Genomic DNA, 62,573 nt, shown 5'->3' with positions numbered 1-62,573 from the left:
TTCTGTGCCACACGAGACCATCAGATGAGGTGATACCATCAGGCCGCGAAGCATGACATACTAGGGGGGATTACTGAGGGATTACATGGTGTCTGGCTCATGAGACACTGTAAATTTGGTCAGCATGTTAAAAGTGGCATCTCCACAGCACTCGCCTCCAGGCGGCCGGACAGCTAAAGCCATTCAAAGACCTGAATCCCTTTAAAAACAGTGCTGAGTCTGACGGATAACCCTACGCGTCAATACGAATGTTGTTCAAGGATCGCTGCTTTGATATTGCTGGATCTGAGACTCAGAGTGTAAAGGAAGATTGGGCGAGTTATAAATGAAAGATGATAAATGAAAGTTCAAATTAACCTCAGTTTTTCGTCAAAGGGTTTTCTATCCATATTGGCATCTTAAAACATGCTTTAAACTCTAATTACGTAACCTTAAGGCCACTGTTTCTATTGCCTATTGCCTTTTCATTTCAGGGATTATGTTAGACACTATGCAAAAATAAAGGCCAAAAAGGCGCACAAGTTGGGGGTCATAAATCCCCACATTCTCCATTTGTTGAGAAAAGAAGATTTTTTTTTCACAGGGCCTGCCATCTGTTTGATGTGGTTTGAGAGAGCGGCGGCTCTTAATACAGCAGCTGGACAACCCAGTGACTGCATGACTGTAAACGTGCAATACAACTCTAATGGCCTCTAACATTTAATACAAAAATAGTTCTAAAAGGTTTGCTTGATACGTTAATGCTGACTGACACTGAATGGCACTGATGTCTGGATTATGAAGAATTATGGCAATGTTGTTACATGGATGAAACTGATCCTTTTACAGTACCACACCTTTTGCTCTGTGTGTGCACAACATCTAAATTCCATGTTTTAGTTTGCAAATTATACACTTTAAAACTTGACCTTGAGGTCAACATGAAACCATTTTACTTTTTTTTATCAGGTTTTTGACCATTTTGTCCATCAATTTTCCTGATTTAGATCATCAAAAGTGGGAGTTAGTTAGCCAGAAAGTCATTTCAGAGTCTGGAAAAGTTTATTACAAAGCATTCTATTTCTTGGGAATAATGTGCACCTGAATCAGGAGCAATACGACCATGAAAATGTGTTAAGAAAGTAAATAGACTCAATTATGACTTTCGATCTGACTCTTAAAAGTATTTTTGTTGATGTTTTATTTAGACTCTAAAAAATTATGGGTTAAAAACAACCCAAGTTGGGTTGAAAATGGACAAACCCAGCAATTGGGTTGTTTTAACCCATCGGTTGGGTTAAATGTTTGCCCAACCTGCTGGGTAGTGTTATTTAACTCAACTATTGTTTAAAAATTACTGTATTGCTTGCTTAAAATGAACCCAAAGTATTTTGTAAATTAACATTAATTAATATGTTTAATAACATTTATTAAATTGCTTGTTAATAAATGTTCACCTTTTGATTGTTATTGTTGCCTCTAGTAACTATGTGTCTATTTTGGGTTCATTTTAAGCCAGCCATATAGTAATTTTTAAACAATAGTTGGGTTAAATAAAATTGTTGGGCAAACATTTAACCCAACCGCTGGGTTTGTCAATTTTCAACCCAGCTTGGGTTGTTTTTAACCCAGCATTTTTAGAGCATAGGTTATTTAGATGTTAAGGCCAACATGCAACAGTATTTGCAATTTCACTGCACATTTTACTTTTATTTATAATATTTCATGAGAAAAAATGTGAGGTGGAACTTCATTTAATCCGTTAGGAATTAATTGGATGGTGAAATGTTGGCATAACAAGCCAGAATGAAGGCTGCTGGATAAAATGGTTCGAGAAAGTAGACGTCAGCCTAAGAAAAGTCGCTTAAGAATTTCTTTGTGAAAACATGCTGACTATTTTAAAGAGGTAGTTTACCCCCCATTTACTACCATAGTAGGACATATCTTCTTTTGTGTTCAGCAGAAGAAAGAAATTCAAACAGGTTTTGAACTACTTGAGTAAATGATGACAGAATTTTCTTTTTTGGTTAAAATATATACCTATTTGGTTAAAATATCTGCCTTTGGCTATTTCCACCTATACTTTTTTTGTGTGTAACCTAGTTATATGGTTAGGCTGATTAAGTCATACTAAATAATATTTTTTGTGTTGAGCGAAATCAATTTATGAAGTGCAATCTGCTGAGTTTCATCGCACGCAATCCAAATTCTTTTTTACCTGTAAATATATGATAAAATAACCATAAAATCAATGTCAAAGTAGTGTCTTCCTTTCACAAACTTTTGCTTTGACTTCTTTCTGTAGTGCTTCAAACCTAAGTTAGGAGGTCAACCACCATTAACCCTCACCATCCCCTGTAATTCACGGCCATTTGTGTTTCCTTCCATCTAGGCAGTAGGCGACTGAGATGGGCGTTCATCTAGGCTGTCTCAGCGACACACTGTGGCTGCCGTTGCTGCTGCTGCTGTCTGTCTGCACCGCCCCCCGCTGCCAGTGCCGACCATTCGGGATGGTTGAGCCCACCGTGAACGTGGCGGTGGTGTTCAGCGGCTCCGCCTACCAGTTGGAGATCAAAGGGCGACTGAGCCGGGAGAACTTCCTGGACCTGCCGCTGGAGGTGAACCCCATCACTGTGCTGGTGAACAACACCAACCCGCGCACTCTACTGACGCGCATCTGCGACACTCTGGCTGCTAACAGGGTGCACGGGGTGGTCTTTGAAGATAACATTGGGTCCGAGGCCGTGGCACAGATCCTGGACTTCGTCTCCACGCAGACGGCCATGCCCATAGTGGGAATCAGTGGGGGATCTGCCGTCGTCCTGCCTCACAAGGTCAGACTCGAGCACTGTGCCAGTTTCTAAAGTCGCTTGACCTGGATGGGTAAACTCTGATTTTTGAGTGTTCATGCTGAGATTAGATTCCCTCAGAGTTCTTTTACGGTCTGCATCAAAGATTCGTTAGGGAAAATGTACAGTTAGCATGCAAAGAAACCCTGACAGGGTCATCAAGACCATGATGTGAAGTGGAGAGGTCCTGAATCACCCAGAAGGGGTTTATTTTTGGCTGACTGCACATTATCTCACTAATTACATGGCTGCTTAGCACATATATAAATAAATGGATATGAAATATTGTTTTGAGATGAAATAATGTTATTATTTTAGAAGAAAGAGAGTGCCATGAGAGCACAGCTATGGAGGAAACTAGGGACAGTGTTCTGATATACTGTAAAGTTTAATGGTAATTACAAAAATGTTTGATCCCAGAATCAAGTATTCATAATAGCCTTCATTGTGTTATAAAATAAAAATCCCTACATAATTACTTAAGGGCTGTTTTCACATCTGTTTCACATTTTACTTCTTGTATTCCTATAGCTCAATACAGAAGAGCATGGCGCTAGCAACAGCAATGTCATGGGTTCGATTCCCAGGGAGCGCATACCCTTATAAAAACGTTTAAAAAATGCTTAAATGTACTTTTGGGTCTGAAACTGTGGTATGTTTGCTTCATCAACATGAATAGCTTTCCTGTAGCTCAAACAGAAGAGCATGGTGTTAACAATGGCAATGTCATGGGTTCGCATGCCCTTGTAAACGTACTTTTAGGTCTGAAAATCCAGCGTTAACGTCAGTTCTGGCAGGTCACGTCAGTCAATCTCACATCAGCTGACTCCCAGGGGACTTATGTCTACCTATAGGAATACGACGCCTATCACAGCATTCATATATAAGCTCCTCAGTATTATCAGTAGCTATCTCATTTCTCAGGAGCTATTACCCTTCTCCATCCCCAGCTCCTCCTCTCTTTAGTCAGGATTGACCTTATGATTCCCCTGAATCAGACTAATTCTTAAAATATGTGTATGTTAAATTATTAACATTAATTATCTGCATATGTTGGTTCTGTTCTGTTTACCCTAGGGGGGGTTATTGCTGCTCTCCCTGTTCTTATCCATGCTAGGCTGCATGGATGCGCAGGGAGTTCTTGCCCAGAACAGAACCATACCGCCAATACAAACTCTATGCAATTATCAATCATATTTGACAATAGTGGTCCTGACAGAACTGTGGTATGTTAGCATCATCAACATGAGTAGCTTTCCTGTAGCTCAAACAGAAGAGCATGGCATTAACAGTGCCAAGGCCATGGGTTCAATGCCCATGGAATGCATGCACCTAAGGTTAATACCTTGAATACAGTTTAAGTTGCTAAAAAAAACATTTGTAAAATGCTTAAATGCAAAAAACATCTGCTTGATGCATGAATGTAAATGTTATGAAATGAGTACTACCATGAACGTGTCACGGGGGGTGCTATAAATAATGGCACAAAGACAGTCTTTAATACAATAATCCATGGAAAACAGAGCAGAATAACAGAGAAAACACATCCACGACACTAAGACAAGACCCGACAAAGAACTGAAAAAACAAACAAACAAAAAAAACAAAACAGGATATATCCACAGGCTAAATGAGTTAATTAATAGAACAACAGGTGAATGTTATAATTAATCAAGGGAACACACTAGAAAACTAGGTCACACAGGCAAACAGAAATAAAGCACAAAGAAACTAAACCAAAACAGAGTGTACATGTTACAGAATGCTAATGGAAGTTGTTTACAACAGCTAGGTAATGACTGTGTGATTAAAATATTTGTTGCACACCCAATCAAAAAAACACTTCCATGCCAACCAAACAAACCAATCTCTGACATCAAACATGTTTTGTTCTGCACCAAAAGCTGTAGTGTGAAAGCAGAATTAAATGGAGAAGCTGGTTGATTTAATTGGCCATTATAAACTTTGTTAATACAATACTCGTATGAATGTGCAATATGAGTCCCTGATGAAAAGTAATGAAAAAGTCAAATTAGGCACAAGCAGCAGTCTCTCAATGCTGAAATGTCTTGGGAGACAGCATTGGGTTCAGTGTTAATTTCCAGAAACCCATGTTTTTCAGCACAGCACTGAGGAAATAGTGGCTAATTAGAGAATCACATTCATCATGTTTTCATTATTTACAAGCTCAGCTGGTTTCCCCTGCTTGAATATAGTTTGCCATGGGTTGGTTTTCCAAAGTTTTGTAGTGCAGTCAACATAATTAAGCTTTAATTTGCTTTACTTTATCTTTTTGGACATGTTTATAATGGTGAATAAATATGAAATTGATAATACCACAGTGATAGGCTGGAAATACAGTGCATTGAAATATTAATGCAGCAATCTGAACATGTGTACAGACTGCAGACTATTTAATTTTAGTGTTTTTATTACATATTTTATAAAACAACTAGAATACAGCTATGAGCTGCACTCAGAATTTGAAATCTTTTTAGTTTATTGCCCTGTGAAAAATGTTAAATAAAGTAACTAAAGAAATTTCAAATTTTGAGTGCAGATAATAGCTGTATTCTTGAAGTAATTAAAAATATGTACGCACAAAAATAGGTACAAGGTATGAGACAAGAGAGTGTGGTGTAAAAAACGAAGGAACTATAAAATAACTAACTTAAAAAAAAAAAAGAATTTATTTTGCATTTTAATTTTTGCATTTTCCTCTCTGACATGGACCCTGCAAATTTTAGACCAATCAGATTGCAAATGTCTATTTTTTGTCAGCAGTGTCACAGTTTGTAGGCAGTTCATCATAGAAAATTACTGCGCACATATAAGAAGTAAAATCCTTCTACACACAACTTGACTGTATTATAACCTTTAAAGTAATTTCTTTTTTCTAGAAGTTTGTCTAGAGTCTGTGGTTATTTGAGAAAGAGGATATGGGTGGATATGGGTGACTCATTAGAGAACTATAATTCATCAGGATAACTCCAAGCAGCCCCATCTTCTTTTTACATGCATCACTGTGTTGTTCAGACCACTGCAGTGAAACAGAGATCACCTGACCTTTGCTTCAGTTCTAAATGGAGGGACAATAGATGATCCCTGTCTGTTTTATTGCTTCAATGCAAATGGCTATGACATAGAACAGTTCCAGGAATAAATATAGAAATATAATGTTTATTTAGGCCACCATATGAAGCTATACACTTCTGACGTCTAGTTTGTGGCATCTAGAGATCTGAAACTGTTGCTTTGTGATTCTGTAGCAGTATTTAATTTTATTTTATATTCAACACACTCAGTGCACTAGAACAGAATATTCCTTGTTTTTAATGCTAAATCGTTATATCTGGCTATGAAAATCTTTATTACTAAAGGACTGCTGCGCATAATAGAATATTGCAGGTCAACATTTCAATAAATGTTATTGCATTTTCGACCAGACTGAAAAAAATAAATTTTTACGTATGTTCTGAATGATAGATTAGTGTTTACTGTATTGAAGTCATCAATTGAACCTGGAAACATATTTTAGAGAGTCTTTTGTTGTGGTATTTTTGTGTATAAACATCCCAAACTCCATGCACGTGTATTAAATAGTTTATTTACGGTTGTTATGATCTGTATTTGTGGGAGACCATGTAATTTTGTGTTTATAGAGCTTATTGAGATGTTCTTAGTAGGGAGAATCAAAAGCAAATTTCTCTCAATGGCTTTAATATTTATCCCACATTGTTTTGTGAGAGATTTTTCTTTAATCCCAGTTGTTTTGTCTGTGATGTGTTTATTTAGTCTGGTACACTGTCATAATCATGAGAAAAGTAGTTTGTCATATTTTTTTCCGTCTTAAGGCTTGCATTTATGATAACATGAGTATGCACAACAGATTAGGATATGCAATACCACTAGCCTTTACAAAATGTACTTATACTTGTAAAGACATACTGCTGTAGTACGTGTGAAATGAATCCTAGGATGAGAGTTTAAAGGGTTGAACTATTATTTCATAGCTCTAAGTTTAAAGCTTTCATTGGCAGGCTGGCACAGCTGTACCCAGTGGACTGTTGACAGGCATCTCAGGTTCTGACTGATGAATGCCACCGTTACACCAGATGGCCTCCCTGCTGCCCACCTTTCCTGAATATAGTAAGACAGAGAAATTCCATCAGTCTCCCTCGCTGCAGTTCTGGTGGCCTAAATTGTCTCAATCTGAGGACTATGATGGCATTTTAGTGCCACGTTAAATTAAAAACAATGTTTATATTCTAGGGTCATCAGTTTGTTTGTTTGTTTGTATGTTAAGTGTTTTTATAGTTGTTTTTCTTTGGGGAAGAAGTGCTTAGTGTAAAATAATAATCATTCGGTTTCATGTTCTTTTTTTTGGTGGTAGATCATGTTTATGACAAGTAATTAATGAAAATTCTGTCATTAATTACTCACCCTCATGTCGTTCCACACCCGTAAGACCTTTGTTGATCTTCAGAACACAAATTAAGATATTTTGGATAAAATCCAATGGCTCCGGGAGGCCTCCATTGACAGCAAGATAATTTATACTTTCAATGCCCAGAAAGCTACTAAAGATGTCTTTAAAAGAGTTCATGTGACTACAGTGGTTCAAGCTTATTGTTATGAAGTGATGAGAATACGTTTTGTGCTCCAAAAGAACAAAATAATGACTTTATTCAACAATATCTAGTGATGGAGGATTTCAAAACACTGCTTCATGAAGCTTCGAAGCTTTACAAATCTTTTGTTTTGAATTAGTGGATTGGAACGTGTATCAAACTGTCAGTCACGTGACGAGGCTTCGTTATGCCATAACTGTTTCGAAACTTTTAAAAATTTCAATGGTTCACGTGACTTTGGCAGTTTGATATACGTGCTACTAAGCTTCATGAAGCAGTGTTTTGAAATCAACCATCACTAAGTATTGTTGAATAAAGTCATTATTTTGTTTTTTTGCTGCAAAAAAAGTATTCACTTCATTAACATTAAAGGGTTAGTTCACCCAAAAATGAAAATTCTGTCATTAATTACTCACCCTCACGCCGTTCCACACCCGTAAAACCTTCGTTAATCTTCGGAACACAAATTAAGATATTTTTATGGATCAGTCATCTCTTCTGATTGGTTGATAACCGTTGGCAGCGTTTAATCCAAAAGCACATTAATTTCTGCAAGAGCACGGAGAGATTCGTGAGCACACAGGACACTGTTTGAGCGCGCACACGCAATATCTGAGCGAGAGGAGAGGCAGTTCATAAGAGAGCACTGTATATTTGAGAGTGCGCGTCCAGTTTTGCGCAAGAGCGGAGAGATTTACGCTCGAACATTACATTGATGTGCTTTCGTTTCACAGTAATGCGCTCTCGACATTTGACAGTAAAATAACGCCATAGATATTTTAGTTGAAATCCGATGGCTCCGTGAGGCCTCCATAGGGAGCAAAAACATATTTAAATCAGTTCATGTGAGTACAGTGGTTCAATATTAATATTATAAAGCGACGAGAATATTTTTGGAGCGCAAAAAAAAAGACTTATTTAGTGATTTCAAAACACTGCTTCAGGAAGCTTCAGAGTGTTATGAGTCTTTTGTGTCGAATCATGATTCGGATCGCGTTTCAAACTGCCAACTGCTGAAATCACGTGACTTTGGCGCTCCGAACAGCAGACTTGACACACTGATTCATTATGCTCCGATGCTTCCTGAAGCAGTGTTTTGAAATCGACCATCACTATATAAGTCGTTATTTTGTTTTTTTGGTGCACCAAAAATATTCTCGTCACTTTATAATATTAATATTGAACCACTGAACTCACATGAACTGATTTAAATATGTTTTTAGTACCTTTATGGATCTTGAGAGAGGAAGTGTCATTGCTTCCTATGGAGGCCTCACTGAGCCATCGGATTTAGCCAAAAATATCTTAATTTGTGTTCTGAAGATTAATGAAGGTCTTTCGGGTGTGTAACGACATGAGGGAGAGAAATAACTGACAGAATTTTCATTTTTGGGTGAACTAACCCTTTAAATTGCATTCAGCCTTTTGGAATAATGTCCACTTTAATGTTACTTAATTTGAAACTTAACTGTCAAAATATTGTAACTCCTGATGTCACGGCAGCACTGAAAGAAAAAAATGCCGTGCAGAGGACAGATGCGAAATGTATGAGGACTGGGGATCCATTTCTTTGTAATTTAAATGAGAAATTATTGCAGTGCTCAGGTCAACCAGTATAGAGTTAGAACCGATGAATGCAGTGAAATGCACAGCTTAGAGGGAACATTGGTCAGAAGTGTAATTTGAGTCGATTTGATTCACAAGTTTAGGTCATATTTTACTAGTCTCTAATGAATAATTGGCAGACATGCAGGATGTCCACTAAAACAAAGTTCCACCCATCAAAATAATCACATTTAAAACTGTAAAGTCTAATATCCAATCAAACAAAACCATTGACTAGACTGAAAGCACTCAAAACTGCAGGACAAGGTCACTATGACTTTAAGACTTACAATCAGTGGCTGATTAACAGAAATTACCTGGTATATGTAACCATAGTAACTTAAAATACTGCTGTGATAGTGTGGTGAGAAATGTACCATTTTTTCCATATGGACTTTTTTTTTATTATTACGATATTGATTAACTGAGCTCTTTCACCTTCATCCAATTTTCTGTTCATAAGTCTACTTCAACATGGAGGGATATTAGTCTAAAAACTAACTTTGCTCTGAGTGTTTTATGCTTCATGACAATTACAGCTTGTATCTCTCTTACATACAGTATAGCTATTTTGGCTATTTTGGTCATCTGTTACCTTGAAAAACAAAGACAAAAGCCTTTAGACATGCATGGCCATGCTTCTGATCCTACGCAACCACCTGAATCCAATTTAGCCAACAAAAATTCATTTATTTGGACTGTGTTGTTCTTGCGGGCAGCGTACAGAATCTAATCTCATAGCGAAGCGAGCATTCATACGTCAACCGTACGATGAGAATGAAATCATTGTGCGTTTCCTCTCAGCAGTCAATCATGGATCAATGTGGCGCTCATGCTGCTTTCGACTGCACAAGTGGCATAGACACAGAGAGATCTGGCAGACGCTGTTAACGGTTTTCAGGCAAGAGGAAATAGAATAGCAATTTTTTTTTTTTTGCCAATATATATGATTTCTTCATAAGTTGTATTGGTTCACTGTGTTTGTCTTGATATTTACTTTGCCTAGAAGCTCCTCAGGGACACAGAGTGAGAGATTTGCTTTATCTAGCCATGCACAGAGCCACAGGTCTGTGTGAGTTCAACACAGAGGACTCTCTATCTCTTACACACATGGAGGGACACACAGAGAGAAGTTTGCTTTGGAGATAAAGCATGCATACGCAGCTAAGCTGTCATATTTATCTTATGACTAGACCAGGACACCTATAGTTGAGTAATGAGGGGAGATATCTTGAGAAAACCAGAGTGAAAAACTGAGTGTGCATGTGTGTTGAACTGCACAAGGGCACTTTTTACCTTGTGGATTTTTAGAAATTTAACTTCCTTAAAAACACTCCAGCATTTGGGGTAATGCATTACAAGTAATGCGAGTTAAGTAATCAGATTACTTTTTTTCAAGTAACTAGTAAAGTAACACTACTTTTAACCCTTATGTGTTGTTGGGGATGTTTTCATCCACTATGGGGTGTTTTTGAGTCTTAATTTGGCCACAAATTTCTCTGTGTTTCAGCAAATCGAATGATTTTTGGTGACAAATCTTATTTTGATACATATTTTGATACATAAAATGCTTCGAAAATGTTCAAAACCTCAAAAATACACTGTGGGCAAATTCACTACCCTTTCATTATGTTCGTGGATGAAAACATCCACTAAATTTAACTGCTGTAAAAATGTATCAGATAAATATTTTTTTTTTTACATAAATCTGTTAATCAACTTCAGTCCTGATCAAAACTACTAAATGTTAAAAAAAAAAATACAGGATTTTTACTTTTTTATTGCCAAGTTTATAAATGATGTAACTGATTTGGGGAAAAAGACTAAGACTAAGCTTTTTTTTTTGCACAGGCTATCTAAAGGGTTAATGGTGGCACCTGGTGATCAACTGTAAAAAATGACAAATTTTACCTCTTCCCAACAGGGAAAACCACCATCATTCAAGAATGCATGATTTTATGGTGTCATGGCTTTGCAATCAAAAAATGTCATTATAATGGAAGTCAATGGGGCAAAAACAGCCACGAACAGTAAATGAGGGAGAAAAAATTAAAATCTGATGCTGCACAAAAACCAACAATGCATCAAAACCAATGTTGTTACTAATCCTTCACATGTCCAAGACTGTGATAAAAGGTAAAAAACAAAATCTAGTCCACAATCACTTTTTATATTGAAAATAAGTCATTTTGTGTTTGTTTTTTTTCCCAAATCAGTGACATCATTTATAAACTTGGCAATAAAAAAGTAAAAATCCTGTTTTTTTTTTTTTATTTTAAACATTTAGTAGTTTTGATCAGGACTGAGGTTGATTAACAGATTTATGTAAAAAAAATTGAAAAAAAAAAAAAAAATTATCTGATACATTTTTACAGCAGTTTAATTTAGTGAATGTTTTCATCCACGAACATAACGAAAGGGTAGTAAATATGAACAATACACAAGGGTTAAATTTACAACAAAATATCTGAGTTACTTTTTCAAATAAGTAATTAGTCCCATGTATTGATTGACTAGCTCTCCTGTCCCCATGTTGAGGGAAATCATGAGTAAGTGCAGAGGAGCTGTGTGCGCTGCGTGAACATGATTATTGCAGTTCTCATCTAAATATGAACAAGCATTTACTCTCACTTGCACAAAAACATATTTAGCATTCCTCAAAATGAATAAAAACAGTGAAATGCAAACTCTGAATATTACACAAACTTGTAATAATTAAATGTTAAATGACATAAATATACTTTATGTATTTAATATAAATTTATTACACTGTAAAAAAGAATTGTTGGTTTAACTTAAAAAAATAAGTTACCTGGTTGCCTTAAAATTTTGAGTGCACTGGAATTAAAAATTTGAGTTAATACAATAAAGGTGATTGGTTTAATCAACAGAAACTCAAAATATTATGTTATCCGAACCACACTGATTTGACATAATAAAAAATGTTGTAATATCAAATCATGAAAATAATATTTTACAGTGTATCCAATGTCTTCGCTGCTGACTCAACCATACTTCAATGATCCACCTCAACCATACTAATAAGCGATAACAACTTTAGATGACTTTCTATTCTTCTGCAGTCCAGATAGGCAGCACAGCTGAAAGGTTTTTGAGCTGCGCCCTCTACAGTACAGGTGTGACTTTGCATTTCCCTCAGCCTGAGGTTTATTAAGGCTTATTTCACACAATTAAGGTGTGAAAATACAGAGCCCCGCACATTACATGCAGGAAAAAAATAGTAGGCAAATCGTGCACACAATTTACTAATAGACCCTTTTCACAGATTGTGATGATGCGTTTTAACGGTCATCAATATCGTAAATCCTGCAAAAGCTATGGGAGTGACAGTAAAAATGACATATTTCTCTCTTCTTACTGCTGTTATCAATCACTCTCTATTTTTTTCCTCATTTTGAAAGTTGTGAAAACACTATTGTGGAGTTTTTCTTTTGCTATTTCAGTAAATGGAAACACAAAAAATAGAATTTTATAGAATTTTACTATAGAATTTTACCCAATTATGACGACTTCCGTCTCTGAGAAACCTGGAAATGTGAAAAGGGTCTATTCAATTGCTCGATTTGCTAAATCATGTACACGAAGGAACAAAATAGTAAATCGTGTACACAATAATTGAAAAAAAGTAAAAAAATAAATAAATAAAAAAAAGCCCAGCACAGTAATGCAAAAGTAACATTAAAAGTTACTAAGTAACACAATTAGTTACTTTTTTAGGGAGTAACGCAATATTGTATTGCATTACTTTTAAAAGTAACTTTCTGCAACACTGACACACTCACTTAAAAACACAAACTTTAAATAATTAAACAATTACATTTTTTTTTAATAATATTTCACATTTTAATTTGAGAAAATTATAGATTGATTGGAAATGATGCACAATAAATATATTTTATAGGTTACACTTTACAACAAGGGTTCATCCGTTTACATTAGTTATATGTGTTAACAAGAACTTACAATGAACGATACTTATGCAGCAGTAATTAAACCTTATGATGATAATAATCTCAACATTTTTTAGATCAAAAGTTGTATCTGCTAACATTAGTTAATGCACTGTAATATGAACAGTAACTTTTTTATTACCTAACATTAACCAAGGTTAATAAATGCCTCATAGTTAGTTCATGTTAGTTAACTTACTTATGTTACTTATGTTTTTTGGTTTTCCTCATTATATGTCAAATTTGTTGCCTTGGTAAATAACAGTAACATTACAGTAGCTTTTTACAGTAACTTTTAATTAAAACGTTGGGGAAAAATTGTCGTCATGGTGAATGACAGTGTGGGACATAATTTTCACACAAATATGATTTGTATATTTCTTTTTTTAGATTATCATAGTTTGAAAAAATTATAATTCATATTTTATGATGGATTTACATTGAAAGTATGGGTCTGGAACAAAGGTAAAGTGATAAGAATGCATTTAAAGAATAGTAAAAGTACATAAAGGCACAGTAAAAAGTGCAGCGTTTTTTTGTTTTTGTTTTTTGACCTAATTCTATCTTTTTAAATAAAATGTTCAATGTTCAAAACATTAGGAATTACTGTTTGGAAATTTTCCTAAATTACTTCATAAAAATGGTCAAAGGAATGAATTTCTGAAATAATGTGAGTAGTGTTGCATGAAAGATGGCTTTAAGGCATTGCTATGTGAATGCTAACAGGAGGGTCTGTGGAAAAGTCCTTTGGCTCAAGTCCCTCCTTCAAAATCGAGTCTATTTTTGTACCTTTTTTTTAATCTAACAGATGGAAATTGTAAGTCTGATCACTTAAAAAGCAATTGCACACATCATCTCAACAATCCACATGACATCTGGTGGTGGTGAAAAATGCTATAGCATGTAGCTCAAAAGAATGATTATTCATCCTGTACATGCACGACCTGCACAAAATATGTTAAGAAGCATTAATGCGGTGCAGGATCTGTTGGTGAATTCATCAGTGTTTCTCTGCAGTGTGCATGTGTTAATGATGAGGGTGGTAATCCTGTCCAAAGCTCTACGTTTAGATACGGCATGTGATGTCAGCAAAAGGGGGAGGGGCCTAGAGGGGAAGGAGAAAGAGGGGTCGTCATGTTCTTTGAGTTACCAGCAACATTCTGCAGCACACATTTTCAGTCAATCAAATACACTGCATATTGAGAACAGAGAGACAGAACGGTTCAAGATTCACATTCAAGATGACATAAGCTTGACATAATCTCCACTGACAATGCATTATCATCTTTATGTAATACAATACCACTGCAATCTGTCCTCCATTCAGAGCCGTTTATATATAATGTATATATATATATACATTATATATACTGTATATCATTTATTATATATATTTAAAATTCGTACAATTTAAATGAACTCTTTTCCTTTTTATATATTTTTAAATGTGTCACGTAGTGATTTTTTGCTGTTTAGTCGCAGTTTTGCTATTAAAGGTGCGGTACGTCATTTTTCAAAAACACTGTTTGGAAGTTAGTCGGGCCAACACCAACAACAAACATGTAACCAATCAGCATTAAGGGGCGTATGACGGTCGAGGACAGAGAACGAGCGAGAGGGAGATTTAAAGAAAAACAGAAAGAGAGATGACTCCTTGTTTACACTGCATGCATCTGCGGCGCATTACGGCTCCAGCGAGGTTTTGTCAACTCGCACCAGAAGCATTTCAGAAGCAAAGCGGCTGGATTCGCGAAACCAATAGATTTGCCTGTCTGACATCGTTTTCCTTGATTTTTTTTGTGTTTTTTTTAATGGCTAAATGGTTATATTTTGTCCGGTTTCATTTTGTTTTTTGCTATGCCATACTTTATTTTGCTGTAGCCTACAGTTGAAGTTAATACACTTAAAAGTCCATTCATGGACTTCAAGGATAAAAGATTTTCAGGTTTTTCAACTTTGAGTCTATTGTCGTCAATTTCTGGCCTCCTAGTGATGTGAAACATGAACAGGAGTCTTCAATGGGTGATTATTTTGACTTTATTTTGTATTTGAGCTGAAAAACAGTGTCAGTGCCTCATTTCATCAGAAGCACAACTTAATTTTGTACTATAAAGCAGCTATCCAGTGTGTGCATGTTTTGAACTGCGGAGTTTTTACCTCAACAAACTCTACAGACGAAATGAGTCAGAGAACAGTTCCACGCGAATGAAGGTGGAGCCTAGGTGCACACCTCCTGTTATGTTATCGTCACTGACCAATGGTAGTATAAAGGTGTTTTGCAGCTGGAGCAAACTTTTCCTGAAAGTTCGCTTTGGCAAGCTGTTTCGAACTTCCAAAAAGAACACAAAACGAACCTCGTTTTGGCCTGATTTTGTTCGAAATTACGTCACATCAGTTCGTTCTTCAATTTCGTTTGAAGTATACCGGGGTCTTAATGTGCATGCGTAGTCCTAAATGAGCGTCTCGTGTAACATTTCAGAGTCTGACGGCAGCACTTCCGGGTCCAAACGCTCTCATACCACAAGAAAACAACAAATGGTGCTAATATACATACGTAATACTACAAAAAAATATATAATTATAACCTTTATCTCCATACCAATATTCCAGATGGCCAGACAATGATTCATCTTTTATAAATCGTTAAAATATTAATAACTGTGACGCTGTGAGCACGGAGACTGTTGTGTAGACTGTAAGTATTTAAAATGTTTTAACTTTTTAAAATGATTTATGTTTAATTCGAATAATTAGCACTCATATACGGCCGTCGATGGCATTTGCCAGTGAAACGAGTCGGGGCTTGGACCCGGAAACGGCGTTCCTTACGTCACGGCTTAACAAGCGGATAGGAACCGGAACTTCTAACAGCCACTGCAGTGATCCAATGACTTTACCAATCGGCGATTGGCTCTTATTTTTGAAGGTGGGACTTATTCCACCATATTGCGTGTTGCACTTTTTTATTTTTTATTATTATTTAATTATTTTTTATTATTAATGCCATAAACCAACAATACAATGAGATATATCATTGAAGTAAAAACAAAATTACAGCAACTAAAATAGAATGAAATAACAATGCCAGTGGACAAGAACACATCATATCTGCTTACAATGTTATAAGCTCGAATTGCCTTTTTACTTTTACAATTATGCGAAATAGAACAATACAGTGTGAAATTTTTGCTTTGCACTTGTCGCATCTTGTGTTGTTTCTCCTGCGATTTCTTTTATTTTCATTTATTTATTTAATCAGGGACAATGCACATTAATAATACATACAACATGTAAAATGCACCAGATTTAGCCAACACTGGCTAATTTTCATCCGTAGTCCCCTAATCTTTTGTTGATGAATTTAAATAAACTTTCCTTGGACTTTGATTCCTGTTTAAGTGTGGCAAAACCATGTTTCACTTTTTTTCAGGATTACTTGATGAATAGAAAGTTCAAGAACAGCATTTATATGACTAAAAATCTTTTAATCGTTTGTAACATTTTAAAATATATATATTTCTGTTTTTATTTATTTAAATTATTTATATTATATATAAATAATATTTATATTTTATTAAAAAAAGTCTTGAAGATGTTTCTCTTTACTTTTATACATCAAATATTAGATTTTGTATGCTGTCAACTTAATATTAATTAGATATTAATTCAAGTAATATTTGAATAATTCCTTGTGGCTTTTACAGTAAAAATATAGAGGGCAGATTTTTAATTTTGCAGTCAACATGTTTTCTTTTCCTCCCCTGCCCCCCTCCCCCCTCAAACAAGTGGTTCTTTATACATGCACATATGTAACCTAAATATTTTAGGTTTCAGGTTCATCCTATTTGTTCATCCTATTTTGCCATAGATGTGACGGCACTTTACCAAATGTTGTGGCATTGTACCTACAACTCTCAACTATCAGCCAACTTAATGCAAATACGATGCAGTTTCTTCTGTAAGTTACATTTAAAATACAGTTGGTAATCGATAACCTTAAACAATCTACTGACAGCGAACTGTAGTATCCTGTCAGGTTTTCATCTTCCACTGAAATGAGCCACTACTGATAAGGAGCTAATAAAAGTGAAGTCTTTAGAACAGCAATCAAGGTGAAGACTCAAATAACTGAAGGACACAGATGCAGATCTTTATAGAGATAAATATTGAGGTCGATCCTGTTAAAATGTTCCGACTCCCTGCGGTTCCATCGCAGACTTGAAGATTCAGATTTGCTGTCTGAGCTAATTACATGAAAATAGGCTTGTAATATATAAATGGGACCAGCTTATAAATACCCAACCCATTATATTGCTAACTGTTCTTTTGTCTCACACCTTGTACTTTTTTTTAATGCAATGGTCATTCAATGACACAAGCATTCAAGCATTGTGATTTTTAGAGCAGTTAAAGAGGTCAGCGAACAGGTGGAATAAACCGGAACATCTTCCGTTCGCAGCCTAATGAACAGGCTTACCCTACTTTCCCAATGCTTTTGTCTGAAGGACATCATGTGTAACACTGAAAGTCTCTCTCAGGAAACGGTTCAATATCCTCTGGTGGTAGCAGTTGGCCTTCATGGAGAAAAACTCGGTCAAGTTTAGATTCAGTCATCATTTCCTTTTTCTGAAATGATAAATGCTGTTATACACACTATAAATATCATCAAAGCTCTGCCGTTTATCTGAGAATGATGTTTTCAATCTTTTTTTCTTGTGGATAAACCTTTTGTAACCAAATGTCATGTTCAGGCAGTCAGATATTGGCTCAGATTTCAGGAAGTTTTGGATATTTGATAGTTTGGTAGGTAGTGTATTCAAGATGACAGCTTATATTTTAGATAAAGTATAGCTCTTTTCAGATAAGTAGACTAAATGTTTTTTGAACAAGAATCATACAGTGCAATTTATGTTGCTTTTATATTCTTCACATGCCTTGTCATTTGCCTTATAATTTCTCTATGTAAATGTGGATGAAATCAAGATTTTTGGACAAAACTGTAACGGGCATTATGTTTTAAAATGAAATAATTGTTGTACATGGATGATTGGACATGCAACCTCGAAGTCAAAACATGTTTTGTCTGAATAGTTTTTAAGAATGTGATTATGGGCCATATATAAGCAATTTTTAATAGTAAACTCATTTGCAGGGTGTGCTTTATTTGTGCCACATTAAGCACAATTAAAGAACATTTATAAAACAAATAGTTATGGCTCTATAATTTTATTGGATGAGCTGCATTCAAATATATATATGTGTGTGTGTGTGTGTGTGCAATAACACAATTAAAGATGCCCTAGAATCAAAAATTGAATTTACCTCAGCATAGTTGAATAACAAGAGTTCAGAACATGGAAATGACATACAGTGAGTCTCAAACTCCATTGTTTCCTCCTTCTTATGTAAATCTCATTTGTTTAAAAGACCTTCGAAGAACAGGCGAATCTCCACATAACACTGACTGTTACGTAACAGTCGGGATCATTAATATGTACGGCCCCAAAATTTGCATATGCCAGCCCATGTTCAAGGCATTACACAAGGGCAGCCAGTATTAACGTCTGGATCTGTGCACAGCTGAATCATCAGACTAGGTAAGCAAGCAAGGACAATAGCGAAAAATGGCAGATGGAGCAATAATAATTTAAAGGGGCTGCAGCCTGAATCGGTGCATAGTTAATGATGCCCCAAAATAGGCAGTTAAAAAAACTAATTAAAAAAAATCTATGGGGTATTTTGAGCTGAAACTTCACAGACACATTCAGGGGACACCTTAGACTTATATTACATCTTTTAAAAACTGGTTCTAGGGCACCTTTTAATGTTTTTGGTTTTGTACCTTTATAAAATAATTATGCAAATTTTAGTTTTTACAACCAAAAGCCGTAAGGACAAATTATGTCAAGCTCTGACTTTTCTGTGTTTCTGGCAGGGTGATGGCTCTACCTTCCTTCAGCTGGGCTCTTCCATGGAGCAGCAGATCAATGGGATGTTCAAGATGATGGAGGAGTACAACTGGGACAGTTTTGTTGTGGTGACCAGCCTGTACCCAGGCTACGACACCTATGTGGACTACATCCGCTCCTTTATTGATACGTCTTACTTCCTCTGGGAGTTGCAGGACATCTTGACATTTGACATGTCGGCCGACGGCATGAACGACCTCCGTGCCCGCCGATTGCTTCAGCAGATCGATGCACAAGTGCTGCTGGTGTACTGCTCGCACGATGAGGCCCAATACCTGTTCACCATGGCCAGGGAAGTGGGTTTGGTTGGTCCGGGGTATATCTGGTTTATCCCCAGCCTTGCAGTGGGAAACCCCAATATGCCTCCTCCAGACAGCTTCCCCATTGGATTGATCAGCATTATCACAGATCGCTGGAAGATGAGCTTGAGACACAGAGTCAGGGATGGTGTAGCCATCGTCGTTAAAGCAGTGGAGAGCTTCCGCAAACAGAGAGGGTTTATTCCTGATGGACACATGGATTGTCAGAGTCCGGTTCGACCGTCCACCAATGACAGTCTCTACAGGTGAGTTTTCAGAGTGGAGATATTACCCTCATGAAGTTATGATGTGATGATGTTTCAAGAAGTTACAAGCGAAATTGTGACAAATGGCATATCCATATATTAATTTAATTACATATGAGTCTTGTTATATTCTACTCTGTGAGACCTTTCAAATGACATATGACATATGTAGTGTTTTCAAAAGTACCGATTTCGGTACCTGAAATTTAAAAAATGTGACGCTTTTGAGCGCTGTTGAGTGGATTCCTATTTTGTGTTGATCAAGGCAGTATTTTTGAAAAAAAAAATAAAACCTGTAGCTGTAGATTGCCTTTTTTGCCAAATAATTTTGTCACATAAATACCTTAACCATGTTTAGTGTTTTATTCTTAAATATATATATATTTATATATAAAAAAAACCTCATATTTTGATGGCTTACTTTTGGCCACTACTGTATATTTAATAAACTATCTATATCAATAATAAAACTAAAATTTAATTTTAATTACTTAATATTTTTGCTTTAATTGTTTGGAATGTTTATAAATGATATTACTTGTTAAGGGTTACATTTAACACTGTTATTAAATTATAAGTGCTTTTAAAGATCAAGACTTTTAAGTGAGGCTGGATGATGGCAAAGATGGCTAATCTAAATGTAAAAATAGGATAAATGAACACACATGGTGCCAGTGAATTAAAAAATATTTGATATCGGCAGATAATTGATATGGTACTTATATTTTGTGCATCCCTGTTAATGAATTTCCTCACATTTATTGGTATTTTTGGCATAACAAATGTCTTCTTTTCTGTAGTGCAAGGGATTGTGGGTAATGTACTCTATCAGAAAAAGTCCATCAGAAATATATATTAGAAATGAAGAAATAGTACTTAAAGTCCAACATCTGAGTACCTTTGATATGATATTTTAATGTACTTTGATTTTGGTCCCACTAATCCTAATACCACTTGCTGTATAGTTGGGATAGTAATTAATTGGGATGCAGCCATGGGAGAGATTTTGAACAATATGGTATTTGGGAAATCCATGTGTACAAATGTGCTATGTTGTGAAATCTACGATAAGGTTACAAAAACTCCTGACCCAATAGGGTCGTATAAGCAAAATTAAGGTGGATGGATATAAAGTGACAGGAAAGTTTGAACTTCTGCCAACAGTTTTCTGTAGCAGGGCCAAAAACCAGGGTGCTCACTTTGCTGCACATTGCCCAGTCTGTGCCATCCGGATTTAGATACAGGGATCAGAGCGAAGATATAACGTGTGATGTGCCCTTTCTTGCCAGGGCTGCCCAAAAGAGCAATCTGGTACCATCTGTGCCAGGGAACACAACAAATCCTATTTCGTCAAAAAATTTTTTAATCATCCAAAGGGGGCCAGAGTTTGAGCAGCCGATGCGGAGAGAGAGGTGCTCTGTGTTTGGTGCAGCCCAAGGTCATTGGGTTGTAAATCATGCGGGAGATCTGTGAACATGTGTGTGCATTGCTGTGAGGAAATGCCACAAGAGGTTTTTATACCAGTATCAAAGGAAGAGTTTACTCACCTTCATATCGTTCTAAACCTGTAATGCTGTTATTTTTTTCTATAGAGCACATACTAACTATTGGTTATAATCAAACATGTAGTACTGAGAATTGTAGATAATAGCTCAGTCGCTGCTGAAAAAAACATCTTAAACCAATCTAAACTGGTTTGCTGGTGTTACCTGTTGTCCCAGCCTGATCAGGCTGATCTGTTGGCTGGTTTTGGAGGGGTTTTGGACACTTTTCAACAGGTTAGGCAGAAAGACCATTTTAGACCAGTTAAAACCATCTAATATAAAAGGGACCCATTATGCCCTATTTCACAAGATGTAATATAAGTGTACATATAAGTGTACCGAGAACGTGTCTGTGAAGTTTCAGTTCAAAATACCCCACAGACTATTTATTATAGCTTGTCAAATTTGCCCATATTGGGGTGTGAGCAAAACACGCCATTTTTTGTGTGTGTCCCTTTAAATGCAAATGAGCTGCTGCTCCCAGCCCACTTTCCAGAAGAGGGCGGAGCTTTAACATCTCACGCTTCGGTTGCTCAACAACAACAAAACTGGAGAATCTCACGCAGCCAAAATGAGGATTCTCAGTAACGGTGTTCAGCCTTACATTGTTCAAACCAGAGTCGGACACTGATGGAGAGACTCAGGAAGAAGTTACAACTTTTCAAATGCATCTGGATGTTTCTTAATGGTCAGTGGATAAATTTATGTAGTTGCTGTGGAGTTGATTCAACTCATCGACTAGCATGTGCCGTCATGTTAATCTTTCGTGCAAATCCAGCATTTAATTGACTTTTGTTTGTGAAGCAGTCTGATGTAAAATGACGGCATGGTAACAACACCTTACTACAACAACTCTTCCTCTTATCTAAAGCAACATGGCCTCTCCCCTTTTGTTGCGTGTTCCTGGAGGCAGGGTTTATGTAAATTTTAGGGTTAGTGATGTCACCAACCTGGGAAGTAGCTCATTGTAGTCTCTACCAGCCGTTTGTTGTAGTCCTTAAAAAGTGATTTCTGTAAAAGAAAATATCTCCCTTTGCATTGAACTTTGAGCATTGTAACTTTGCAGAAGTTGTTTATGCTCAAACAGCAACATTACGCACTTACCAAAGTTAAAAAATTAAAAAATAATCAAGGACCCCTTTAATAAAAATCAACAATTTCACCTAGTCTTTGTGTGTATTCTTGTTCTTATTAGGTCATTGCACCATTAGCTTAGCAACATGCTAATGTCAAACTCTATGAAATCAATCAGCCTTTCGCCGAGCCCCGCCCCCCTTAGTTACTGTTGCTTTGTCCGACAAGCCGTGGCGCTGTCACTCCACACGCAGTGAAAAATACATCGCGGAACAAAGAGGATACTGACCACACATCGACAGACAAGACAGAGCAGGTTACTTATGATATTAAACAAAGTCCCAGCTTTCAAACCGTGTAGCTATTAAAGAAATTCAAACAATAAAAAACGTTTTGTTGCTCTTTAATGTGTCGTGACCATGGTCGTGACAGATTGCTGTAGATCCTCAGCTCAACCGCTCGTAAAAACCGATCATCTTTTCCTATTAGTCCATGAACATGAGAATGAATGTTGTTTCAAATGCGGAAAGACGTCAATACACACCATTTTTCAAGTTTTACTCCACCGAGGTTAATCTTTTAACTACTGGCTGCTTTGTCAGACAAAATGGCGGATGCGGCGTTCTGATTGGTTAGATCGCTTGTCAATCAAACTCCCAACGAAAGGTCAATTGTGAGTTGATTCTTCCAAAGTGCTATTTGTGCAAAGACTTTATATATGTGTATATAGAAAGACGGCCTAAAGACTTAAATTACTATGAATGGGAGAAAGTGTAATGCGCAATATGGTGGAATAAGTTCCACCTTCTAAATAAAAGAGCCAATTGTGGTGATTTCATCGTAAGCCTGGTGAACAGCTTTAGAGAATTTGATGTTTCCCCATTCAAAAAGATAGAAGCTGCTTTACAGAAATAGCTGCCTGAGAGGCATTTCCAAGATGGCTGCCAAGTTTAATGGCTTGCCTTAAAGGGACTTTGTATTTGAATTGCTATGTAGAGCGTTCTAAATAATTCACATGAGGTTACATGACAGTTAGCATACTATCTTAGAAACAGACGCCTTTGTAGGCAGGGAGGCAGCTTACTAGTTTTTGGAACAGAGCTGAACACATTAACATTCCCCCAGTAGAATGACTTCTTGACAATATAATCTCGTTTTTGAGAGGATTTATTTTCTCGTTACTCATTCAGTTTTGGGACATAAAGATAAAAATGCCACTGAAATGAACTCGATCCAGAACAGTCACCCTCATTATTGATGGGCCGTTTTTAATTAAGTCTGATTTTAATGCTCTTGCGATTAAGTCATTTTACCTGTTAATGAGATTACAGCAGATTATCAGATTACGCTGGCTTTTCACACAGATGACACTTAAGCGTGCCCATAATACTCAGGGGGCTTTCATCACCTCCGCTGGGACGCTGTGAGTGTGTGTGATGTGCGTAGATGAGATGAGGCTGTCCAATATCCCACCCACAGCGCGACCGAATTATGGTGCATGATGAATCATGTGGCTGTAATTATCTGATTTAATAATGCTTTGAGCATAAGAGCAGATATTTTCAATAACATGAGTAGTGATGCAATGCTCAGTATCAAAAGTGTATCAGAAGTTCTAATTGAGTTTGTTCTGATAATATATTCCACTTGATCTGGGGTGCTGTGTAAACCTTAGCTACAAGAATAATATATCAGTGCCAATGTGTAAAAAAATAGTGAGGTTTTTTGGGGGGCGGGGGAAATTGCACTTTTTGATCTCTGAAATGTAGAGGATTCAGAAGATGTACTATTCACACTATAAAAGACAAAACAGCCCAGGTTCAAAGCTAAAATTATCAGTTCAAATTCCATAGAGACAGACAAAACATAATAGAAACCACAAAATCTGTGTGGAGTACAAACAGATGAACAAGAAATGAGCTGGATGACTGAACAGGTAACTATGTATAAAAACAGATTTTACTTTTTCCAAAGAGATGTTCTGAAGAGAAAAGAGTGCAACAGTTGGGTTCCAGAAGTAAAAACTCCATTCATTTTCTCTATTAGGAAAATGATTTTAAATTATAACTAATTATAAACCTTTAAAGACAGACCTACTGTGAGCTCTGATGCTTTTAATATGGTTTTGCTTCTGTTGAAACCATCAGCCCAAATTATTTCACTTTTTTTTTATAATAATCATGTTTAACAGTGGAATTCCTGCTTAAAAACTACATTACCCATGATGCTGTACAGAAAATTACGCCAATCAGAGAATTGAAAAAAGCTAATATGTATGCATATTTTTTTTTCAATAAAATATATTGTTTTCATATATAATCAACATTTGTAAATGCGTAGGTTTATTTTTCTCCATCATTTTTAATTTGATTATTCTGATTTGCAATGTTTCATGGGAATGTAGTTCTTTCCCCTCACTAAAACCGTTAAGTACAGTTTTGAACCTTAGTCTTTTTGTCCGATTTTTTAAAACTTCTTTGCTTCAAATCAAACTTTGCAGTATTGTGATACACCTCGTAGCTGATTGGAGTGGTTCATAGCTTATAACTCTTTAACAAAGACTACTTTAAATTCACTATGTGAAAAAGGAGTGAAAAAAAAATACTCATAAAAAAGCCCACCTGCCACCCCCTAGATTTGTCTCAGTTGATTAAATTTTATTGTTCAGTGTGTAAAAATCAAAGTCAGACCATTTAGGACTTGAAGTAACATTTACTGTAGGTCCTGACTTGCTGAATTTGAATACTCAGGTTTAGAACTTTTTCAAACCCTTAACCATAAACATTACAATTTGGTAAATAACTTGTTCTGCAACATCTGCAGTGATAGTGATTTGTTAGTGTGCAATGTTAGAAACAGATGCAACATTTTGCTGGTGGGATATGGGCTGATTTTCCTGAAACTAATGAATTGAAGTGACACAGAAGCTGCTCCACGCTGAGGTCTACGCAGCATTTGGATGTAGGCTGATTTAGAAGGCTAGAGTGGAGAAGTGAGGGATCCAGAACAAACTGAGACATGGTGTCCTCAGGGAGGTCCAAGTGGATGTGTTGGCATGGTTTGGGAATTTTCCATAGCTTTGGGAATTTGTTCCAGCAGAAAAGGTTTGAATTTTTTTTTTTTTTTTTTTTTTTTTTGAAAGCCCAACAATAATTACCAGGATGTTGTGAAACCCAGAGGGGCCAAAATTCTGTCAAGAAGTCTGCTGCTATATGAGACCAGAGACATTGTGAGACAGACAGAAAAGTGACATGAAAACTTACAGACCACACAACGTGGGGCCGAATGCACTCCTCCACTATGTGGCTAGGGTGTTCTGGGAATTTTTTTATTGCTTTGCTATGTTGTTGCTAGGACATTCTGGGTGTGTGTTACTATGCAGTTGCTAGGGTGTTCTGGGTGGTTTTCAGTATGTTGCTATGGGGTTGCTTGGGGGTTCTGGGAGTTTTTTTAGTGCGTTGCTATGCAGTTACTAGGGTGTAATGGATTGTTTTATATGTGTTGCTATGCGGTTGATAGCTTGGGTGTTATGAGTGTTTTTATGTTGTTATGGGGTTGCTAGGGTGTTCAGTGAGGTTTTTAGTGCGTTGCTATGCAGTTCCAACAGTGTAATGGAATGTTTTAAATGTTTTGCTATGAAGTTGATAGCTTGGGTGTTATGAGTGTTTTTATGTTATGGGGTTGCTAGAGTGTTCTGGGAGGTTTTTTAGTGTGTTGCTATGCAGTTACTTGGGTGTAATGGATGGTTTTATGTATGTTGCTATGTGGTCAATAACTTGGGTATTATGAGTGTTTTTATGTTGCTATGGAGTTGATAGGGTGTTCTGGTAGATTTTTAGTGTATTGCTATGCAGTTACTAGGGTTTAATGGATTGTTTTAGATGTTTTGCTATGAAGTTGATAGCTTGGGTATTATGAGTGTTTTTTATGTTATTATGGGGTTGCTAGAGTGTTCTGGGAGGTTTTTAGTGCGTTGCTATGCAGTTACTAGGGTGTAATGGAGGGTTTTATATGTGTTTCTATGTGGTCAATAACTTGGGTATTATGAGTGTTTTTATGTTGCTATGGAGTTGATAGGGTGTTCTGGTAGATTTTTAGTGTGTTGCTATGCAGTTACTAGGGTGTAATGGAGGGTTTTATGTGTGTTTCTATGTGGTCAATAACTTTGGTATTATGAGTGTTTTTATGTTGCTATGGAGTTGATAGGGTGATCTGGTAGATTTTTAGTGTGTTGCTATGCAGTTACTAGGGTGTAATGGATTGTTTTAGATGTTTTGCTATGAAGTTGATAGCTTGGGTATTATGAGTGTTTTTTTATGTTATTATGGGGTTGCTAGGGTGTAATGGGAGGTTTTTAGTGCGTTACTATGCAGTTACTAGGGTGCAATGAAGGGTTTTATGTGTGTTGCTATGCGTTTGATAGCTTGGGTATTATGAGTGTTTTTTATGTTATTATGGGGTTTCTAGGGTGTTCTGGGAGGTTTTTAGTGCGTTACTATGCAGTTACTAGGGTGCAATGAAGGGTTTTATGTGTGTTGCTATGCGTTTGATAGCTTGGGTATTATGAGTGTTTTTTATGTTATTATGGGGTTGCTAGGGTGTTCTGGGAGGTTTTTAGTGCGTTACTATGCAGTTACTAGGGTGCAATGAAGGATTTTATGTGTGTTGCTATGCCTTTGATAGCTTGGGTATTATGAGTGTTTTTTATGTTGCTGTGGGGTTGCTAGGGTGTCATGGGTTGTTTTACGCATGTTGCTATTTATTGCTATGCGTTTGATATCTTGGGTGTTATGAGTGGTTTATTTTACTATGGGGTTGCTAAGTTGTTCTGGTTCTAGGACGTTTTTAGTCCATTGCTATGCAGTTGTTAGGGTGGGTTTTCTATGTGGTTTGTAGTATACTGCAGAAAAAAGAGTGCCGCTAGGATAATCATTGTGATTTTTAGTGTGTTACTATGCAGTTGCTTGGTTGTTCTAGGTGGAGATTCCAAACATTTTTCACAAAACATCTGTCTGACTCTTTTCACAGGCATATGCTGAATGTGTCATGGGAGAACACAGACTTTTCCTTCAACAGTGATGGATATCTGATCAACCCTTCCATGATTATAATCACTCTGGACCGTGGGAGACAGTGGGATAAGGTAAGAATGCTTTTTTGCCTCTAAAATTATGAAACATTTCATTTTCTTCTGCCATATTCTATTAAAAAGGTTGCACCTCCATTGGCGTCATCAATTTTAATGCACCTCCGCAGGTTTCATTACCCTCAGGCTAGTTGTGATTCAAAATGCCATTGATAAATAGCACACACACCTTAGTGTTATTAGTTTGAAAAGTGTCAACTTTCACTTTTTATGTTCAGAGAATGGAAATTGGAAGGGTGAAATATCCTATTAAACATTTATGTTTTCACAAGAGCTGGATGACATCTTCTGTGCACCGTCTGGTTTTATGACCAAACCATTCTCAGATGGCTTGCGTTTTTATAGTGGTCAACATGAATGACAGCACATTCACTGTGTTTGGCCCATCTTCAAACATCAGAATTAACAGGCAATAAAAAATGAAACGCAATCTGCCTCAAATTCCTTCATGTAAATGTGCACAACGATATTACAGTGCCTACTTTCATGCAACCCCAACACTGTTTACACAGCCAGTGGGAAAGGTGCCCATAAAGACTTTGGTTCAGGGCAGTCTTTAAGCAATTACTCGCTATTGATATTTTCTTCAGGTTGGACTCGGTTCATATTGGGTGTGGAATCTTGCCCAAAGGCCCTTGGCATAGGCCATGCTTTTTTTTCCCCTCCAGGTGGAGTGAAGTTATATCAGGAACTGCGAGTGATGCAATGCTGGTCTGGATCACCACTGAGAGAGAAAACCATGAAAAATAGAACAAAGCTCCAAATGAGATGTTGGCCACTCTGATTCGGTGCCAGGCTCGACACAATCACCACGCTGTGCTGAACACATGCAGACTGCTGTAATCAAACACTTTCTGCTATTTAAAACAAGGTGGAATCTCATGACAATGGGATTCTGTCATTTTTTTACACTAATTAGACATTGATACAGAGCTAGCAAGAGTATGTTTCTCAATACATCCAAAAATATATTTGTTTTTTTGTTGTTTTTCAGTTTAATAAGCATACATGCACCAATAAATACATTGAAAAAAAAATTGGGAGAAAAAAAACCTATTGCTCAGACGTTGCCCTTTCATAACTTACGAGATTTAGCAGACTTAGTTTAGATATCAGCTTAGTCATAGATGTTTCTCAATAAATCTATAAATGGAGATAGTATAGATGAGATACTATACAACTTTGATGAGGAATATCTGATGTTGCTCTCCATTTAATCTCACTGCTGTCTAGTGCTTTAAAGGAGCAGTTCACCCATAAATAAAAATGCTGTCATCATTTGCACACACTCACGTCATTCCAAACCGATATGACTTTCTTTCTTTCATGGAACACAGAAGGAATAATTCTAAAGAATCTATCGCTCTTTTGTATTGGGGATCAGAGCTTTCAAGCTTCTAAAATCATCATAAAGTAACATAAAAGTAGTCCATATGATATGTGCGTTATTTTTTAAATCTTCTGAAGTCATAAGGTAGCATTGTGTGAAAAATAGACCGAAATTTAAGTCGTTATTTACTGATAATTTTCACTCCAGTAAGCGTTAAACACTGAGACCAGATAATTGCTTCAGTTCGCTATACTCAAGAAGAGTCTGATTCTGAATCTTTCAGACTAGCTTTATGACACAGATCAACTGATTCTTTGAAAAATATCAACTCAAAAGAATGATTCATTCACAAATCAGAAATTGCGGCTTCTCTTATTTCTCATACCAATCAGGAGTTACATGGACTACTTTGATGATAATTTGATGAGGCTTTTGTATTCTTTTGGTAGCTTTAAAGACAGGTTCCCTATTGCAAATGAATGGACAAGTGTCTTTGTCTTTTTGTGGAAAAAAGAAAATTATACGGGTTCAGAATGACATAAAGGTGAGTAAATGATGACAGAGTTTTCCTTTTTTCTGTGAACTATTCCTTTAACAGATTTCTCTCTTTGTGTAGCAGTCACCATGGCTTTCTTATCTTCTCTCTTTGAGCCTGATAAACAAAGAGTGAGATTTTTTACTTTCTTCAAAGAATGGCTTCTTTCATCCTGCTCACATATTCACAAGGTGTCTTGGTGCATGACGACAGCAGGCATGATGAACCTCTTTTGATGAAATGAATTGTCTCTCTCTGACTCTCTCAGTTCTCATTGGCGATCTGTCTTTCAGGGTAAAGTCCATTGTCCTTTGCCTCAGGTGGGAGATATACAGCTCTTATCTACGTCTGTTTTGCACATCTATTTCAGCACCGAGCTGAAAGAGTGCTTTTCCATTCCAGGCCTCTTTGCTTTGCTGATGTAATTTACTGTGTAGGTAATTTATTAGGCAGCAGATTGTAGTTTTCAAACACAGTGAGGCTGAAAGCTGGTGATAACTCTTTCCTTATGACTTAGCTAGTGCCATCTTCCAATGACACATTTTTGTCAAAAGCTGCTAAGGTGCCCTCAGGTGCGAGAGGTTGGCCTTTCTTCAATCGCTGTACTGTCATCCAAAGTAACGCTGTAAAGACTCTCTATTAGAATTACTGCAAGATGGGAAAAAACGAGTAGTTAAATTATGAGTGCACAAATGACATATTATAAAGCAAAGATAAATTGTTTGCTTTGCTCCCATCTTCATAGTAAAAAAAGTTTGCGCATCCATTAGTGTTGTAGTCAAGACCACCTTAACTGAATCCAATTAAGACTGAGACCAGTGTGTTTGATGATAACTGACAATTTCATAACTAACCCTGTGATAATCAATACTATGATAACTAGCATTACTAATGACTTTGCGATTACTAGCACTATGATAACCAGCTCTATGATAACCAACGCTACCTTATTTAGCACTGTGATAATTGATACTATAATAACTAGCAGTATAAACAACTTTCATTACTAGCAGTATGATAACCAGTGCTATGATAACTGACACTGACATACTGTAAGTTGAACTGTGATAACTGACATACTGCGGTGATTAGTGGTAACTTACAGTACAACAGTATGATTACCAACACTTGTTGCATTTCATGTATAAAATGTTTCAGTAGGTTGTGATTTGGCTCACTGAAGAGCAGAATTAATTAGTGTCATTTGTCTGTTGTTGACGAAATCTGTGGTATTTTGTGAATCTAAGAATGGTCATAAGAAATTCAAAGAACTGTACATTATTTAATGGTTATTTATGGGCCTTCGTGAGTTAGCACGACATAAGTATTTGTCAGAAAAATAACCGCATGGGTGGCTCCAGTCAGGGACCGATTTCGCACTGGATGATTAAGTGTGGATAGTCTCTTGCTTAATAAAAAACAGTAATTAGTTTCAGTATGTGGTTTTGTGTTTTCCCTGAGCTGTGGTCTATATGTTGATGAAAGGAGCGAGCCAATATATTACAATTTGTCTATATTGCTAAGCACCATAAAATCTAATGAATATAATTATCACACAAAGATTACTTGCATCCAAACTAATAAAGCGTAACAAGCAGAAGGTGCTTACTCAGAGATTTGCATCGGCTTGAGGTCATTTAAATACAGCCTTGCTTTCATTTCCTTGATTAGGTTGAAAAAGAAGTTTTCATATTGTATATGGCATTTTTCTCATGGGTCTTGTCTTTGCTCTAACAGGACTAACAATGATGTGTGTTAAACCCATTCAAGAGGAAATTAGCAAAAGCCTCTAATTCTGCACAATGAATACATATCAACCCAAGTGTAAACACAGCAAACAGAGAAAGATGAAGATAAATAACATTCCCTGAAGTTGTATTCGGATACTTAGAACATACCATTTTGTGTTTCTGCCTTTGTTTTATGAGTATAAACTGATAATTTGAATAAATTCAACAGCTTAAAGGAACACTCCACTTTTTTTGAAAATAGGCTCATTTTCCAACTCCCCTAGAGTTAAATAGTTGAGTTTTACCATTTTCGAATCCATTCAGCCGATCTCCGGTTCTGGCGGTACCACTTTTAGCATAGCTTAGCATAGTTCATTGAATCTGATTAGACCGTTAGCATCGCGCTTAAAAATGACCACAGAGTTTTGATATTTTTCCTATTTAAAACTTGACTCTTCTGTAGTTACATCGTGTACTAAGACCGACGGAAAATAAAAATTTGCGATTTTCTAGGCTGATATGGCTAGGAACTATACTCTCATTCTGGCGTAATAATCAAGGAACTTTGCTGCCGTATCATGGCTGCAGCAGGCGCAATGATATTACGCAACGTTTCTCACAAACGTCTCCATGGTTGCAAGGCACGTTCCCTGTGCAAGCAGGGGCTCACGGGTGCTGCGTAATATCATTGCACTGCTGCAGCCATGATACGGCAGCAAAGTTCCTTGATTATTACGCCTGAAAGAGAGTATAGTTCCTAGCCATATCAGCCTAGAAAATCGCAAATTTTCATTTTCTGTCGGTCTTAGTACACGATTTAACTACAGAAGAGTCAAGTTTTAAATAGGAAAAATATCAAAACTCTTTGGTCATTTTTAAGCGCGATGCTAACGGTCTAATCAGATTCAATGAACTATGCTAAGCTATGCTAAAAGTGGTACCGCCAGAACCGGAGATCGGTTGAATGGATTCGAAAACGGTAAAACTCAACTATTTAACTCTAGGGGAGTTGGAAAATGAGCCTATTTTCAAAAAAAGTGGAGTGTTCCTTTAAAGCTTACATTGAAGGATGTGTCAAAATCTCTCTTTTTAACAGGTGGGGAATTATGAGTATGGTATCCTGCAGACGAGGTACCCTGTTTGGCCACGTTATGGGACCTTCCTGGAGCCTGTGTCTGACAACCGTCACTTGACAGTCGCCACACTGGAGGAAAGGCCTTTTGTGATCGTAGAAGCTGTGGATCCTGTTACTGGCACCTGCCTCAGTAACACCGTCCCCTGTAGACGGCAGTCGAACAAGACAGAAACGTAAGTAACCGTGTTTTGGTCTTCACAATGATAAAATGGGGATAGTCCACCCAAAAATGAAAATTCTGTCATCATTTACTCTCCCTCAAGTAGTTCCAAACCTGTATGAATTTCTTTGTTCTGCTGAACATAAAGGAAGATATTTGGAAGAATGTCAAACAGATCTTGCCCACCTTTTACTACCACAGTAAATAAATACTATGGTAGTCATTGGTGGGTGAAATCTGTTTGACTACTTTGTGTTCAGCCGAACAAAGTAATTCATACAGATTTGGAACTACTTGAGGGAGAGTAAATGATGACAGAATTTTCATTTTTTGGTGAACTATCCCTTTAAGAGTTCAAAGGGAACTCTTTATCATATTACTGAACAGAATGAAGGGATATGACTGTATGCTTTGTTGCTCTTCTGTTAGAAACAATTCTGGTTCCAGATGGTCAGGTGTTGCTGTTAGGGGATGCCAGATTTTTTTGCAATAATGAATTAGATAAAACAATATAAGACAGATGTCAGCAGGAACTACTGAAAGGAAAAAGGAAGCAGAAGGATAAAGGAAATATGATAATGCTATACGCACATTAATTTTGCACAGTAGCAGGGATGTGCAGAAAATCTTAGTCTAAGGCCAGTTTCAGGTCAGTTAATTGAAGCAGTTTGAGGGAAATCTTACATTAATAAAACTTAAACTGTTGACAAATTTATAGCTAGCTTCCTGATTTATAATGCATTTGGTTTAATGGCAGATATACATCTGAGGGAACCTTGAGTACAAAGGTTACCACCATAGTATAATGTGACCACACCACTTGCAGTACTACTACCTTAACATTATGCCTTTGAAGCAGCTTGAGCTTGCATTACCATGATTTTGTGGTGATTGGTGTTCATGTTCGCTGATACAGTGGCATTAAAAAGTATGTGAACCCCTTGCAGAATCTGTGAAAATGAGAATTATTTTAATAAAATAAGAGGGATAGTAAAAAATGCATGTTATTTTTTATTTAGTACTGTCCTGAGTAAGATATTTTACATAAAAGATGTTTGCATTTAGTTCACAAGACAAAACAATAGCTGAATTTATTAAAATAACCCCATTCGTGAACCATTGATTCTCAATACTGTGTGTGTTTACCTGATGATCTACTTGGACCTGTTTTTATGTTTTGTGATGGTTGTTCATGAGTCTCTTGTTTGTCCTGAGCAGTTAAACTGAGCTCTGTTCTTCAGAAAAATCCTCTAGCTCCTGCAGATTCATCAGTTTTCCAGCATCTTCTGCATATTTGAACCCTTTCCAGCAGTGACTGTATGATTTTGAGATTCATATTTTCACACTGAGGACAACTGAGGGACTCAAACTCAACTATTAAAAAAGGTTCAAACATTCACTGATGCTCCAGAAGGAAACACAATGCATTAAGAGCCGAGGGGTGAAAACTTTTTAATTCAAATATCAAGGTTAAATTGTACTTAATTTTTCTTCTGGGAAACATGCAAGTATCTTCTGTTGGTTCTGAAGGGCAGTACTAAATGAAAAACAATGATATTTAAACAAAATAAGAAAAATTGTGACATCTTCATCCTGTTCAAAAGTTTTCACCCCTTAATGCATCGTGTTTCCTTCTGGAGCATCAGTGAATGTTTGAACCTTTTTTAATAGTTGAGTTTGAGTCCCTCAATTGTCCTCAGTGTGAAAAGATGAATCTCAAAATCATTCAGTCACTGCTGGAAAGGGTTCAAATATGCAAAAATGCTTGAAAACTGATGAATCTGCAGGAGCTAGAGGATTTTTCTGAAGAACAGAGCTCAGTTTAACTGCTCAAGACAAACAAGAGACTCATGAACAACCATCACAAAACATAAAAACAGGTCCAAGTAGATCATCAGGTAAACACACACAGTATTGAGAATCAATGGTTCACGAATGGGGTTATTTTAATAAATTCAGCTATTGTTTTGTCTTGTGAACTAAATGCAAACATCTTTCATGTAAAATATCTTACTCAGGAGAGTACTAAATAAAAAATAACATGCATTTTTTATTATCCCTCTTATTTTATTAAAATAATTCTCATTTTCAAAGATTCTGCAAGGGGTTCACATACTTTTTCATGCCACTGTATATTATATTATATTATATTATATTATATTATATTATATTATATTATATTATATTATATTATATTATATTATATTATATTATATTATATTATATTAGTGCTGTCAATCGATTAAAAAAATAACTAATTAATTGCAAAATTTTTCTGTAATTAATGTCAATGTCAATGTCAGCTTTATTTGTATAGCACTATTCAAACAACACATGTTGACCACTGTGCTTTACAACATCTAGGTTTTAAAAAAAAAAATACAATATTAATAATAGCAATACACACAATAACAGTAATAATAATTTAAAAAAAAACAACAAGAGGGATATGTCATGGAAAACAAATAGGTCAAGGTCAAGGTAGGATTTATTGTCTCCCTTAGGAGAAATTTGTTTTAGATTAGGGAAACTGCTGCCACATCAAGACATAACACATATAACATACAACATATAAAATAAAAACACATTTCAATTCCAAAAATCTACATCATAAAAACAGTACGTATACCATATATCAAAACACAACACAGTCCTCAATTCCTGACTCTTATACCCTCTATTACCATTATTTATCTTCCTGCATTTGCTCATTGATTAATTTAATAGACAACGTTAAAAATGAATATTTATATCGGTTATACTTGCATAACGTAACGTCTCGGTTACGTATGTAACCCTCGTTCCCTGAAGGAGGGAACGGAGACGTACGTCAGTAGTGACCGACGAATTGGGATATCGCTTAGAGAGCCCTATCATCTTCGTGTAAACTAAAACAAGCCAATGGAATTGGCGTGCGATATTTGCATAATGCGCACCGCCCCCGACAGGTGTATATAAATAGGAAGCAGATGCAATCGCACTCTGTTTTTCGCTGAGGAGACAACTGGTGTCCGCACTACAGCGAGGGTACAGAAACTGTGGCGACGGGACGTACGTCTCCGTTCCCTCCTTCAGGGAACGAGGGTTACATACGTAACCGAGACGTTCCCTTTCAGTCGGTCACGTTCGACGTACGTCAGTAGTGACCGACGAATTGGGATCCCAACTAAAGCGCCACAGTTACGAAACCCCTTCCAGTGCCCAGCACAAGCTCAGCCGCCCATAGCACCGGCTGGCGGTGAAGGGGGCGAGCTTACACCGAGACAGTCTACTGCTGTCTAACCACTACCCACTAAGTAAACTAGACACACTGGGGAAGCGAACCCGTAAGGGACGCTGCGGAGACCACTACCTACCCAATGGGGGAGGAGTTTATGTGGGAAATACACACATGGACTGGCCCGGGGGGGCAGTACGCATATGGAGTCCCTGGGATGGCTCCACCTGGTTAGGGGGAGACTCATCTGACAGGTGACAGCAGAGCTGGCTCTGCTAAGGGAAAGACACGGACTCGGCCCGTAGGCAGTTTTAAACCGTGGAAAATACACATATGGGACCGCTCACGTAGAGGGGTCACGACATATGGGCCCCAGCCAACAGACAGCGTCAGCGACGGATGTAGGCCTGGCATCAGACACTCCGCAATGTCCGAGCCGAAGGGGGAGGCGGAGGAACTCGACAGGGTTCGCCAGCGGGGAACACGACTGGAGTGAAAGTATGCACGTATCCGGCCAGTGGCGGGAATGGCATTGCAAGCCGACACTTAGAGCGGGTACAACACGTCTACCGACTAGTGGATGCGAGTACACGCGAGGATACAGGCTCTACACATAGGCTATAAAACCTAGCGAACGTGTTAGGTGTCGCCCAGCCCGCAGCTCTACAGATATCTGTCAGCGAGGCGCCATGAGCCAGCGCCCAGGAAGAGGCCACCCCTCTGGTGGAGTGGGCTCTCAACCCGAGCGGGCAAGGCACGCCCTGGGATTCGTACGCCAAGGCGATGGCATCCACTATCCAGTGGGCCATCCTCTGCTTGGAGACAGCCTTTCCCTTCTGCTGGCCTCCGTAACAGATGAAGAGCTGATCTGAGGTCCTGAAGCTTCGCGTTCTATCCACGTAAACGCGCAGAGCGCGGACGGGACAGAGCAAAGCTAGGGCTGGGTCTGCCTCCTCCGAGGGCAGCGCTTGCAGGTTCACTACATGATCTCTGAAGGGAGTGGTAGGAACCTTGGGCACGTATCCAGGCCGGGGTCTCAGGATGACGTGAGAAGCACCGGGCCCGAATTCTAGGCACGTTTCGTCGACCGAAAATGCATGCAGATCCCCTACCCTCTTCAGGGAAGCCAATGCAACCAGAAGAACCGTCTTAAGAGACATTAGTTTCAGGTCGACTGATTGCAAAGGTTCGAAGGGATGACCCTGGAGAGCTGTGAGAACCAGGGTCAAATCCCAAGAGGGTACGGAGGAAGGGCGAGGAAGATTCAGTCTCCTGGCCCCCCTCAGGAATCTGACGATCAGATCGTGTTTCCCCAGGGACTTACCCTCAACTGCATGGTGATGTGCGGCAATGGCGGCAACATACACCTTGAGGGTGGAGGGAGACAGCCTTCGCTCCAACCCATCTTGCAGAAAGGAAAGCACGGATCCGACCGAACATGATCGGGGGTCCTCTCGGCGAGAGGCGCACCATTCGACGAACAGGTTCCACTTCAGCGCGTAGAGATTCCTAGTAGAAGGAGCTCTAGCGGAAGTGATGGTGTCACTCAGAACCTCCGCATCCCGTCCAGGGACCACACGTGGAGGTTCCACAGATCGGGACGCGGGTGCCACAGGGTGCCCCGTCTCTGAGTCAGGGTGTCCTTCCTCAGAGGAATTGGCCAGGGAGGTGCTGTCACGAGGAGAATGAGGTCTGAGAATCAGGTCCGAGTGGGCCAGTACGGAGCCACTAACAGAACCTGCTCCCCGTCCTCCCTGACCTTGCACATGAGTAGTGCGAGAAGGCTCACTGGGGGAAACGCATGTTTGCGCAGACCCGGGGGCCAGCTGTGTGCCAGGGCATCCGTGCCGAGCGTGCCGCCGGTCAGGGAATAAAACCACTGGCGGAGGGCAGTTTCCGGGGAGGCAAGCAGGACTACCTGGGCCTCGCCGAACCGCTGCCAAATCAGCTGGACCGCCTGGGGGTGGAGCCGCCACTCGCCCGCAAGTAGATGCTGCCGTGACAGCTCGTCGGCTGCACGGTTGAGCACACCTGAGACACGAGTGGCCCGAAGGGACCTCAGATCCTTCTGACTCCACAACAAGAGATGGCGGGCGAGTTGCAACATGCGACGGAAGCGTAGACCACCTTGACGGTAGGTGTACGCAACGGCCGCAATGCTTAGTGAGCGGACTAGAACGTGCTTGCCTGACAACAGCTCCTTGAAGCGGGCCAGCGCAAGACGAACCGCTAGCAACTCGAGGCAATTGGTATGCCAATGCAGCTGAGGCCCCGTCCAAAGACCTGTCACTGCATGCCCGTTGTACGTGGCCCCCCATCCCGTGGCAGAGACATCTGTGGAGACCACAGCGTGCCTGGACACTCGTTCGAGGGGTACTCCGGCCCACAGGAACGAAGGGTCCAACCACCGGATAAGGGTGCGACGGCAGCTCGGTGTCACGGGGACACGGAGCGTGCCGCACTGCCACGCCCATCTCGGGACCCGGCCGCGGAGCCAGTGTTGAAGCGGTCTCATATGAAGCAATCCGAGCGGCGTTACCGCGGCTGCAGATGCCATATGCCCCAGGAGCCTCTGAAAATCTTTCAGTGGAGCCGCTGTCCTGCACTTGAGCGAGCTCAGGCAGTTCAACACCGACTGGACGCGCACCTCGGTGAGATGCGCAGTCCGTGCGACCGAGTCTAGCTCGAGACCGAAACAAGAGATCCTCTACCCGGGGGCGAGTTTGCTCTTGTCCCAGTTGACCTGAAGACCCAACCGGCTGGGAGCTACAACCATGTCGGGTAGGACTTTGTACTGACATGCCCGACCCTCGAACACAGACCGACCTAGGAAGGGTCTGTGTCGAGGCAGAATCGAGACATGAAAGTACGCGTCCTTCAGGTCTATTGCTGCAAACCAATCCTGGGGACGGTCCAGGATTGGCCGTAGCCCACCGCCCTTTTTCGGTACAATGAAGTAGGGGCTGTAGAACCCTGACTTCATATCGGCTGGAGGGACCGGCTTGATTGTATCCTTCGCCAGGAGGACAGCAACCTCCACCCGGAGAACAGGTGCACTGTCCAACGACACCTGAGTGAAGTGGACAGCCCTGAAGACCGGGGGACGCCGGGCGAACTGAATCGCATAGCCGAGTCTGATAGTACGAGTGAGCCCACTGGACAGGCTGGGGAGCGCTATCCACGCTTCCAGACACTGAGCCAGCGGGACCAAAGGCACCACAGACGCACCGGGGGTGGGGCAGCAAGGCAGAGAGGGACCCGACTCGGACGGCTTGAGGGCGGCCCGGAGTGGGGTCGGACTCTGCGAGGCAGCAGTGTGCATGGGAGACGGCGCACGGGACGCGGTCTGCACCATCACACTGCCACCTGCTGGCGAATGGGGAGGGAGCTGTCAGCGGCGAGGCGGAGTCTGGCACACTGGCAGACACCCCCTGTTGTGACCTGGAGTTTGAGGAAACTGCTCTTTTTGTGGCAAAGTGGGTACCGCTGGACTCCGGAGAGCCAGCGGCGGTAGATGGACAGCCGCCACAAAATCCCCCCCGGCCCTCCTCCGGGGGTGGGAGAGCAGATGGAATACTCTCCCAAAGGGCAGGAACCTTCCGCTCCAGGTCGCCCGTCTCAGGGCCGAGTTTTCCCCGACCGCTTGCCACCTGGCTGGCAGAGACGGGCTGGGCACCACGTCCGCGCCCGGCACCCTGCTGTTTGGCTGGTGTAGGCTGCTGCTTTGCCAACTTAGCAGGGGCGGAGGAAGACGCAGGCGGGCGCCCTCGGCGACAAGCGGGCTGAGGCTGAGCCACGGGCGGCTGGGTGGAGGCAGCAGCGGACCGCCGTGGCATGACATGTCTGATAGCCTCAGCCGGCTTCTGTGCAGCGGAGGACTGTTGGGCACAGCTCTCCACCGCGTCGCCGAAAAGGCCGACCGGAGACACGGGGGAATCCAGGAACCGATGTTTGTCGGTCTCCCTCATGTCTGCCAAGGTCAGCCAGAGGTGGCGTTGCTGGGCTACCAGAGTAGACATCGCCTGGCCAACAGAACGCGCTGTCACCTTCGTTGCCCGGAGGGCAAGGTCAGTGGCCGCGCGCAGCTCCCCAAGCAGCTGTTGGTCAGGACCTTCCTGGGGCATCTGCGACAGCGCTTTTGCCTGATAGACCTGCAAAAGGGCCATCGCGTGCAGGGCAGAGGCAGCCTGCCCACAGGCACTGTAAGCTTTCTCAGTCAGACCGGCTGAGAATTCACAGGCCTGGGACGGGAGACGCGGCTCACCGCGCCAGCCAGCGGCCGTTGGACACAACTGCGTCGCAACAGACCGCTCGACTGGCGGGATCTTCGCGTACCCCCTGGCTAGCCCGCCGTCCAGGGAGGTGAAGGCGGACGAGGGACCAGGCCCTGTACGAGCCCCATGCGGAGCTTGCCAAGACCTGGTCACCTCATCGTGTACTTCCGGGGAGAAAGGCATTGGGGCGGGACGCTGGATTTGACCAGCGCGACCCCCCGCCAAGTACCAATCGTCCAACCGAGATGGGCCGGGACAGGGTGGAGGGTTCCACTCAAGCCCGACGCACAAGGCGGCCCGGGAGAGCACAGCCGTGAGCTCGGGATCCGACTCGGGCAACGCTACCGTCCCGGGCGGCAGCGCGTCCGAATCCTCCCCCGAGGACTCAGGCTCACCTTCCGATGCAGCGATCGACATCCGATCCGCCGCCAGCACACCAAAGGTAACGGCTGGACAGTCCGTAGAGGGCCCAGCGGAAACCAACGGTGGCACGATGGGTTGCGGTGCTGATGAGGCGGCAGGGGCCCGAGGAGCGTTTCCGCTCGGCGGGGAAGCCCTGACCGTAATCCTCCGGTCACCCTTCCTATACAGCGCCGTACCGTCATTCCGGTTCCCGGGGCCGGAAAAAACGGTCGTACGCGGCATAGGAGAGGGGACCCCCACTTCCTGAGACTTCAGGAAGGAGAGTCTTGACCTCAGCATCGCGACAGTCATGTTCCCGCAATGGGAACATGAACCATCCACAAAAGCTGCTTCAGCGTGCAGAATGCCCAAACACGAGATGCAACGATTGTGCCCATCAGCAGGGACCAGGGAACGACCGCACCCATTAACGCACAGACGAAATGACATACTGTCAGGGTTCGTCTGTAAAGCTCTTTTAGAAGGGGAAGTCAACTCACTCGTGCTGAAGCACCCAGGGAGTGACGCGATGTGTCAGGTACACCACTCCCTGACACACCGAGGAACCGGCCCAAATCGCTACACACGCACACACTCTTTGTGTTGCTGTGAAAACAGCAGTTTTCGAGCTTATAGCTCAGCTCCTCGGAGACTCGCGACCTCGCTGAACGTGCCCTTTCACCAGCACTGAAAGCTCGCTGTAAATCCTCTTCTGAGGCAATGTTTTAGAATAAAACAAACGAAGAAAGGAGTCTTCTAAAACAGGACACCAGTGAATGGCTCCGAAGCGAAAGACATAGTGCGATTGCATCTGCTTCCTATTTATATACACCTGTCGGGGGCGGTGCGCATTATGCAAATATCGCACGCCAATTCCATTGGCTTGTTTTAGTTTACACGAAGATGATAGGGCTCTCTAAGCGATATCCCAATTCGTCGGTCACTACTGACGTACGTCGAACGTGACCGACTGAAAGGGAACCCTATATCTCCGACCAGAGTTCATCAGCGTATACTTAAGTTTCCGACTTAACTTGGTCCTTGGAATTTTAATTAAATTTTGAGTTGTTGATCTCCGTGTTCTTCCCGTTTGATGTTCAATTAACAAATCTGATAAATAAGACTGTGCAGAGATTTATATACTAGCAAAAGTAACTTAAAATCAATCCTGTACTGTACAGGAAGCCAATGTAGGGACACCAGGGACGGAGTGATGTGTTCATGTTTTTTAATATGCATTAATAATCTCGCAGCATTTTGAACCTTCTGCAGCCGTAAGATAGAGGCTTGACTAATTCCTTTATATAACGAATTATAGTAGTCCAGTCTTGATGATATGAGAGCATGAATGAGACTCTTAAATGTCAGACAAGATTTCATCTTGACCAGATTTCTCAGATAAAAAAAGCTAGACTTTACAACATGATTTATCTGTGTGTTCAATTTCAGAGAGCTATCAATAAAAACAACCAAGTTTTTAACACATTCTTTAACGTTCATTGCCAGTGGGCCAAAATTAAACTCTGCCACGCCCTTAGCTTCTCTGGGGCCGACACTACAACCTCCGTCTTGTTTTCGTTAAGATATAAGGAATTAGAAGCCAGCAATGCTTTAATATCAGAAAGGCAGGACATTAAAGGTTCTAGACTATTTCTATTAGTTAACGGTAGATATATTTGTAAATCATCCACATAGCAGTGAAATGCTATATGGTGTTTTCTAAAAATATCCCCCAATGGGAGCATGTAAAGTGAAAAAAAGCGTGGGGGCCAGGATGGAGCCTTGAGACACACCACATATAAGCGTTGTCGCTCTTAATGTATATGATCCAAATCGTGCTGCCATGCTTCTGTCAGTCAAGTATGATTTGAACCAATTTAGGGCCTTACCCTGCAAACCTACGTACTCTTCCAGCCGTGAAAGCAGCACCGTATGATCTATTGTATCGAAGGCTGCAGTTAGGTCTAATAAAATGAATCACCAGCATCCACAGTCACCAATAAATCATTAAAAACTTTTACAAGGGCTGTCTCCATGGAATAATACTTTCTGAAGCCAGACTGGTAAAGTTCACCAATCTTATTCTGTTCTAAAAAAAAACTTGCAACTGACTAAACACCACTTTTTCTTAAAATTTTTGTAGAAATTAGATGGGAAACTAGTCTAAAATTTGTCAAGTCAGTCAGATCTAAGTTGGGTTTTTTTTAAGTACAGGAAGTTTAATTATGATTAATCACACCTAACAAAGTTTTTAATATATTTTTATATTGTTATATAATATATATTTCACATTTAATCTCCAAATTAATGTAGTTTTATTTGATGTAACAGGTAAATATACAGAAATTGAATAAAGTTTTCTAACACTTCACTGCATAAATTATAAATTAAATATAGATTAATCCTTATCAAAACTATAAAAGATATTCAGTCGAGCTTTGATTTTCTTTTTGTGTTTTGTTCTTTGATTAACATTAAGTACAGACAGCATCAGGTTTATTAGGCTGCTGTCACTTTAAAACCTGCCACACATGACGTGGATCTGACATGCATCCCATTTTCTCATAACTCTTTACATTAATTTAAGACTTCATTTAACTCATTTAGGCAAGGCAAGGCAATTTTATTTGTGTAGCTCATTTCTTACACAATGGTATTTCAAAGTGCTTTACATAAAGAAGAACCAAATACATAAAAATAAAAGTGGAATGCATAAGAAATAGAAATAACAGCAAAAACAGAGAATTCCTCTATCTAGACGGAAGAGTTAGGAAGTTTCTGGGAGTTTTTTTTTTTTGTCCGTCAGAGTGGATCTAAAAGGATCTATCCATCAGAGCGGATCTAAATGGATCTTCCTCACACAGAGGGATAACTATTTATATTTGTCTGTGTGTTTAAACAGTACCCTTACAGAGAAATCTTCCTGGACTAACTCTGTCAGAGCTTCATCCAGGGATAACAAATGCTTCCTTCCTAATTCTCCTAGCTCTTTTAACCAGACGGCAAGATTTAAAATGCATTAAAAGTCAGAAATAAAAAGATGATACATAAAAGATATAAAATGCATTAAACATGAAATAAAGAAAAAGAATAAACAAGAAAAAGAATTTAAAAAATAAAAAGATAATACGTATAAAATGAAGTGCAAACAGTTCTGACATAGCACAGTGCACAATCAGTAAATGTGCTTATGAAGCATTATGGCATACTTTTGTGTGTTTTTGTCCTTTCAAGCAAAAGAGAAATCAATGTCTGAAGTGGCTTTCAGTGTGCATGAGTCATGTGTGTATGTCACACAGACCGTAGATTCATGGACAGTGAAGTGAATTATATATTATATTATATATTGACTTCTACTTTTTGTCTAATCAAAGCATTATTGATCTGCCACAAGAATGTATTTGTGTTACTCTGTTCATTCTCTCTCTTTTTTTTTTTTTTAGCAAATATTAATATATATGCAATTATTGGTGCAATTATTCACAATAAGGCCTAATTTAATTAATCATTGATGTGATAGTTGTATTCATTTCTAATTTAATTAATTGTATTTTTTATTAATTGACAGCTAGTTGCAGCACGTTTTGTAAATATGGAAATAAAACAATTATATTATATTATATTATTAATGTTGATATATTGACTTCTAAAGCCACTTTTTGTCAATTTAAAGCTTTGCCACAAGCTTGTATTTTTTGCATATGTTTTTTTATATTTGTTTAGCATTTATTGATATATGCAATTATTTGCAATTCATTTAATTAATGTGTCATCATGTAATTCATTTAAATTTTTTTTTTGGTTAATTAACAGCTCTAGTTGCAAAGCATTAGGGTCAGTTGTCTATTTTCAGTCCATGCATTCAGCTCTGGATGAAGATAACTGGATTCTCACAGGACTCTGGCTTCACCTCATGAGAACTGAGCGGTAATTAGCAGAGCTGATTAAAGCTGCGCTGGACTCAGTGGAGGGTCTCAAACCTCTCACGGTCGGCCTCCCCTCTCCAAACACACACACACAGCATCGTGGTAGGCCCATTAACATGTTATTTAAGAGGTGTTCCCTCAGGATGTTCTACTCATTACTTCGAGGCCAAATCAGAGCCTCTGAGCGCTACCCCTGAAACAGCTGAACAAAAAACACAAAATGAGTTAGCATGGATGGGAAAAAGACCGACAAGATAATGTAACAGTGGCCCGTAAAAAGTATTTAGACACTTGACACACTTGCAGTCAAAGAATGCCCAAAAACATTTTAAGGCCACTATACAGTTTGTGAACCTGCAGCGACGTAAATGAATGAATCCCGCCAGCTGTTGTGACATGTGAGTAAGGGGTGGTCTGTTTGTGTTGATGCTGTCACTGATGTCAAACAAATAGTTGCTTTGGTTTATGGTGATTATTGCATGTGTGTGTGGGTGGGTGTTTAGTGTGACTCATTGCCTCTAATCGCCTTTATGGTGCACACCATTAGTCAAGAGGTTACAGGGAAGGTTAGAGAGCATAGAGTGTTATTAGTGTGCTCTGCATTTTGCAACACCATCTCTATTCCTCTCTCTTTCTCCTTTTCTTTCTTTATCTCCTTCATTCATGCTTCCTGTCCGTCTTTATTAGTGCTGCTTTCTACAGCAAGCATTTGAACAAACGTCTAACCTTAAGTCATAAACTTTGGTAACTTTTCCCACACCATGTGCACTAAAGACATGAATGACAATTGAAGCCCTCTGTCTTGTTTTGGAGAGGTGTGCTAAGACCGGAATATCACTAAGACTTTAGCTTGAATTCTTTTGACTTGGGCCAGTAAGTAACATCAGCCTCAGGCTGAACGTCTGATGCATATAGCACACAAAAAGTTGTTGTGATGCCAAACCCCCTTATGGAAAAAGAAAGCTTTCGTGTTTACACCTGTGACAATGAGCACTTATCAGGATAAACTAAACGCTGGATTTTCAAAGGAATGTGAAGTACAGTATGTGAAGTTCACAGCATAGATTCTTTAAAATATGTCCAAGAGTTTTACATGCTGGCCTGTTATTTTAGGATATCGACTTCACATTTTCATGCCCCTAAATATTACGGTTAACAAAATGAGCTGTGATTGGATGCTTAAGGTGTCAGTCCATTTTCTGCCATCAGTTACACAAGACTAGTAACATCCTACCAGCCACCTGGAAAACATTCAGAACACCCTAGTAACCACCCAGAAAACCCAATCAGCACACTAGCAACTATTCTGAACTGTCTAGCTAGCATCCAAAGCACCCTAGTAATCACTTAGCATCCATCTGAAACACTTCAGGTCCCACACAGTAACACTGTAGAAACTAGGGCTGTTCGATATGGACAAAAAATACATAATTATTTTTTTATCAATATTGCGATTTCAATTTTAATCACAAATATTTTTAAACATATTTCCTTACACGCATACTTGTCTGTACCATTTTTTGAAAGCCGGCTTTATTACGGGCACCATATCTTTCGATTCATTTCTTCATGCCTTTTTGAACTATTTTCATATGTTGTGCAGTTCGTAAATGCCTATATTATCAATTTGTGTTCACCTGGTCATGTGCCATTGTGTTTCTATGTAAACACGCTAGACGGATGTCTTTAACCATTGCGCTCGCGTCTTGCATCTTTTGCAGCATCTCACGCATGACACTGCATTCTATGCGGCTCTCAAGGTAAAAGAAGTTCAACTTTTAAAAAAAAGGAAATCTCTAGACCTGCGTCTCATTTTTAAATCCTTCTCCTGCCCTGAATTAACCTGTTCTTGTGCTTTGTTCCATGTTGTAATGGTAAACACTAGGGCTACCCCCAACTGTCGACTAACTGTTAGTCGACGAGGAGAGGCTTAGTCGACCAAAATCGTATTAGTCGCTTAGTCTCAAGAAAATTTAAAATCCACAGGAAGTGGTGAAATCACACAGTCTGTGACGGACAGATCAACAGCTGGTCTATGTGATAAATTAAGTACATTGGACAAGACAGCAGTAGCAACAATAATGTGGGCTATTCAAGTGTTTGTGCGGAGTGTGAAAGCTGAATAGTAGCGTTCTTACTGCATGACAGCTAACTTGGAGGTGCCGGCGCAATCACTTGCACTTAAAATACATTTTTAGTCATACATATAAGAGTAATACATCTTTTGAATCTGTAAAGAGTCTACTTTTATTTGTGTGCACTCACAATAATAACAAAACGTTGTGCTTTTGTAAAATAATTAAAGGAAACAGAGTGTGATTTCTGCCGTCTTTCTCTGTGAACTTGAGCGCGGCAAAAAAGAAAGAATTGAAACTACATGTAAACTTGGCACACAGACATGAAAAATATATCTATAGAAAGTTTGAAATGGAAAACAAATATTCTCATGTAATTCAAATGAAACGTGCATATAGGAGCGTGCGTCCACTACTGCGGAGATGACGAGTCAGCATCGCCAACTTCATCACTGCAGCCGAAAATACAGAAAACACACTAGCTTATCAGTTAATTATTAAAATATTAAAGCAGTCTTATTGCTATTTTTCCCCAACACATTCATAATCATTGTTTCTGTCAGTGCGCTGTGGCAAGCTTTATGCGTGCGCTTGAGCGCTGATTAGACATTGACATTAAAGACATGTAGGCATTAAAGGCTCATTATTATGATTTATATGTTTTATTAATTAACATGCAATTAGTCGACTAATGCTTAAAATGAACGTCTATTAGAAATCTTTAGTCGAGGGCAGCCCTTGTAGACCCGCTCTGTTCTGCCCTCACAGGCATTCATATTTCACACTGAGGTGGCTGTCGAGAAAATAGTACTTTCTATGGTTTTGAAATCACGCATGCTCACATCACGATTTTATTATAATTTTGATGAAACAATGCACAGTCCTAATAGAAACCCAGCAATGCCCTAACAACTGTCCAGGACACCCTATCAACAACCAACAACAGTGTAACCTAGCTACCACACATAATACCTCCAGGAAAGATCCAGAACACCCTACATACCAACACTCTAGCCCTAGCAGCCACCTAGCAATGTCCTTACAATCACCCACAACATTTGCATGAACAAAAACTAACTTTATACTGCTTCTTATATGAATACACACACTCACACATTCTCCCTTTAATGCCCACGATAAACCCCGCTCATGTTTTCCAGGATTGTAAATGTTGTTGTGAATCCAGAGTGAAGATCTCTGTGAAGGCTGTACTGTTTATTTGTCCTCAGGCATTGTGAAATGAACCAGAGCTCTAAAAACAAATAATGCTCAAGTACAGAAACCTGAGCCACTATAACCCTCCTAAAAGCACAGATTTAAAGTTCAAATAAGATGTGGTCGGGAAACATTTTAAGGGTATCGATTGCATTTCTCAGAGCAAGTAACCCTGTTGATGTGCATAAAAAGTGTTTTGGATTGCTGTTCTGCCACACATCTTGCTAATGTGAACTGGATGGGCATTTCTACCTCTTCAGTAATGCATTAACTGACTCTCTGAAACTGATGCTCTCCCAAAAGCAAGAATGTGCACTTCATATTGATTTCTTGAATTACTTTCTGCTTTTTAGAGAGAGGACAGGAAGGGGATGGGGAAATGTAGGAGTCCGACTCAAACTCTGCATGAGCATCATAGATTAGAGACCATGGTGATTGTGGATTTACAAAATAGGACATTTTTTTGGATCAGCATCAGTTTGGTTTGGGTAAAAAATTACTATCAATCACAGTTTTTTTTATATCACAGGCTTTGTTTGATATGGTTTATTTGGGAACTCATAGTCACTCATGTGCTAATGGAGTGTTAAATGGTTTGACAGGTTTCCTGTAACCAGTTGTATTATTATTTCCACATTGTTTGCAGTAGTAAGAACCTAAATTTGTGTAGGTTTACCGTGTTTTTTGCAATGGATGTTTCGGCATTTCTTATGTCTTTTATAAAGGCAGAATCCAAACATTCATCATTGACAAAAGCTTAAAATAAAAAAGAGAGACATATGTTTATGTCTACACTCTAAAAAAACTCCTGGGGGTTAATAAAGGCCTTCTGAAGCAAATCGATGCATTTGTGTAAGACAAATATCCATATTTAAAACTTTTAATGTAAAATAACTAGCTTCCGGCGCAACAGTCATACGCATTCGATTTGCGTCTAAAACTTACGTTAACTTCTGCGACGTAGTACACAATGACACAAGGATATTTGTCTTACACAAACGCATTGATTCACTTCAGAAGGCCTTTATTTACCTCCTGGAGCTGCATGGAGTATGTTTTATGATCGATGGATGCACTTTTTTGGGCTTCAAAATCTCATCCTCCAGTCACTCCCATTATAAAAGCTTGGAAGAGCCAGGATATTTTTAATATAACTCGGATTGTGTTTTGCTGAAAGAAGATAGTCATATACACCTAGAATGGCTGAGTAAATTATTAAAAAAATTTCATTTTTGGGTGAACTATCCGTTTTAATTACATTTTTAAACCCAATGGTTTGGTTTGTCCTTGTTTGGAAAAAAATCTTATTTTAATGACATTTCAAAGCTATCATCTTCAAAGGTAGTTTGGCTTGTGCTTGTAAACATTTCATGTATTGGATATCATGTGTTTTTTTCTGATCAGATGTTTTTGTGCTACTCTAAACAAGGTAAAAAAGATGGAGTCAGAGTAATATAACATGACTATTCAGTTTAAATGTAAATACCACATGCCATCCATTTCTGTAAGAACAAAGCAATAGTTTTATCCTGACGGCAGTATGTACAGTCTCTGTACAGTAACAGCTCTTATCCAACGTGAGGCCAGTGATCCTGCAGGCCGGTTCTCTTCCATCTTTATTTGTTTGTGATTAATTTGAGTTGGATTTGTTTTAGCCCGGCTGTTCTTCCATCTGTCACAGCTGCGACAAAACGCAAGAACCCGTCGTGACGGCCACTACCCATCCACCCACTCACTGCTGACGTCACTCGTCCTCTCGCCACTTCTCGCCATCAATGCTCTCGTAATCCTCCCTTTTTTAGTTACTTGCCATTTTTAGGTTCCCCTACCCTTCCCAGAGGACTTTTTCTTGCATTTGCATGTGTGCATTGATGTTGTTTAGAGGCTATATCCATAAAGGCTGCTTATTATACATTCAGAATGCAGTGATATTCCCTGTCTGGCCGTAGAAAAGCACAAACAGTCTCTGTCACTGCCGTTAGACAGTGTGAATGGATTTATTGGAGCAGTCGTTAATCACTTGTGATTGGATGTAAGTTTCAACTCGACATTCATAATCGAGGAAACAGGAAACAGGCCAAGATTGAGGAAACAATGTAATGTTAATGAGGCACAACCATAGCTGAAAGGTTTTTCATTTCAGATATCTACACAAAAATGGCCCAGTTTATATTTATTTCTTGACGGTGGCAAATGGATTGGCACTGAACATAATTACAAAACGAGTTTGAGTAACTAATGACAGAAGCAAACAGATTATATACAAGACCTTGTTTTTGTATTACAGTTGACCTATTTGAAACTTCTTGCTGCACATAAAGCCATAAGACAAGCATGTTTAGCGCATGGGTTTAGGGTTGGTCTTAATATTCAGGGGCATTTTAAAATGATTCAGACTGTACAGATGCAACATGTTCAACTACATTGTGAATGTAATTGTTTACTTATATAAGTGTGGGAATATTTGAAAAGCTCAAAAATAAAGATTAAAAATAAAGACCTGGAGTAACTTGAGTGATGGTTCATGGCTCATGAATTGCCTCTTGTGGAATTTACACCTGCAATCTTTCAGTTAGACGCTCCTGGCAGAAAAAAAATCCCATTGACTTACATTGAAGGACCCAATAGTCAAGCCTAGAGACCAGAATGAGCATAATGGCAGTACATTTTGCAGTCATGCACCACTCACATTTACAAAAGTTGTAAAAATTCACTTTGTTTTGGTCACTTTTTAAGGTTCATAGCTATAAACTCTTAAATGTCTGACAGTGATTTGTCTTTGTAGGTTTGGTTTTCACATTATTGTGAATACTACCATTGAAATGTACCGCTCTGGTTTAATGAAGTCTGAAACTGAAGAGATAACCTACTGCTGGTTTTGTTATTAAATAACTTGATAAAGTTCCCGTTGTGTTCCCACAGGATAGTCGGACACACTGAGCCATACACCAAACTATGCTGCAAAGGCTTCTGCATTGACATCCTGAAAAAGCTCTCTCGCAACATCAAGTTCTCCTACGACCTCTACCTGGTCACCAACGGCAAACATGGCAAGCTTGTAAGAGGGATCTGGAACGGGATGATTGGAGAGGTGAGGAAAAGCCAGTTTTCTTCAACAAAAAAAGCTAAAATGACCCCATTTACTGTCTTAAATACACATCCCTTGTCTAATTTTGAAAGATTCATTGGTGGCATCACTCAGAGCCACCAAGCCCTTATATTTCAACCCCTCTTCTATTATTTTGATACCACTTTCCAATCAATTTCTGATGCATAACATCAAGTCCCGACCTACATTTTGTTTAATTTTGGTACTGTAAGTAAAATAATTACTTCATATTGTAACAGTAAGGAAAATGGGCCACAAATCCCATTTCATATTGACTTTAAATGTTTTTTATATAAAGCTATTATCTTGATACACTCTTAAAAATAAAGCTTCTTCATTGGCATCTGTGATTCCAGGAAGAACATTTAAAGGGATAGTTCACCCAAAAATGAAAATTATCCCATGATTTACTCACCCTCAAGCCATCCATCTTCTTTCAGATGAACACAATCGGATATATATTTAAAAATATCCTTAGTCCTCCAAGGTTTATAATGGTTGTCATTAGCTGCCCAGATTTTGAAGACAAAAAATGCATCCATCCATAAAAAAAAAGTAATCCATACGACTCCAGGGGGTTAATAAAGGCCTTCTGAAGTGAATTGATGTGTTTGTGTAAGACAAATATCCTTATTTAAAACTTAATAAAGTAAAATAAAGAGCTTCCGGCGCAACAGCCATATGCATTCAACTTATGTCCAAAAAGCATTAACTTCCGCGATGTAGTACACTACACTATGCCATGACGTACTACGCTATGTCCTATGCTATAACGCATAGTATGTCATGTCATTGTGTACTACGTCGCTGAAGTTAATGCTTTTTGGACATACATCGAATGCGTATTCCCTGGAGTTGTATGGATACATTTTTTTTATGGATGGATGCATTTTTTTGTCTTCAAAATCTGGGCAGCCATTTACAACCATTATAAACCATGGAGGACTAATGATATTGTTAAATATATCTCTGATTGTGTTCATCTGAAAGAAGATAGTCCTATACACCTAGGACGGCTTGAGGGTGAGTAAATCATGGGATAATTTTCATTTCAACTATCCCTTTAACATCCAATCTTCCCATTGCTCTAGGTTCTTCATAGTGGAAAAAAATTCTTAAGATTAGATTTTTTAAATGTTCTTCACACAGAGGGAAACACTGTTCACTGAAAGGTTCATTGGGGAACCAAAAATGGTTTCTTTTTGGCATCGTGTGGTGTGATTGTAAAGAACCCTCTTTTGGAAGCTAAAAGTGTATATGGCAGATTCTAATGAAAACTGATTTTACAAGTGATTTAGCATCTGTAATGTCAAGCCAAACAAGAAAACAAAAACTAAATGTTCATGAGAGAAAGTCTGTTGACTCCAGAATGGATCTAAAAGCTTGTTCATTCCAGCAAACGTGACTGGCATTGAAATGACACATACAACCTTGTAAATAAACTTTTCTATCAAGTAAGTTGAGGTCTGATGCGTATCAGCGTCTAAAGACTTTCAGACTGTGACTTGTGCTCCTGCTTTGTCCTGTTTTTTTCTGGAATTCAGAAAAACTTTTTTTTTTTGCTCAGTGAGGCACTATGCATGGTGTGGGTTAACCAGAGAAAGAGTGAGATAAAGAGCCTGGACTGTAAATCTGCAAACACACACACACACACACATGCAGTGGTTATTAGACTAGCACAGCCACAACAAACATATTTACGGACATTAAAAGAACAGTTCGCTCAAAAATCTAAATTATGACATTTGACTTACTGTCTGCTATATAGGTCTAGACATTTCTTAAATTAACTCTTTTGCATAATCATTGTAAATATACTGATTTTTTTTCATCTTTCTTTTTAGGTATTTTATAAGCGAGCAGACATGGCCATTGGCTCTCTGACTATAAATGAGGAGCGCTCTGAGATCATTGACTTCTCTGTGCCGTTTGTGGAGACTGGCATCAGTGTGATGGTGGCCAGGAGCAATGGAACCGTGTCTCCTTCAGCCTTCTTGGGTAAGAAACACTACTGTAAAACTAATTAAATTAACACTATTAACATTTTACAGTGATTTTACTCAAAATCAGAGTACTTACTGTAAACACAGAAAAAGAGATGCAGTAGTGGAGCAGTATGACTGTAAATACTAAATAGTATTTTGTTATGCAAAATTAAGCTAAACTTTACAGTAATCGCTAACTGACCTTTTGATCTCTTTCATTACTGTTGCTAACTCAAATTAGCTATACAAGACATCCCAAAAGAATTAACGAAGAGAACAGTGTTATTTTCATTAAAATGTACTCATAAAGTGGCTCATAAATGGATTGGAATTATTCTTATGTGGGCTGGAATGAATTGTGACATTGAAAGGCATTTTTATCTGCCATTTTCTGGAAAGAAATTCAAACTGTGCAGCAGTAACATGATCACAAATTAGATCAACAGCTGCCAGGTTCAAAACTATATAATTTATGTTCTATTTTACATTTTATTAATATTTTGAATTTTTCATTTAGTTCACATTTTATTAATTTTATTGTGCTTTTGTCCTCTTTTTTTTTTAATATTTTTAAAAAATATTTCTTTTTATATGATTTCTTTTTATTTCATTTTTAATTTTGGTAATTGTAGTACTTCGACTTCAACACATTTTAGTTTTTTTAAGTTCAAGTTTTTCCAGTTAATATTTATATTTCATTTAATTTTAGCTTTATTTCAGTAAATAAAAACAATTTTTTTTTTTTTTTTTTGGCAGCCCAGATCTTTAGCCACTACATTAGTGTTGTTTTGGGAATCTTATATTCTGTGTTGACACTATTTTATTTTCACCAATGTGGTCGGTTAGCCATCCCATAAATCCTTTTGCACACTTTTCCATTATACTGTAAACAATAAACCTCCCCAGAAACCAGAATTCATAGTAAAATACAATAGCCTACTGTCATTTCATACAACAAGACGTAGTTATAAATATTTACAGTGCAGTCTTACTCGTATGTGAGAGAGAAAAAAAAATATGAATCATGTTGACTTTAATTTGCACCTCATTTTGCTTGTATCAGAATTTAAAAAGGTTTAGCAATCCTACCAGAATAAAAACCGTGTCATTTGGGAATGGCGTCATTTGCTTCATCTGTCTTTGTCTCGTCGTCTCTCTCTCTCTCTCTTTCAGAGCCCTACAGCCCAGCGGTGTGGGTGATGATGTTTGTCATGTGTCTTACAGTCGTGGCAGTGACTGTGTTTGTGTTTGAATACTTTAGTCCTGTGGGCTACAACCGCAGCCTGGTCAGTGCCAAAGGTCAGTGTTCACCGCCTCTGCTAACACTTCAGGACCTGTAACAGATGCCAGAAACTGTGGCAACCTGAAACTCTGTTCATCAATCATGACAGGTTTGACAGAACATAAGCTAGGAGAAAAGGTAATTCGTGTAATTAGAGGAACATTTTATTGCTCAGAGGTTGTGCTTTCATAGCTCAGGTAAATTTTGTTTAATTGAACTTAATCTCATTTGTTTGTCATAAAATTTTGAATAAATATAGACACAAATGAGATAACTGACATATAGTAAGGGCTATAAAATGAATGTGGATATTTGGTCTTGGAAGAGCTTGTTGAGAAATGTTTGAGTTTGTATTGAGTTCTTTTGATTGTGGACTTTGGGATCTGAGCACAGTTTGAGATTCTTTAGAGGAGATGCACATGAGATTATTGAGGCCTTTTTCTCAGGAGAAACATCTACGGACCAAGATACTTCAGCAAAAGTCTCTATTTGCTTTTTGTTTAACCTCATTGCTTATTTTGTATTTTCCTTTGCTACTGTCTTTCTCCTCTCCATTTGAAAAGAAAAATCTAAATACATACAACAAATTTCATTTATAAATGTAAATGACCTTGAAAACAATAATGTACTGTAAGGGCAATAACAATGGCTATTATTATTCACCAAGTGCAAATAGCCCACCTTGATGGCAGAGGCTATTTACATGAACTTCGCCCACCATTGTCTGATTGATCCAGACAAAATTACAAAAGAAACCCATCTGATAAGAGGAGCAGTGGTGTGGAGATCAAGGCAGGTGATGTTAGATTTAGAATTTCGAATCCGCTTTTTCCAAACTCATTCTTCTCCCTTTTTCCTAGGGATGCACCGATATAAAAATTTTGGACGATACCGATAACCGATAATTTAATAGAAGATAACCGATATCTTGGCCGAAAAAATCTAAATCCTAATTTTTATATAATTTTTGAGAGCCTGATTACAAAAACAAAAGTTTCACCATTAAAAGCCATGTCCCAAGCATACAATTATAATGTTCTCATAATAATTTTATGTAGCCTATATGACGGATTTGTGCTGCATATGTTACACTTGACTGTATTTTCCTTTTTGAAGTGACTCCAATCATATTTCATGGTGAACAGTGCATATCTGAAGTGTATAATAATCCATAATTTATCGGCTTTAATATATATCGGCCAAATTTTCTTATTGGGCCGATAACGATAACAATAAAAATTAACATATATCAGCTGATACCGATATGGTGGCCAATATATCATGCATCCCTATTTTTTCTATCATATATCAGTTCGGAGAAGAGTTTATTTTGAATAAAAATGAAGAAAATGTTGGAAAAGTGGAAATAAAGTGCCAAACAGGTATTTAATAGTGGGAATAAAGTGTTTATTGGGTAGGTGTAGGGAAGGGCTTTAGGGACAGGGACAAGTAATTTCACAATAAAGCGACATTAATTTATGATTTTAACTATTTACACTTAGTGCAAAGAAAATACTGCTATTTTCACTTTATATAAATAAAAACTTTCGAAAATATTTCTAAATTTATCCCATCATCAACTCTACACTCAAGAATGATGGCAAAAACCCTGAAGAAGCTTTATATTGTGTATCTCAGATCCAGGTGGGCCAACATTCACCATCGGGAAGTCAGTCTGGCTGCTATGGGGGATTGTCTTCAACAACTCAGTGCCCATTGAAAACCCCAAAGGCACCACCAGTAAGATCATGGTGCTGGTGTGGGCCTTCTTTGCCGTGATCTTCCTGGCCAGCTACACGGCCAACCTGGCAGCCTTCATGATCCAGGAGCAGTACATTGACACTGTTTCTGGACTGAGTGACAAGAAGGTAAGAGCTGCCAGCATCTCTCTTAGCAAAAAGGCCATTCTAGAGCACGAGTTTTAATTAAAGTCGTCACTCTGTGGAACTAAAAGAGGGATTTGTGCTGATAATATATAGGGATATGTACCCTTTCTGTGATTAGAGTACTAATCACTAATTTATGTTATTTTAATAAGACGTTTATGGACAATTTGAAACATAAAAACTATTTTAAATGCTGGCAACATGACAAAGTAATGCAGCGGTGTAAGTGTTGCTAAGCATTTACTGTGAACTGGTCACTGTGTTCAGCTGTACTGATGGCTGGGTAAAATAATCAAGGATTCTGTTGGGTTGTAAGGATTTTGAAATGTATGTATTAATTGCATGTTAATTAAGTTTAGTTTACTAGTTATGCTAGCTAAATAACTAATTGTTCTAATTGGTTGTGTAGGGACACATCAAGGTGAAGTGATTTTCAATGATACTGAAAGCGATTAGAACCGACAAGCTTTAGATGGAAACCGTTAAAGAGCAATTTTGAAGACAAAGTGAGACTTTAAGCCACAACACTGTCATTAAAGAGCCACAGGAGTTGACTACCAGGGATTTAGACACTGACAGCAAGATGTTTTGGTATAAATTCAGATTCAGGAGTGTGCCTGGGAGGCATCACACAAAGAACGAAATGCCTGAAGGGCAAAATAGCCAGAGGGCAAGAATATCACGCACAGATCAGGCTGTTGCTTTCAAACTGCGCAAACTTTGATAGCTGCAGTTTAGTACGGTTTTATTTGCAGCAAAAAAAATTTATTTATATACTACATTGTTGACTTATTTTAATAATAATAATAATTAATCATTTTATATTATTATATTAAAATAATACTTTTATTAGAATAAGAGAGTGAACAGCTGATTAGAGAGTGAACACTGCAAAGTTTATATGTGAATATAAGCATAAATTAAATCTCATCATATAAAGCAATCGTGTCTCTTCAGAAAAGCAACAAAGTGGTAGTTACAGTACATAGACTGTCAGTGGAGGGTCAGTAATCTCTCAGATTTCATTTAAAATATCTTCATTTGTGTTTCAAAGATGAATGAAAGTCTTACGAGTTTGAAACGACATTACTTTTTATTTCAATTCTGGGTGAAATAAACCTTTAATGCACAACAGTTATGTCAAAACAAGTGTAGATTCATAAATCCTTAAAAGAAATTTCTGCTCTATGCCATTTTTTTCTTAGTTAGCAGTAAACTTTTGATGTGGTCAGGGCCATGGGACAGATGAAAGACAACACTTATTTTGTCTTCCCTCAGACGACAGCAAACACACTTAAAATGACGCATTCGCTGGCACTGGAGTCTGTCACATGCTCTCAGCCAGAATACAATCACATCCGCCTGTTCCTCAGAGACTGTTCTCCTTCTTTAACAATAGCAAGGTTACCTACATTACAGCACAATTATTCATGCCTTGAGTTCTGAAGGTTGTCTTAGTGGCTATATTACATTTATTTGATATTACATTAACGGCACTTAATGAACATGGCTGGAATCACGTAAAAACTAAATGAGGAGAAATTTAGCAAGGGAAAAGTAATATTGAAATTCCTCTGATGTTTGGTCAGGCAGCTGAGATAATTCCTCATCTTTGTGAGGACAATCTGAGGTTTAAATGTTAGAATTTGAACAGAGCATGAGAATTAATTGACTGAGAAGCACTTGGGGGTTGAGACCCAGTGGCTTTGGTCCGAGTGTTATCACTGCAGCCATTTTTTCCAGCTTTCTTCCTGAGGATTAATTTCAGTCATATTCTTACTTGGATTTAGATTGTATTTAATGTGGCAATTGCAGATACAGAATCGTGAGAATCCTTGGATGTGGGTGAAGACGAAGGCTGAACCTAGAATAAATTCCCATGCAAAAATCCAGCTTAAAGAAAAATCAATCACACTTTCTAGCAGCATAGCTTTCCCAGCCAAAAGTTATTACTGGCATATCTAACGGTGCTGGAATCTATTAAAATGCATTAATCCTTAACCAAGTAACTCATCCAGGGATGTATTTTTACCACTTGGACTGTACTTTGTTCCTAAAGTTCAATTTAAACATACTAACTTGTTGAAACTTTCAGTTCCAGAAACCACAAGACCAATATCCTCCATTCCGGTTTGGGACTGTGCCCAATGGCAGCACAGAAAGAAACATAAGGAGCAATTATCCCGAAATGCATTCCCACATGGTTAAGTACAACCAAAAAGGTGTGGAGGATGCTCTCAACAGCCTCAAAACTGGGTGTGTTTACTGTCATTTGTCACCTGAATCTCTGAAACAAATCCGCCCCCAGTGTATATTATCTTTTCAGCTAACGTGCATCACTTCTTTACTGCTAACAGGAAGCTGGATGCCTTCATATATGATGCAGCTGTGCTTAACTACATGGCGGGCAAAGACGAAGGATGTAAATTGGTGACCATCGGTAGCGGGAAGGTTTTTGCTACGACAGGCTACGGCATCGCCCTTCAGAAAGAATCTCGCTGGAAGCGCCCCATAGACCTCGCTCTTCTCCAGTTCCTTGCTGACGGTAACCTCAGAAATTTACATTAGCCAGAGGAGCTCTGCTTCAAATGTCTGACCGAAATGTATTATGTATTATCGCAGGTGACACTCAGAAGCTGCAGACAGTGTGGCTCACTGGTATCTGTCGTAACGAGAAGAAAGAGGTGATGAGCTCTAAGCTCGACATTGACAACATGGCCGGAGTGTTTTACATGCTTCTAGTGGCTATGGGTCTCAGTCTGCTGGTCTTTGCATGGGAACATCTACTGTACTGGAAGCTACGGCATTCTGTCCACAAGTCTGAGCGTTTGGACTTCTTGCTGGCTATTAGCAGGGTAAATTTTATGTGATCATTCTTACGCAACTAGTCTACTATATGGTGCATAATGCAAAGTAAATAATTCCAAATTGGGCATTTGCAATCATTGGCATTTTAGTTTTTCTATTTTATACCAAAGCAACTTGCAAGAAAATGCATTTAGCAAAATCTAGTATAGAGTGTATGGAGTGTGGGCACCAACAGTCAGAAAGATAAATTGGCACCCGTGTCAACAAGAACATGGTTAAAATGAGAACTGCACAAAGAAAGGTTAAACGTACCTTAACAGAGACTATAGAAACATACTTGTGGTGAAATTGATTTTCAGGTGAACTCCAGGCTGTGAATGAGCACCAAAAGTCAAGGAAAAAGCTGTTAAAATTTAATGAGGGTCTTAGGGTTATGGCATAACTTCTTAAGAACATTCCCAAGCTTAACAAACTTGAAGACCTCATTTAAAGGTGGAATATTTCAAATGCATAGGCAGCTACTTTTCTGTTGGCTAATTACAGCGACTTTCAGAGATAACTATAATACTGATAAACAGAGAATCTTATCAGTCACTAACAGTTCTTAGGGTAATTACCACATGTAAAATCAGCTCATAGAGTTTTGATGTGGTAAAAGTGAGTAATTTATGACTTTAATTCGCATGCAACTTGATTTTGTCAGACCTTTGGCATTCATTAGGACTGTACTTTTTTTATTCAGTGTTTTAAGACAATACACAATTGATAGTTTTTAAGAAGATGATATTATAAGGCGAAAACTGTAATAATTATGTTTGCTATGACACAAGAAACTGTTTAGGTGAACGCACTCCAAAATGCCAGTCTCAATTTTCCTTATTTCTTCCCCGTAGGGAATCTACAGCTGCTTCAATGGTGTGGAAGACACGGACCGTAAAGGGAACATGCAGAACCCAGATGTCACCACCAGTTACACTCAGGCCAACATGCTGAAGATGCTCCAAACTGCTAAGGACATTGTCTCATCTGCAAGAGTTGAAAACTCCCTGGACAATGCCACAAAGACCATAGAGAACTGGAGTCGACGTGATCCAGAGTCAGCCAGACCTAGTCTTCCTACCTGCCTCATAGGAACGGACTTCAGCCATAGTCGCCTGCCCTGCATCGCCAGCGTTACGGACAACCACTCACCATACCCTCAAAACGTGGACAGCACCACTCAGCACTTGCTGGAGAAGCCTCATATGGGAACAAGGCCTACCTCACTGCGCTACACTCTTCCCGCACGCACCAGCCACCACCACATCTACGAAAGAACGCTTCCCATATCTAGCCTCAGTAGTCCCCATATTGCCATCAGAGACCCACCTCCTCCTACAGCCCCGAAACCCCACGTGTACGTCGACCAGTCCTGTCACCATCCTACCTCTCGCTACGTCTCTTACCGTGACTTTCAGGTACCGGACATCTTTGTGGAACACCAAGAACCTTCAGGAAGCCATACACAATACATGGCTGGTCTGGGTCGCAAAAAGAGGTCCCACAGCTACGTAGCAACATCTCCAGAAACTCGACGGAGGGGCGACTATGATGTTCCCCAGTCCTGTCTGGCTGAGCTTAAAAGCAACCACCTCGTGGAAAACCATTCTCATACCACACCCTGCATGAGAAGCCACTTCCAGAGACCCAGCTCTAGCTGCAACTCCTGCACCAAGTTGTATCTTGAACCAGAGATGGATGACGTTCCTCTTCTGGGGAAAGATAAAATGAACCGTCGCGCCTCTTTTCTCAGGGCCACGTGGGGTGGTGACAGGATCCGGCAGCTGGATGAGAAGCCCTCCACCTCTGCATCCTCTACCAGTTGTATCAACATGCCTGATCTGTTCCCTCGAGTGGTCGTGACCAATCCCAAGCCTTCGAAGATGTATGGCAGCGCTGGTAACAACCTTCGCTACAACATGGCTGTGGAGCCAGCCTATCTGGACCCAGCCCACATGGGCTCCTACCCGTACAAGCAGCAGAAGCTGAAGTACTCAAAGTCCATCCGCCTTCCTTCTTACCGGGAGGCGATTCTACAGAATACAGCAGCCCTGCGGCGCTCCTCTTCCACACTAGTGCATGGACATTACTCAACGTACCTGAACTCTTACACAGACCTGCCGGTGTACCGGTGTCCTCTACCACAGGGATCCACTCACTTTCATGAGAATTCCAAAGACATGTGCCACCTGTTTCCATGTGTCAACCATTGCCCGGATAATGCCGCCTTGGTGCCCCGGTTAGGCAGCAGACCTGTATTGTACCAGAACACTGCTATTGGAAGCTACGAGGGGGCTGGGCGCTCAAACGAGGAGTCGTTGCACACTGTGCCGTTCTCTTCCGTACGCAGGGACCGCAGGCAGGTTCTAGTGGCACGGAACGTACACAGTCCCTATGCCCCACGGCCCTGGGGTAGGGTATCTAGTCTGGAGTCAGAGGTTTGAAGACCTTTTAAGAGATCTCCAGAGACAGTTTCCCCCAAACAGTGAGGGTAACATGCTGGGAACTGCTAAATGAAGTCAAGCAAAAAAGTTAGGTGGACTAGAGGTAGTAATCTCAGTGCAATAAAACCCTAAGACAGCAGGGATGGGATGGGGGAATGTACAAGTGATTACTGTGGAGACGTCTTTCAGTATACTTTAAAAAATAAGAGTTAAAATAATAATGAACTGTTCTTAATCTATACTCTATTGATTGTTATTTAAACTGTTTTTAAAATGCCATTACACCAGTTACACTCATTCTCTGCAAACAATTGGATGTAGCATGTTTTAAGGCAGCTTTAAAACCAAAAGGGTTTGAATTGAAATTCTGGTTTTTATTTGTCAGGGCATTTAGCCATTTTAAATCTGGAGAACCAATGGAGAATTTTATAACATAGCCACACAAAAATGTCTTCCAAGAATTTTCTAAACCCAGGTGTTTGAGAAAGCCATTCATTGTCAAATTTTGTCACTCCACTGATGTAATTCAGATCTGATTTTAAGAATGGTGAAGAATTGATTTGCCTTCTGTAGTTCCACAGCTGTTTCACTGTTTAATAAATGATGGGATGGCCTGAGGGCCAATTGAAAAGGACTATTGTCTTTGTGTCTTTTGCAAAAGAAAAACCAAAGAAGAGTGGAAACGATTCATCAAAAAGTGGCATGTTCAAGTCATTAGACACCTTCTTGCAGAGGCAACCTCCCAAAAGGCCTTATGTTACCAACGTAAGGTGCTGTCCTATTGACTGTGAAGTACTGAGGATTTATTTTGGAAATTTGAAAATGATTTCTAGAAGAACAAAGAAAGATGAATGCCCCCAGTGCTGAAGTGTGTGGCATTCTTTTATAGATCCTCCCAAAGAATGAACCCTTTAAAATAAGAACTAGTTTTGAAATGTACAACTTTATGAAATACCATGCATTTCGTACTGTAATTAAAGGTGCAGTAGGTGATCTGTGAAATGCTAACATTAGCCTGCTAACATTGAAAGCATTAGATCCAACCCTCCCTGCAAATTGCCGTCCAAAGCCACGCCTCCTCAAAAACACATGAAGGCGCACACACAGCTGCTCTGGGCAAAGAGACTGCGTTAAATTACCTCATGTCTCAAAGCACATGACTTTACAATAATAATGAACGTAAACAACTTAGAGAGCTGGTACCTGACTGCTGCAGATTCATTTTGGTGTTGATACTGTTCACATGGAAATGCATAATTCAGAGTCTGACTGAATAGCTCCGGTTAGAACGTCATGGGTTGCCATCTCTATATGGTAGTTATGGTGTGAATGCAGCATAAGGTCATTGTTTTTAAGGAACTGTAAAAGGTTTCTGCATAGCATGAAACGCGCTGATGACGTATGATGGCTGCGCAAATAGGGTGCATGAGGGTATGTAAAAACACATTGACAGGCAGGTAGGACATCGTATTATTTCATTCGGACTGAATATAAAGATTGGATGAACATTTTATGGTCCTACGCCTTCCACAGATGATATATATTTATAAAACACATTTAGACCATTTTAACATAGTGATTGCTATCAGGATACAAGGAGACTTTCAACCAGTATAACATAGAGAATCACCTATTGCACCTTTAACTGTTAATCCAGTAGCTGGTGAACAAGATTATAGACACTTTCA

The 62,573-nt window shown here is 39.2% G+C and overlaps 1 protein-coding gene across 1 annotated transcript; it reads left to right on the top strand.

Annotated features, from left to right (window-relative positions):
- Window positions 1-2,387: 2,387 nt before the first annotated feature.
- Window positions 2,388-60,885, top strand: grin2ca (glutamate receptor, ionotropic, N-methyl D-aspartate 2Ca). Its single transcript, XM_067372522.1, has 12 exons — window positions 2,388-2,813; window positions 18,971-19,569; window positions 27,216-27,330; window positions 32,025-32,236; window positions 50,255-50,423; window positions 52,286-52,439; window positions 53,600-53,725; window positions 55,347-55,576; window positions 57,690-57,850; window positions 57,952-58,139; window positions 58,217-58,449; window positions 59,296-60,885. Exons 1-12 carry the CDS (start codon window positions 2,388-2,390, stop codon window positions 60,883-60,885), a joined length of 4,203 nt encoding a protein of 1,400 aa, XP_067228623.1.
- The last annotated feature ends 1,688 nt before the right edge of the window (window positions 60,886-62,573 follow it).

Source organism: Chanodichthys erythropterus, chromosome 3 (genome assembly GCF_024489055.1).
Source record: "Chanodichthys erythropterus isolate Z2021 chromosome 3, ASM2448905v1, whole genome shotgun sequence".
NCBI lineage: Eukaryota > Metazoa > Chordata > Actinopteri > Cypriniformes > Xenocyprididae > Chanodichthys > Chanodichthys erythropterus.
This window is presented reverse-complemented; position numbering and strand designations above follow the sequence as displayed.

What these genes read in the sequence shown, in the direction of transcription:
- grin2ca (XM_067372522.1), top strand. Translation starts at nt 2,388, where the DNA reads ATGGGCGTTCATCTAGGCTGTCTCAGCGACACACTGTGGCTGCCGTTG. An exon ending in TCTCCAGTTCCTTGCTGACG is followed by an intron (nt 58,140 to 58,216) that starts GTAACCTCAGAA and finishes GTATTATCGCAG; the next exon opens with GTGACACTCAGAAGCTGCAG. An exon ending in TCTTGCTGGCTATTAGCAGG is followed by an intron (nt 58,450 to 59,295) that starts GTAAATTTTATG and finishes TCTTCCCCGTAG; the next exon opens with GGAATCTACAGCTGCTTCAA.